The sequence below is a fragment of the Xyrauchen texanus genome, chromosome 9 (assembly GCF_025860055.1).
Source record: "Xyrauchen texanus isolate HMW12.3.18 chromosome 9, RBS_HiC_50CHRs, whole genome shotgun sequence".
NCBI classification, from domain to species: domain Eukaryota; kingdom Metazoa; phylum Chordata; class Actinopteri; order Cypriniformes; family Catostomidae; genus Xyrauchen; species Xyrauchen texanus.
In genome coordinates this window covers 48,008,197-48,069,144 of record NC_068284.1, presented here as the reverse complement: position 1 = coordinate 48,069,144, position 60,948 = coordinate 48,008,197, and the positions used below count along the sequence as shown (strand labels likewise).

The window sequence follows — 60,948 nt, the reverse complement described above, 5'->3', positions numbered from 1 at the left end:
ATGACTGATTTTTATTTTAATTTTTTGGGGGTGAAGTATAGCCTACCTTTAAAGAATGCATTTATCCACGTTGTACCCTTTGTATGTTTTGAACTTGAGGAAAATACGTATGTAACGAACTTGTAATCTAATTGCTGTAGTTGCTGAAACGTTGTTTGTGTAAAGAGTATGTAAAGTCATATGTATACGTCTATTTCTAAGCTTTAAATCCATCTTTGGCGGGATTCAACACCTCCCCGTAGGGTAGATAATCTCCGCTATTCAAACAGAGCACCAGCCTCTGTAATATTCCGTGTTTCTCAATGTGTCGTCTATATCACGATTTACGGTACTCAAAAACAAGAGTTCTAGACCAGAGCCCTTCTACTAGGCAAGACATACAATATCATAAAATAATAGAATTAAACGTGCTGGTCCCATAGATATTCTAGGCAAGGAGACTAGAGGCCTTTGTTTTTGAATGGATGTCAATAGAGGAGATGCTTCAGAATGCTGAATAAACTGCTTTTGTGAGGAAACAGCTCATCACTTCATGAATTGACCACCTTTTCCCTAATCTTTCACGTGTTTTACACTAAGAAATCCTTTTGGAACAAACTATGTGTAGAGTTAACTACGATAAAAGTGCTGTTTTTTTTTTTTTTAGATAATTCGCGGACGATTTTGCGACAGGTAGATGTCGGTTTACGGCACATTCCCTTCATATGTATGGCACCCGCAAACGGTGACTAACTGTCGTAAAACGCTAGTTGAACGTTACGCTCGCTCCTATGGTAGAACCGCCGAGGGTAAACAACAGTAAAAGATCTCTTATCTCATTATTCGACTCTCAACTGGCTCTAATTCCGCACCAGACTGGACGAAGAGGACTCACAACATCACCAAACGACCACCAGATTAACACTTGTGGACTCTCACCACTGACAAGAGGGTAGTTTTATGGTAGTTTAAATATCAGGATGTCCACATCTGTCGATATTCACGCGCAGCTCGCGTCTATCGTCGAGCGGTTCGCCAAATGTGCGCTACTGGAGATGAGTCGAGCTGTGGATCAGGAGATGAACCGCAGACAGATGGAGGTCGAGACTCTGATGGTCAAACTCCAGTTTACTGAGAGCGAACTCCGAACAGCCCGACAGAACCAACCGAACCTTCGATCAGTGGGAACACAAGCCAACGACACTGAACAGAGAGGTAAACGAAAGTGAAAACACATAGATGTAGGCCTAGATAGATAAATGTAGATAACTACAACCTTATTAGGAAACATTGACTCATGAACAGAGATGTTAACCAGTTCCAATGATTCCTTCAAGTTTTATCTGTCACTCTAGGGTTATTTTTAACCACATTGAGCATTCTGGGTGTGTCCTTTGAGTCATATTGGCTGGACGGCCACTTCTAGAGAGAGTACGTATAGTACTAAATCATCTCCATTTATAGACAGTTTGTCTAACTGTGAACAGATGAATATCTAACGGCCACTTCTAGTGAGAGTACCTATAGTACTAAATCATCTCCATTTATAGACAGTTTGTCTAACTGTGGACAGATGAATATCTAACGGCCACTTCTAGTGAGAGTACCTATAGTACTAAATCATCTCCATTTATAGACAGTTTGTCTAACTGTGGACAGATGAATATGTAACGGCCACTTCTAGTGAGAGTACCTATAGTACTGAATCATCTCCATTTATAGACAGTTTGTCTAACTGTGAACAGATGAATATCTACGCTGTTCCAGATAACTTTGTAACACTTTCCAGCTTTATGCAAAGTAACATATCTTTTAGAATCTCCTTTTGGCAAGGCAATGTTTGAGTCCTTTTTATAAGTCAAAGTAGCACTAACCCACACCTACAATCTCGTTTCATTAAGTGGATGCTGGGTTTGCCAAACTCCTGACTCTTATAAGCTTTTGTTGACATTATTAGCCTAGGGGTTCACATACTTTGTCCAACCAACACCGTGAACGTTTGGATTATGTATTCAACACAAGAACAATACAGTTTCTTTAAGAATGCCTTGTCTTGGGGGTCTGGGTATCTCAGCGAGTATTGATGCTGACTATCACACCTAGAGTCACAAGTTCGAATCCAGGGCGTGCTGAGTGACTCCAGCCGGGTCTCCTTAGCAACCAAATTGGCCCGGTTGCTAGCGAGGGTAGAGTCACATGGGGTAACCTCCTCGTGGTCACTATAACGTGGTTCTCGCTCTCGGTGGGGCGTGTGGTGAGTTGTGCGTGGATGCCGCGAAGAATAGCGTGAAGCCTCCTCACGCTACGTCTCCACGGTAACGCGTTCAACAAGTCACATGATAAGATGCTGGATTGACGGTCTCAGACTTGGAGGCAACTGAGATTCGTCCTCCGCCACCTGGATTGAGGCGAGTCACTACGCCACTACGAGGACCTAGAGCGCATTGGGAATTGAGCGCTTCCAAATTGGGGAAAAAAAGCCTTGTCTTTATGAATTTCATGAAGTTTCCACCATTGTTTTCCCGACTAGAGCTAAACCTGGACCATGTGAAGTTGAGTGAAAATCATGATGGATACACAGAGACACACACTGACAATTCTTTGCAGACTTTCACATTCAATGTAAGTACTATTGTATTCATTGGTTATTGTTTATTTACTCTTTTAAAGGAATGTTCCGGGCTCAGTATGATTTAAGCTTAATCAGCAGTTGTAATGTCCAATTGGTATAGGTTAGTAAGTGATTTTATCACAGTATAATCATGTTAACACACATATTGTTTACGTCTTGTGTCTATACTTTTGAAACTGTGAGTATTTCATGTTTACGGATTGACCTCATTGACTTCCATTGGAAGTGTCTCACTGTAACCAAGATTATAAACAAAATGTTAAAGTCAAAATAATTTTTTGTGGTTATCAACATTATGCCACAAATACTGTTGATTGAGCTGAACTTGTATTGAACCCGGAATGTTCCTTTAAATAATGCATCCTTCCAAAGTGTGACATATAGTGACTTGATTGTTTGGCATTCCCAAATGCAGGCAGATGGAATCAAATCCATTCAGATCAAAGAGGAACACATGGAGGAACAACCGTGGGACAGTGGACAGAGTAAAACATATACACAGTCCTATATTAACTTTGGACCTCGTTTGTGAAACACAAGCAGAACGAATGTCGGTGTAAATCATTCGTTAAGCAGTTCTGATGTAAAAATCTCGGATTCATAAAAATTGTCCTATTTTCAAAATGTTTGGTTGGTACAAACTAAATCTACACCTGTGACTGACCACGTGAAAATCACGTATTCAAATCGAAATAAAAAAAATTCACTAAGGAGACAATTTTTTTTATTTTTGGTTGATGCATTTTTTCGAAAGAGCCATAACACAAACAAATCATTTACTATTTTCAAAAACAAAGTTTTTAAATAAAATAAAATGTTTAGACTTCCCATAGACTACTCAAAAACAAACAAATATGCAAATATTAATACGTAACAATAGCAATATGGAATTGAGTACACGCGTTTGTGTGGGTCTCCATAAAATTACGTGATTTTACTTCATGAAAAATGTTACTTCACTTTTGGGCTGGGCGATATGTAAAAAACATTTTAATGATAATTGCATTTAAAATATCAATATCTGATTATACAATCAATCCCCAAGGTCGGTGAATATTTTTGCTTTATTGATTTTGCTTTAAAAATTAAATTGATTTATTGAAACCCGAAAAACTTGGAAAAAAAGACATTTCTAAATTCAAATTGCACTTTAAACTAAACGAAAAATTAATACAAATAACGAAGCGATTAAAGAATCTTATATATATAATCACCTCCCCAAATCCAAACGGCAACATTTGCCATCGCAAGTATCAGTATGCAGCAACGGGTGCAAATTACCAGCATACAACTTAAGAACTAAAGACAAATATTAATGTAACGATAATTATAATAATCATCATAATAAATAAGCCTAAATAATTCTTGTGTTCCCAAAAAATGCTGCCAAATGTGTGTTCTTATCGAATATGTTGAAGGCGAACGTGTCTTGTATTACTTTGATTTAATCACTTTCGTCTTTTATTCTTTAATACAAAGATACCTGTATGTATTACTGAACTTATGGAGTTGCGTTCACAATGTGTAAGAGCTAAACGCTCCGTCACAGCCCCTCACGAGATGATCGGAGATCATGTGCAGCATTCTCATAGACGACATTATTCTTGCAAACAGTTTTCAGTTGAATGAAACCGAGAAACAGGAGTGAAAACTCTTTACATTAAAAATATAATAAAGTGTGTTTCTTCAAACACGTCAGCATTGCTTGTCATGTGTCACTCCGAGACATCTTTTGCAGGTAGATGAGCAAAATTACTCATGCATGAAATACATTTGGAGAGGAGCTCGTGAACTGGATCGAGTCTCGGCGCATTTTGCGTGTGCTATATAACACCCTGGGTGCATATAATCATGTTTCGTCAAACGCACGTCTTTGTGTCTAATTTCTTGTTATATATCTCTCCAACAAGTCTTTCAGGTCGCCTTCCACAGTGGCTGGTACATCAGCAAAATACTCTGCATGAAAAATCCACATTTGGCGGGTGTTCATTCCAAACCTTGTTCACCAGGAGTAGGCTGAAAATTCGGGAAAAGGAAACCAAAACAGTGTCATTGACTTCAAGCTTGAGCCACTTGATTTTTAACAAAGAGCCACTTGTGGGTATCAAGCCATAGGTTCCCGACCCCTGCTCTAAATCCTTAAACTCTAGAGTAAAAAAATTATGCTTAAAATGCTAAAATTTCCGTATATTTACAGTATCTCACAAAAGTGAGTACACCCCTCACATTTTTGTAAATATTTGAATATATCTTTTCATGTGATAACACTGAAGAAATGACACTTTGCTAGAATGTAAAGTAGTGAGTGTACGGATTGTTTAACAGTGTACAGTTGCTGTCCCCTCAAAATAACTCAAACACACAGCCATTAATGACTAAACCGCTGGCAACTAAAGTGAGTACACCCCTGAGTGAAAATGTCCAAATTGGGCCCAATTAGCCATTTTCCCTCCCCGGTGTCATGTGACTCGTTAGTGTTACAAGGTCTCAGGTGTGAATGGGGAGCAGGTGTGTTAAATTTGGTGTCATCGCTCTCACACTCCCTCATACTGGCCACTGGAAGTTCAACATGGCACCTCATGGCAAAGAGCTCTCTGAGGATCTGAAATAAAGAATTGTTGCTCATATCCAGAGGTTGTCTTTGGGGAAATAGATGTGTGAGTGCTGCCAGCATTGCTGCAGAGGTTGGGGGTGAGCCTGTCAGTGCTCAGAACATACGCCGCGCACTGCATCAAATTGGTCTGCATGGCTGTCGTCCCAGAAGGAAGCCTCTTCTAAAGATGATGCACTAGAAAGCCCACAAACAGCTTGCTGAAGACAAGCAGACTAAGGACACCGGGGAGGGAAAATGGCTAATTGGGCCCAATTTGGACATTTTCACTTAGGGGTGTACTCACTTTTGTTGCCAGCGGTTTAGACATTAATGGCTGTGTGTTGAGTTATTTTGAGGGGACAGCAAATTTATACAAGCTGTACACTCACTACGTTACATTGTAGCAAAGTGTCATTTCTTCAGTGTTGTCACATGAAAAGATATAATCAAATATTTACAAAAATGTGAGGGGTGTACTTTTGTGAGATACTGTATAAGTCAGGCAGATGAGGTATCAGTTGAAAGCTTAGAATCTGAACCCATCACTTCTGCATTTATGTTACTTAAAATAAGAAAATAAGGCCTCAAAATAATCGCGTTAGAAATTAGCGCCCCCTAGAGGTCATGGGGTAGATATATTTATATAAAAATAAATGTCACAGCACATAAATAGACAAGTCATGTATCAAATGAATGCTCTCACTCTCAGGATTGTGACTGTATACTTTATTTCATTGTCCTAATGCCACAGTTCAAAAGATTTTCAAAAGAATCACAAAGTGAAATATGATTTCTGTAAGTCATTAAGTCTGATAAACGTTTTAATGCAAAGAGGAACTTGATGATAGATTTGATTATTATGACTGATAAACACCCCCTATTTGTAACCTAATGCCCCCCTCTCTACTAATTGGCTCTTGGCGCCCCCTGACATACTTTGAGCGCCCCCTGGGGGGTGGTACCGCCCTGTTGAGAACACCGGTTGTAGTGATTTCTGCCACCTAGTGGAATAAAATGAGACTTTTCAAAATGAGGTGGAGTGAACAGAACCAGAATTGCATGTTTACCATTTTTATATATATTTTTTAACTTTATTATAAGATTATAAACACATACAATATTATTCATAAATAATTGGAGTCTTATTTTTTTTATTTGGGGAATTCTCTGAACAATGAGACCAATGTTTTTGCGGTTAGTTCATGTATGTGTGAATGGTGAGCTTTTAAATTTGAGTGTGAAAAATTGTGGACGGCAATATAAGGGGTTTAAGCTCAATCGACAGCATTTTGTGGAATAATGTTGATTACCACAAATTATACAATTTATAGTCAGGACATTAATAACGTGAAAAATTACTATTACAATTAGACATTTTTTTTAGAACTTCTTAAACGATTTCAAAGATTTCTCATCAAAAAATCCTCCACGTGCAGCAATGACGGCTTTGCAGATCCTTGTTATTCTAGCGGTCAGTTTGTCCAGATACTCAGGTGACCTTTCACCCCACACGTCCTGTAGCACTTGACCTTTCACCCCACACTTCCTGTAGCACTTAACCTTTCACCCCACACTTCCTGTAGCACTTGCCCTTTCACCCCACACTTCCTGTAGCACTTGCCCTTTCACCCCACACTTCCTGTAGCACTTGACCTTTCACCCCACACTTCCTGTAGCACTTGACCTTTCACCCCACACTTCCTGTAGCACTTGACCTCTCACCCCACACTTCCTGTACATGAAACTGGTGTTGAGCGGGTAGAATTCAATGAAGCTGTCAGCGGAGGACATGTGAGGCATCTATTTCTCAAACTAGAGACTCTGATGTACTTATCCTCTTGTTTAGTTGCACATCTGGTCTTCCACATCTCTTTCTGTCCTTGTTAGAGACAGTTGTGCTTTGCATTGTAAAGCCTTCATTCCTCAAAACAATGACTGACGAGTTTCTAGAGAAAGCTGATATTGATCTTAAGACATGCCAGTCTATTGCATACTGTGGCAACAAACACAAAGACGATGTTCAGCTTCATTTAACGTGCCAAATATCTTTCAACTGTGTTTGATATAATGGCAAGTGATTTTCTATTAATTATTTTGGCACTTTAGTTTAATCCCCTTGGCGCTGAACGTTATTTCTCTTTTTGCTTTTCTGTTCTGAAAACTCTTGTGTGTTATTTCAATACAATAAAACAGAAGTGTCTTCTCATAGGCCATCATCCACTTCAGACACTCTGTGAACTAAAACAGCCATAAATAACAGACTTTTTTTACCAGCATGTCAGTCGCACAGGATTAATATAAAATGGGTTATTTTTACAGCCGCTTGGTAAAAGATGGCATAATCTTTACCGGCACACGAACGTGCAGTCCATAGAAAGTCTTTAAAACAACTGAGGAAAACTCGAGTCTCCAAGTGTCTCATCAGTCCAAGTGTTTCTCTCCACTATGATGCTTGTTGTGAGGACAAATGTGCTACATTTTTTATGCTAATGAAAAGTGTTTCCAAACTAGTTTTTCATGACATTTGACATATCGACATTATATCAAGGATTATGCGCTAATGTTAAATAAAAAAAAAAACATGTTGACACTTGTGAAATTCTAGCGATAATTCATATTTCCATTTTGATGCGCTAAACCTTTTATAGCTGAAAATCCTTGGATGGAAATGTAGTCAGTGAGACACAGTGGAAGTCAATGGGGTTTAATCTGTAAACATTAAAATACTGTATACGTAACAGTGAACTGCAGCAGCTACCTGTTTCTCGTGCTTGTGCACACACTCCATAGTGACACCTGTGGCCGTTAAGTGAACTGCAGCTGCTACCTGTTTCTCGTGCTTGTGCACACACTCCATAGTGACACCTGTGGCCGTTAAGTGAACTGCAGCTGCTACCTGTTGCTACACACTCCATAGTAACACCTGTGGCCGTTAAGTGAACTGCAGCAGCTACCTGTTGCTCGTGCTCGTGCACACACTCCATAGTGACACCTGTGGCCGTTAAGTGAACTGCAGCTGCTACCTGTTTCTCGTGCTTGTGCACACACTCCATAGTGAGACCTGTGGCCGTTAAGTGAACTGCAGCTGCTACCTGTTGCTACACACTCCATAGTGACACCTGTGGCCGTTAAGTGAACTGCAGCAGCTACCTGTTGCTCGAGCTTGTGCACACACTCCATAGTGACACCTGTGGCCGTTAAGTGAACTGCAGCAGCTACCTGTTGCTCGTGCACACACTCCATAGTGACACCTGTGGCCGTTAAGTGAACTGCAGCCAGCCGCCATACGGCCAAAACAATGACATAACGTACAAAGAGGCTGAACGTGATTCACCGGCATCATGCTGACAGATGAGGTAGCATAATTAAAATTACACACTTATGATTGTTTTACTACAAACTTTGAGACTAAACTAAAACTACTTAACAGCTAGCATAGCATACTGATGCACACATACAGCTACATACTACTGATCTATACCAGACACTTTACTGTTGCACTGTTATGTTGCACTATTGTTGTTTGGTATGTCATATGTTGTATTAGGATCAAGAAACCAGCGTATTTACTTACATTTATACTGTATATCTGACTTTTAGTATAAAGAGAAGATCGTTGAAATTATTTTAAAGTTATGAAGCAAGGTAGCGTGCAATTCGTCAGCGTTAGCAGGCAAGATCAAGTTCGCTAAAATGACACAGATCGATCCTTATGACACTATATTTCACATGATTTGCAGTTATGTCAGTTTAACTTTCCAATAAGAAGAACGCCAATTCAGGGTCTGTTTTGATCCCCAAAACCCAACGAAGGTCCCTCCAGGAATCAAATGCCCTGCCGACGTTCTCTCTAGTTTTCTATCGATCACGTTCCCGCTTAGCCAGACGAGATTCAGTAGATAAATGTTTTTTTGGTTTACTCTGAGTTTGTGTAGGAGTCGTGTTGTGCTGGGAGCCGGACGTCTGCTAGATTCATCTCTAAGATAATGTTTCCTAGTGTTGCAGTTTGTTGTCACTGTTGAATAGCGGAAGAGAAGCATCGAGGCTCTCAGGAGCGCGCATAAACGTCCAACATTCCTGGCAAAAGTGACCAGCTCCCTCCGCATGAAAATCAGTCTACGGCTTTAATAGGCAACCTAGGAATTCCGGGAAGGGCTCATTTTTTAAGGTACATTACAAGCTGTTCACACATTGGCAAATTTGACATGAAAATTTGACAATACATATTGCTCATTTAAACGTCGTTTGTTATCATAATTGTGATTGAACTTGCACTTCTTCACAGACACGTTTAACTAATGAATCTGGGAGGTACGCAGCGTGTGTGAATCCAGAGGAAAATATTCGGGAATGCCCATTTTGCGCTCAAATTACTCCCAATTTATGCACAGATTGATGAAAGTTTCATGAATGAGGCCCCTTTGTCTTTAAATGTTGTGATTTTCTAAATATCCACGTCTTTATCCGCACACTGTTTTTATTTGCGGTGTTTCCTGCTCTTTGTCCATCAGGTCCAGAGATGGAGGATCAGGATAGTTTCAGCGCCGGAATAATAGGAACCGCCGGAGAGGGTGAGAGACGTCTTCATACATCACCAGTCCAACTAACTTAAAGTTGAAGTGTGTCACTTCTAAGATGTTAAAATACTTTCTCCTATCCCAGCTTAATATGCAGATATTCGTTTATTTTTGCAATTTCATTCAGAATCACACACTTCAGCTTTAAGTCGTTTAAAAACAATAGTAATTAGCTACACTACAAGCCACTAACATAAAGTCATTTTGGTTTCTGTACGTAATTTAAACCCGCTGTCCTCGATTCAGGACACTCTAGGCCAGCGCTACTCAACACGTGGGCAGCATGCGGCCATGCGGCGGTCTTTTTGTCGCCCACGTGATGTTGTCATCATGTTTAGCAGTTTCAAGTATGCATGAATTGTCAGGTGTCCATTATCAAGAGTATTTACAGTAATACTCTGAATTGCTGTCCAAAAATAAATGTTCTCTCTTGCTGCAGTGCTCAGTGATGTAACAAATGATGCAACGAGAGCAACGGTAGGACTGTGTGCGCATTTAAATAAAGAGTTTGCATGCAACCCGTTTGAATAGCTCATGGGAGATAAATGCTCATCACAATAGTTTAACCCAGACTTTACCTTGAGCAGAATATCGCTAGAGATTGCTAAACTTTTTCGGAAAGGAGAGAGAGTGCATTTGCATGTGTGGTTGCCAGATTGAACAAATTAAGTGTAACATTGGGCTCTGATTGGGGGTTTGCGTCTCTTATCTACAGGGTAGGAGGGTTACTTTTAAAATGTATTCCACAGATTACAAAATGCATGCTGTAAAATGACCTTTGTGACATATTCTGTAAGACTACTCGAGGTCAGATAAAAACTCAAAATACTTCTTCAGCACTGGCAGATTTTTAACTTTAACCCCCTGAGACCTGAGCGTGACTATATCATAAATCATTCTGATTCAAAGTATTGACCAGCATCATCCAATCACTGCCAACCATGCTAAATAATCTGAATCAATAGGATGCTCCCTTGCTCCCTATTTAACCTCCAGTGTGCTGTCTGTCTGCACTGGTCTCAGAACAGTTATAGGAGAGCTATAGGATGCTCCCTTGCTCCCTATTTAGTGCATGACTTAACCTCCAGTGTGCTGTCTGTCTGCACTGGTCTCAGAACAGTTATAGAGAGCTATAGGATGCTCCCTTGCTCCCTATTTAGTGCATGACTTAACCTCCAGTGGGCTGTCTGTCTGCACTGCTCTCAGAACAGTTATAGGAGAGCTATAGGATGCTCCCTTGCTCCCTATTTAGTGCATGACTTAACCTCCAGTGGGCTGTCTGTCTGCACTGGTCTCAGAACAGTTATAGGAGAGCTATAGGATGCTCCCTTGCTCCCTATTTAGTACATGACTTAACCTCCAGTGTGCTGTCTGTCTGCACTGCTCTCAGAACAGTTATAGGAGAGCTATAGGATGCTCCCTATTTAGTGCATGACTTAACCTCCAGTGTGCTGTCTGTCTGCACTGGTCTCAGAACAGTTATAGGAGAGCTATAGGATGCTCCCTTGCTCCCTATTTAGTGCATGACTTAACCTCCAGTGTGCTGTCTGTCTGCACTGGTCTCAGAACAGTTATAGGAGAGCTATAGGATGCTCCCTTGCTCCCTATTTAGTGCACAACTTAACCTCCAGTGTGCTGTCTGTCTGCACTGGTCTCAGAACAGTTTGAAATGCAGCTTATTTTCATCATAACTCCATATAAAGCCTCTGAAAGCTTCAACTTTGGGATGAACCCATTGATTCTCAATGTGATAATGCACAGTAAATACAGGGTATTTTAAGTTAAAATTAGCATACAGTCCACATATGTGGTCATTGTGTTTAGCATCATGGCGTTTCTCGATAAAACGCTAAAAATGGCATATCAGATGAAACCAGAGACGCTAATCTTTTGACTCAGACAGGTTTGAATGTAAAAACTTAATCAGGTTTCTTACCAGATGTAGTTTTGTTGGCATTTCTTCCAAAGACAAACTCCGCTGTGATCAGCGCCATGTTGTTGTTTAACCCTTTACTGACAGCACAGTGTCTCCTGAACTGAGATCAGTCATTTAAATGAATTGCAATTATGCATAGCCTATAGCAAAGACAAAACACAATGTCCACGCAGAAGGATGCAGGGCCACACAAGGTTGAAGACATGTGTTCTGTTACTCCCCTACCCTGCTTATCTGGCAACCCTGAGCATGATAAAAGCTTGTGGATGCGCGTTAGGTCCCAATGCAAGATAATTGAAATATCCAATTTAGAAAATAGCTTTCAGGATGAATGACTCACGGGCAAGATTAAATCGACTGTGAGCCATATAGCACACAAAGTTGGAAATTATTTCTCGGTCAACTCTTAATAAAAGCTTAAATCTGATTGGCTGGTTCGAGTAAGGCGCACACAGTACGTTTCATCAATCCGCCTGGAAGCCGAGTTGTGTTCACAAGGTGCTGCGTGTAATGAGCGCTTTTGAGGATGAAATAATCACAGAATTTGCCCAAGTTTGCCAGGATTAGTGACTTAAAATGTTTTAAAAGATATTCAGTTTCATCAGCTGCATATTCTGCTTTGTTTACGTTATTTCTCTTAACACTTTAAGCTCGGATAATTATCAATATATTAATAACTACAGTCTTAGAAATCTTAGAAGCTCTACTTTATAATGCATGTAGACATTATGACCAAAACTGAACAAGTGCTTTGAAATTTGCAGACAGATCAGAAGTGTTAATTTTGATAATTTATAAAAAAAAAAAATTGCACTGTACATTATTGCAATTGGTAAAAACATAAAATATTCATGTGTCATATGTTGTTGGAAAGCTCTCAAAGAGTAAAATACAACCAGCCTATTTGATTTACTCACAGACAAACATATAGCGAGTAACAGCTAAATATATGTCTTTGACAATTATGTTGGTGTTGTTTATATACCGCATTTTCCCTTATAACTACACAAAATATAAATGGAACATAAAATATCACATATCATTACTTAGAGGAGGTGATTATCTTTCAAACGAGTCCACACACAAGATAATCAGATGTATAGATCATTAGATAATCCACATGAAGCACAATGTTACATATGACCACCAGGAGATGGCGCCAAATACACGACACAGACTCAATGATGACTCAAATGACACAGAATGAAACTCATCCTGTGAAATCTCATGACTAAAATCATGTCTGCATGCTATGCAAACCTTTAGTCATTGTTGTGTTTGCATGTGTAATTAGTTCTTATGTACAATTATTATCTTTTATTTGTTTGGAGATGTTTTTGGACACTATTCATTATTTTTGTAATGTTGTAACTTTTGATTGCTTTCTCGTATCAACACCAATTTTTTCTCAGCTACAGTTGACATGATGGGGAACAAAACAAAAGCTTTTTTCAGAGCCACCTTATTTACACACAGAGATATATAATGTCAAATCAGAAAAATAAGAAATTAGATTTTTCAGCAGTTTCTTAGGCTGAGAGTCTCAAATGAAATTAGTTTTCTTTACAATTATACCAAATGCTTGACCTTCCTTTGGTTTTTTGAGTTATAAGCCTTTCATTTTGGGAATGCCTCTGAAACAGGAAATCTTTCAAATCACTTTCAGAGCTTAAAGGGTTAAGATTTTTTGTACTGTACTTTCTACACATTTTCTGCTATTCTCCTGTGTGTTTTCAGTGCAGAGACTCCCTATTATATACATTATTTTTTAATTATGATGGTCTTTTATTATGGTATGATACATCTCCGATAACCCCTGTCCATAAACACTCCGTAAGGACAGAACCAACTCTTATTGGTTGCTTAACATGTCAGTTAGCTTTTCCTGTCTAAATGTGTGGTTCTTGGCCAAGACCTTGGCTGCAATCATAGGACCTGCTACGCAAGACTAATTCATCTTTGACAGTGACAAAAGAACAGATCATATCCAATGCTGTCCAGTCAACTAGACAAGTACTGTAAACTTCTGCATATTTCATCTTATTCTGGCCGAGAACTGTTCATTCAGATATAAAGGTAACGTCTGACTGGCATGTTAACTCCACGGTAAGAGTTGCCCTTACAGCTCTCCAAAGAGAAACTGCACAGAACTACCATGTTACGCAATGCACTTTTCTTAAAGAGACAGTACCCGTATTAGCTGTGTCATAACGTTTACATGCAAAGAGATTTACGAAACACTAAATTGATCAAAAACATAATGATATGCAACCAAGTTGAGTACTGCAAACAATGTTTTTGGCCATTTTGAGAACTGATCATATCTATTTTCTGTATTGTAAAAAATTTGGTTGAAAGTCGGTCGTGGAAAAGTAAAAAAATACACATAATGTCTCTTTTTAAATCCTTTGCCATTTACTTTTAGTATTTGATTAAAAAGTAAAAAGAAACATTGATGGGACTCACACATTGCATGAATGAGGTCAAGTGTAGTGTTCGTCCAACCGTAAACACTTGCTCTTGGAACTGCTGCTGGTTCTCTTAAAGAGACAGTACCGTTTTATCGATTGTTATACATATCTACAGTGAGGAAAATAAGTATTTGAACACCCTGCTATTTTGTCATCGTAGGTGCATGTCCACTGTGAGAGACATAATCTAAAAAAAAATCCAGAAATTACAATGTATGATTTTTTTTAACTATTTATTTGTATGATACAGTTGCAAATAAGTATTTGAACACCTGTCTATCAGCTAGAATTCTGACCCTCAAAGACCTGTTAGTCTGCCTTTTAAAATGTCCACCTCCACTCCATTTATTATCCTAAATTAGATGCACCTGTTTGAGGTCATTAGCTGCATAAAGACACCTGTCCACCCCATACAATCAGTAAGAATCCAACTACTAACATGACCAAGACCAAAGAGCTGTCCAAAGACACTAGAGACAAAATTGTACACCTCCACAAGGCTGGAAAGGGCTACAGGGAAATTGCCAAGCAGCTTGGTGAAAAAAGGTCCACTGTTGGAGCAATCATTAGAAAATGGAAGAAGCTAAACATGACTGTCAATCTCCCTCAGACTGGGGCTCCATGCAAGATCTCACCTCGTGGGGTCTCAATGATCCTAAGAAAGGTGAGAAATCAGCCCAGAACTACACGGGAGGAGCTGGTCAATGACCTGAAAAGAGCTGGGACCACCGTTTCCAAGGTTACTGTTAGTAATACACTAAGACGTCATGGTTTGAAATCATGCATGGCACGGAAGGTTCCCCTGCTTAAACCAGCACATGTCAAGGCCCGTCTTAAGTTTGCCAATGACCATTTGGATGATCCAGAGGAGTCATGGGAGAACGTCATGTGGTCAGATGAGACCAAAATAGAACTTTTTGGTCATAATTCCACTAACCGTGTTTGGAGGAAGAAGAATGATGAGTACCATCCCAAGAACACCATCCCTACTGTGAAGCATGGGGGTGGTAGCATCATGCTTTGGGGGTGTTTTTCTGCACATGGGACAGGGCGACTGCACTGTATTAAGGAGAGGATGACCGGGGCCATGTATTGCGAGATTTTGGGGAACAACCTCCTTCCCTCAGTTAGAGCATTGAAGATGGGTCGAGGCTGGGTCTTCCAACATGACAATGACCCGAAGCACACAGCCAGGATAACCAAGGAGTGGCTCTGTAAGAAGCATATCAAGGTTCTGGCGTGGCCTAGCCAGTCTCCAGACCTAAACCCAATAGAGAATCTTTGGAGGGAGCTCAAACTCCGTGTTTCTCAGCGACAGCCCAGAAACCTGACTGATCTAGAGAAGATCTGTGTGGAGGAGTGGGCCAAAATCCCTCCTGCAGTGTGTGCAAACCTGGTGAAAAACTACAGGAAACGTTTGACCTCTGTAATTGCAAACAAAGGCTACTGTACCAAATATTAACATTGATTTTCTCAGGTGTTCAAATACTTATTTGCAGCTGTATCATACAAATAAATAGTTAAAAAATCATACATTGTGATTTCTGGATTTTTTTTTTAGATTATGTCTCTCACAGTGGACATGCACCTACGATGACAATTTCAGACCCCTCCATGATTTCTAAGTGGGAGAACTTGCAAAATAGCAGGGTGTTCAAATACTTATTTTCCTCACTGTATGTAAACTCAATGTAAATACTTGTAAATTGTACAAATAATGCATATAAACAAACATGTAACAAATTGTAGTGAGTTTAATAATTGTGTAAATATTTAAAGGGGCAGTCATACGTTATGAAATATTTTTACATCAACAAACACTATTTAAGAATTTAACAAAAACGCAATTTTTTTAAAACAACATTTTTAAAAAGCTAAAATTGTATTAAAATGGTAAAAAGAGCTATATGAAATAAAATACACACTCATACTATAGCGCTTGAATATATAGTATATATATATAATGTATATTTATATAACCACTTGAAGATGCCCCCTTCCTGATTTGCTTAATATCTTTTTCATTTGCTTTACGCTTATATGTTATTAAAAGTCTGGCGAGTAAAAACAAACATTTATTAGCCTTTGGCGATTTATTTTCTCCAACGTGTCCGTAGAGGGTTATTTATTTAAAAAATGACACGTTTAGCATACTCATTAGCCACTTTTCCACTCTTGGGCCAATGCGAGCCAGGGCTATCAACTGGCCAGCCGGGGTCAATAGCCTCGGACCTTGAGCCGCAAGACCAAAATCGATCTGCGTTCCCACCATCGGGCCAATAACTCCGCAGCATTGCCCTAAAACCTGCCTTTAATGCGCCGCATCACAAACCCCGCCCATTTCACAAGCAAGAGGGAAGCTCAAGCTGAGGTATCATGTTACCTATTTATCTAGAATATCGAGTTTATATTGAATGTAAACAGCAAGATAAATTCGTGTTGACACCATATAGTGTCCCGAGTGGCGATCCACTAACAGCGGGATGATGTCCCAGCACACCTGCAATGAAATCATGGCTTCATGGATCCATGGGAAGTAATTTCTTTCGGCACTGCTTTGTCCATTGGGCGTTTTAATGGATTTGTACTCTGGCCGCATTTTCTTTTTTCCCCAACCTGAACCGTTGTGTGCTGGATACATAACCTGGAAAGTTTGGCGAAACTCCACCTTTGACTTTGAACCCCCCTCACTCCACAGTTGTCCTTGTTTGACCCAAGGGTAATTGGCGGGCCAAAGGCCATTGGCCCCGAAAAGCCCAGAGGAGGCACAATGAAACCCCGGATGCGACAGTGGGTACCCAACTGGCCCTGGCACGCACTAGCACGCCCTAATTTGGCCCGATAGTGGAAATGAGCCTATTGTCTATTTGCCTCAACCCTTTAATGTGTGAGTTTCTCCTTTATTGATGGATCGATTAAAACAAATCTGGTAGCACTTTATTTTACAGTACTGTTCAACATTTACGTATTATATAATTACAACAACTATAGTAATTACTAGGTACTATCTCCAACCCTGACCCTAACCATCCATCCATCCATCCATCCATCCATCTTCAACAGCTTATCCAAAGTCAGGTCGCAGGGGCAGCAGCTCCAGCAGGGGGCCCCAAACTTCCCTATCCCGAGCCACATTAACCAGCTCTGACTGGGGGACCCCGAGGCGTTCCCAGGCCAGTGTGGAGATGTAATCTCTCCACCTAATCCTGGGTCTTCCCCGAGGCCTCCTCCCAGCTGGACGTGCCTGAAACACCTCCCTAGGGATGCGCCCTGGGGGTGTCCTTACACGATGCCCAAACCACCTCAACTGACTCCTTTCGACGCAAAGGATCAGCGGCTCTACTCCGAGCTCCTCACGGATGACTGAGCTCCTCACCCTATCTCTAAGGGAGAAGCCCGCCACCCTTCTGAGGAAGCCCATTTCGGCCGCTTGTACTCGTGACCTAGTTCTTTCGGTCATGACCCAACCTTCATGACCATAGGTGAGGGTAGGAACAAAAATTGACTGATAGATCGAGAGCTTTGCCTTCTGGCTCAGCTCTCTTTCGTGACAACGGTGTGATAGAGCGATTGCAATACCGCCCCCGCTGCCCCGATTCTCCGGCCAACCCCCGCTCCATTGTCCCCTCACTCGTGAACAAGACCCCGAGGTACTTGAACTCCTTCACTTGGGGCAATACCTCCTTCACTACCCGGAGATCGCACTCAATCGGTTTCCTGCTGAGAACCATGACCCTAGCCTTAACCCATATTAAGTACATGTTGTTACCTAATATTACTTAGTACTTTCTTGGGTAAGTACACTGTATTCTTACTGAAAGTATACGTACTGTAAAATACAGTGCAACCACAAATCTTACCTTACACTTCACAGCAGATGCACCGGAGGACAAATTATATATTATAAAACATATATTGTGATTTTTAGATGTTTATAATGACTAATTATGATAGATAAGATGCAATCGCTAATGTGATTGCCGGCTATGCGCGCCACCATGTTTGTTTACATTGCAATGCAGCATGGGATTCTTTGTCATAGCATAGAAGTTTCTAAAAACCTAGTCTTTCCACTTTCTCAGCCCGGGAAGTGGTGAGAATGAGGGATGGACAGAATTGGAGAAGGCTTGAGTGGACTGACTAGTTTGTATATTCTTTGTTTGATGTCAGAACACGTCGCTGCATCGCTGTATCAATCGGTAACGGCTTTATACTTTTATTTGGTGATTATTTGAATGTTTATAACATCAAAATATAAAGATATTGTGATGTTGAAAGTGCAGCCCTTGAGGCTATAAGTAGCTATCCTGCTTTATGGCCCTTGAACTTTCTGAAGTTGAGTAGCCCTGCTCTAGGATGTCATTCAAGGTTTAAACTATCAACAAACAGAATCATGTGACCACAACTTGGCGACAATTTCTGTGAAGTGTTTCTACGGGAGCAGACCAAACAAAAGTACACCTGGTAAGAAATCCTCATCAAGTTTTTACATTGAAATGTGCTTGTGTCAAAACACCACACTGTTTCAGCGCACCGTTACGCACAAGGTACTCGTACGAGGACAGTGGGACTTTATCCCTACAAACGTCTGACTAGCGTGTTTAGACATTTTGCATGGCTTTCCACATTTGCAAATCTGTTGTGCATTTTGTTATATTTTAACTGAGCTTTTATTGCATCTCATATGGCGTTCATTTTCATTGGTTAGGTTCACGTCATGGTATGTCAGAAGCTGAAAGTTTGCTGTACTCAATAGTTGAAGACAACTCTGACATAGAGGATATGTCAGACGGTGAGGAAATTGACCCAGGGCAATGGAATGATGATATAATCAACGATTACCCTCCACTGGATCATGAAAGCGAAGATGAAGATGGCGAAGATGATGACAATGACCTACCCATTGGACGCCATGAACAACGTTGGGTGAGCACTGCCTTCACTCCAGACTTGGTGCCGTTCCAGGTTGAAGATAAGACTTTCAGTGATCGACTCGGTTGGCAGCCAGCGGACTATGTTAATCAGTACATCGATTCAGAATTGATGAAGCTCATTAGTGATTGTTCAAATGCAACAGCACTGGCTACCACTGGCACACCACTCAACACTACCGTTACCGAGATGTACCATTTATTTGGAGCGTCTATATTGATGTCATGTGTGCAGTATCCAGAAACGAGAATGTTTTGGTCCAACGCTCTAAAGATCCCTGCAATTAGCAACCGCATTACTCGTCACAGGTTTTTCAAATTGAGAAGCAGCCTGAAAGTGGTCATTGAGAGCGACGTTCCTGATCAGACGAAGATGGCGGATCGATTCTGGAAGGTGAGGCCGTTTCTGGATCGTATTCGCCAAGGCTGCTTGCTTCAGTTTCGACCAGAATGCGTGTCGATCGATGAACAGATGGTCTCATTTACTGGTGCCTGTCCATTTCGGCAGTATTTGCCAAGTAAGCCCAATCCTGTTGGCATTAAAAATTTTGTGTTGGCTTCAGCTAGCGGGATTGTGCTGGACTTTCTTGTATATCAAGGTGCAGAGGCTCTGTGTTCACAAGATTTGGTGGGTAAAGACCTGGGTCTCGGGGGCATGGTTGTAGCACATCTGGCAGAATCACTGCATCCTGGTTCCAAGATCTACTGTGACCGCTTCTTCTCAAACATGAACATTTTGGATCACATGATTGAGAAGCAGGTGTACGTGACTGGTCCCGTCTTGCAGAACCGGGTAGCTGATGCACTAAAGAAACTTCCAGGTGACAAGACCATGGAATTGCACGGAAAAGGTGCCACTGCGTCAGTTGTCAGGAGAGACGGGAAGGTGTGTGTGCTGAAGTGGTACGATGACAAACCAGTCTTGATGCTCTCCACTGTTCATGGTGAGCAGCCGTATGACAGCTATCAGCGTTGGTCAAAGTCAGCCAAGGAATTTGTGATGGTCAAGCAACCAAGTGTTGTCCGTGAGTACAAAGCAAAGATGGCAGGAGTTGACTTTGCAGAACGGATGATATCCTCCTATTGTCTGAGCAGCCGAACCAAGAGGTGGACAATGCGGATGCTCATGCACTTCACTGATTTGGCTTTAGTCAACAGCTGGCTACTGTATCGACAAGACAACTTGGAAAACGGCACAATGGAGTTCCTTGAATTTCGCACAATAGTGGCTCAAGTATACCTAGCTATGACCGACAGCCCTTTTGTACCATCTTTTTATGGGGAGGAAGTTGTTGGTGGTCAACCTGCCAAAAGATGTCGGTTCACTGCTATCCCACACATTTCGGTCCGGACAATTTCTGCTCGACACCTGCCTGAGATGGTTGAATTGAAAAATCCAATGTGCTGCAGAAGAAAGCACTGCGCCGGCAGATCCCGCGTGCGTTGCGTGGCATGTAATGTGTTCCTGTGCTTGAAAGGAGAACGCAACTGTTTTGCTGCTTTCCACAGCAGTGACCTGGAGTAGTGTGTACTTGTTTGCAAGTATCGTGACATTGATTGTGATGGACGTTTTGTTTTCTGACAGTGTCTTTTTTGTTTTGGTTTTGTCCTAGGTCAATTTGTCTATAAAATAGAGACAGTGCTGGGTAGATTACTTATGAATTATGGAGTGGTGGTGGCGTAGTGGACTAAAGCACATAACTGGTAATCAGAAGGTTGCTGGTTCGATCCCCACAGCCACCACCATTTTGTCCTTGAGTAAGACACTTAACTCCAGGTTGCTCCGGGGGATTGTCCCTGTAATAAGTGCACTGTAAGTCACTTTGGATAAAAGCGTCTGCCAAATGCATACATGTAAATGTAAATGAATTGTGATCTGTTGGTGATTAATATGGTTACCCTGGGGTGCATAGCACAACAGTATTGGCAAACCAACTAAAAGCCGAAAGCACAATGTAAATAAACCACAACACACAGGACACAACCAGCAACACTAAAATTAAGCAGTAAACAAATGAAGAAATAACAGAACTGAAAAGCAAAAATTTGAACCGTGGCATGATTGTTGGTGTCAGACGGGCTGGTTTGAGGATTTCTGGGATTTTCACACACAACAGTCTCTAGAATTGACTCAGAATGGTGCCAAAAACAAAAAACATCCAGTGAGTGGCAGTTCTGTGGATGGAAACACTTGTTGATGTGAGGTCAACAGAGAATGGCCAGACTGGTTTGAACTGACAAAGTCTAAGGTAACTCAGATAACCACTCTGTACAATTGTAGTGAGAAGAATATAATCTCTGAACGCTGTTCTGAGGCGTGTGTTGGCACTGTTTTGGTGGCACGAAGGGGACCTACACAATATTAGGCAGGTGGTTTTAATGTTGTTGCTGATTGGTGTACATATGTACAAATACAAATCTGTTATATACAGATGCAAGAGAATGTAATGACAGAAGAGGTAGGATATGTTGGATAAATATAAATAGACTAAGCTGTTTATTGCACATAATTATCCCTCAGTGGGGCAGTTTTAACTGTTCTTGAGATGGATAGTGTAACGTAGTTCAATGGAAAGGAGGAGGCGAGAACCGGCTTGACAATGTAAATAATATAGACACAAACACACACATGACGGACATGTCCGTAAACGATCTCTCTCTCCCGCACAATCCTCCGCAGTCGGCCTTTATCCCTCTCGGAGGCTTGATTAGCCTGATAAGGGACCGGGTGTGTAGGATCATGACCCGCCCTCTGCCCTGTCACAGCCTGAGGGAAAATAAATGTTCTTGTTCCTGATGGTTCTGGTGCTCAGAGCTTTGTTGGGCTGGCCAGAAAAGCCAGAAGTGATTTTTTCCTCACTCTTGAAGTGTACAGTACTTGATTGAAGGGCAGGGAGTAACCAATGATCTGCTCAGCAGTCTGAACGGTCCTTTGTAGTCTTCTGATATCCGATTTCATAGCTGAACCACACCAGACAGTTATTGAAGTGCAGTGACAGACTCAGTGACTGCTGAGTAGAACTGGATCAGCAGCACCTGTGGCAGGTTGAACTTCCTCAACTGGTGAACTGGTGAAGTACAACCACAGTGGAGTCAATGTGGGTCTCCCACTTCAGGTCCTGTGAGATGGTAGAGCCCAGGAACCTGAATAACTCAACTGCTGCCACAGTGCTGTTTAGGATTGGGGGGGTCAGTGTTGGGGTGTTCCTCCTAAAGTCCACAATCATCTCCACTGTTTTGAGCGTGTTCAGCTCCAGGATGTTTTGACTGCACCAGACAGTCTCATGGGATGAGAGTAAATGATGAGAGAATTTTCATTTTTTGGTGAACTGACCCTTTAATTTTGCGTCGTAGCTTCATTTACAATAGTTGTTTTCAGCTTATATTTGCTTTGCTAACTTTGTTGTATTGTGCACCACTGGCCCACCGTCGACTCAAATTGTCGTCAGTAATGTAATATCTTGGATTACATTTTAAAGTAATGTAATCTGACTTATTTTGGAGTACTTTAGGATTACATCTGACCTATTCTTGTTTATATGATGTCACGTGCATTTGAGATGGAGAAACTTGTACTGTTTTGACATAATATTCCCTAAATGTAAAGTACAAAAATAAAACACTTGTTGGACCAAAATATTTTTGAGTGTGTTTTTTTACTTGCTATTTGCCCTGTTTCTGAGTGAAATAAATAGAGATACTAAAAATGTGCCTTTACAATCGTCATTCATGTGTGGTAACAGATAAGACAGTTATATTTGTTAAACAACAACAACAACAACAAAAAACATTCTCACACTTTTCCCAGCGCTACATGAGAAAGAGACATTCAGGTGAGTGTGTACTCTCTTGCCACCATTCAAAATACAATGTGACCAATGTAACGCTTTATGACATCACAATGCTACTGTCTGGAAAATGTAGCTTGTTACTGGAAAAGCGACACTATTGTGAAAATAGCTGAAGTACTGTCACACTTCTGAAAAATGTAGTTAAGTAGCATCGCTACTTTTAGTTAGTTACTCCCCAACACTGTAGACCACCACAAATATGCAAACCTCTCAACTTTCTGTTTCACAACATTTTCTGTCCTTCATTCTGCAGGTGGCGATTTCACCAACAAAATAAAACCCAGTGGTGGTGTGTGGAATTCCCCCGTTTCTGAGGATTTTCTTGTAAACTCAGAAGCTCACAGTCTGGACGATTGTGCGTACGCAAATTCCACAGGTGTGTCTCCGAACCAAAGAGAAGATCCCATCATACAGCATCACATTGAAGATGCAGAGTTCTCCCAGCGTTCTGCGAACCACATCGTTCCACCTGCGGCCGATCACAGAGGCGACAGTGCGGCCGAGAGAAGCTCACGCTGCCCTCAGTGCGGAAAGACGTTCACGACACGCTTCTACCTGAAGATCCACCAAAGAATCCACACGGGAGAGAGACCGTACACCTGCCCTCAGTGCGGCAAAGGCTTCTACTGTAACTCGCACCTGATATCGCACCACCGCTCACACACCGGAGAGAAACCGTACAGTTGTGAAGAATGCGGCAAGTCCTACTCTCATTTAAACTCCCTCAAACTGCACCAGCGAAGCCACACTGAAGAGGAGGCGTACGGGTATTGGTAGCCCACGCCCATATGGCAAACCCAATTGACCTTGAATCACATGTGCAGGATGGGAGTTATAGATATCAGCAGTTATATTTGTGAATATAAGTTAAATGCTCAATTTTTATATCAGTAAATTACATTTGCTCTGGTAAAAATTTGAATTCTTGATTTTAAAATTGGAATATCCATTTCCATTTTACGATGACGTATGGCAAGCCGAATTGACTTTGAATCATTTGCAGGATATGAATCATTGATATCAACAATAAAGATTTTACTAGTTAAAATGCAAACTTTTGATATCAGTAATTACATTGCACTAGTAAAAAAAAAATTTTTTTATGTCATAATCGGCATTTCAACTAGAATAATTTTACGATGATGTATGGCAAGCCGAATTGACATTTAATAATTTGCAGGATATGAACTGCTGACATAATTAATTTTTTACTAGTTAAAATGCAAATTTTTGATATTTCAGGAATTGAATAACGACAAGAGAAAATTCTCATTTTTGATGTTAGTAATTACATTGCACTAGTAAAAATGTTATTGTAATTTCCCCTAGTAGAATTTGACGATGATGTATGGCAAGCCGAATTGACATTTAATCCTTTTCAGGATATGAATCACTGATATCAACAATAAAGATTTTATTAGTGAAAATGCACATTTTTGATATCAGTAATTACATTGCACTAGTAAAAAAAAAATTTTTATGTCAAAATCGGCATTTCAGCTAGAATAATTTGACGATGATGTATGGCAAGTTGAATTGACATTTAATAATTTGCAGGATATGAACTGCTGATGTCAACAATTAAATTTTTACTAGTTAAAAAGCAAATTCTTGATATCAGGAATGGAATTAAGATTAGTGAAAGTGCTCATTTTTATGTAAGTAATTACATTGCACTAGTAACAATTCAAATTTTTGATATCAACATTTTTATTTCCACTAATTTGACGATGATGTATGGCAAGCCGAGTTGACTTGTTGAGTTGTGTATTTCCGATAGTAACATCATTTTTTTTCAGTTTTTTGTAGTGCAAATGTAATAAGTGATATAAAAAATGAGCACTTTCACTAGTAGTAATTCCATTCCTGATATGAATGAGCATTTTAACTAGTAAAAGGAATCGATGACATCTATAATTCAGATCCTGCACGTGATTTAACGTTGAAATGGTTTGCAGTAGCCCTTTTTTTAAACCAGTTGTACAATATTCACTACAGAATTTAGAAAAGTGTTTGATTGTTTGCATACAACACATAAATTGATATTGATACATCATTAGATATAATAAAAAATAAACTTTGTGCTTAAGTAACATGAGTTTAAGTTTTGTCACATTTACTGAGAAAGTGGTCTGAAGTTAGTTTTGAAATTTCACATTTTAACATTATTAGTCACATATGCCTTTTTTTTAATACATTTTCATTTTATAGCTTGTAGAAGTTTTGTTTGTGAGTTATTTATTTTGCTTTGGGCGAGTCATGAAGAATGGGTGCTTTCTTTATCACCTTGAAACTTTTTTATTTTCTGCTACAATCACATTTTGTAGCTGATAATAAAAACTGTGAGTGAATGTAAAATAATTCCTGTTGTATCTTTCTGACCCACCGATGACAGTTACAGAAAAACAGTTTTTTATTATTGTAAACAAAGACAAATAAAATAGCAATCAGTGTAAAAATTGTCAAATATGGAAGACTTATTAAACAGCTGATGAGGGGCTAGAAAATATACTGTATATTAATATATACAATAAGTTTAAAAGCAGAGCAAATTTTAATTGTCCTAAAGCTTTTAATAGAGATTGACAAAGTGTTAAAATTTGTGTTTTTGTTTCTTTTAAGAAAATAGTTTAAGTTAAAAGTTGCTTTATAAATGTATATCAAAAGTGTCTTGGACAGTCTCGGAGCCGGTTTAGCTCATTTTAAGGGCTGATTTAGCAAATGGCTTTTTGGGATTTTATTAATTAAAATTATGTAATAAATGTTAATAAATTATTGAGTAAAATAAAAATAATTATGGGTTTTATAAATGATTATAAAAATTAAGGTGGTATGTTCTGTGATTTTACACCGATAATTTCTATAAAATCAGATCATTTCTATTAATAATGAGAGTTTGGGAATTATGACATTATGATAACCGGAAGTAAAAAATCTGCGCAACTGCGTGGCTTTTGTGTTTCATTGATGGATAGTTGAACAACAGAAAAGCTTTATTTAAACCTTTAATTTTTGGTTTCTATTGCAACACTGACTTTAACTCATTTTAACTGCACATTACAATTCTGATCACTGTCAGAAATAAATAAAGGGGCAATAATTACCTTATAAAGGGAATTATTTTTTCCAACCATTCAAACGATAAACAGTCTCTTCCATTTTTGTCCTATATGTCAATTAATTAACACAAATTCTGGTAAGACTTTAAAATAAGGTTCTCTTCGTTAATATTAGTTAATGCATTAAGTATTATGAGCTAACAATGTAAATGTAATTGTATAGAAATTCTATTAGTTTAAAGTGCATTAACTAATGCCTTTCTTTTTCTCAATAAAAGTTGCATTAGTATATGTAAAGATTAACATTAACCATGAATAATAAATGCTGTAAAAGTATTGTTTAAATTATAGGAATATTCCGGGTGTTCAATACAAGAAAAGCTCAATCGACAGCATTTGTGGCATAACGTGGATTATCACAAAAATTATTTTAGACTCCTTCCTCCTTTTTTTTTTTTTTTAAAAAAGCATAAATGTGTGTTCCAGTGAGACACTTATAATGGACATAAAAGCATAATTTTATAAAAGCACTTGCATTAATTCTTCTGTTTAAACTTGTGTATTAAATGAGCTGTAAATTTGTTTAAATCACCGGTTTTTTACAGTTATTTTAGGCTGTAACATCATAATGCAATGAAGTAGTAAAATTGGCCATAACTTTATACAGAAATGGTTAGTATGCGATTATATCACAGTAAAATCATGTTAACACACATATTGTTTATGAAACTCATTCAGTGAAATTGTGTTTCTAGTTTGTGTTTGCATGTGTAAACCGAACGACAAGACATTTTTCAATACTCGATTGTTTAGAGGCAATTCAGTCGGTGCCTAAAATGTGTCGAACTCGATACGCAGCCCTACACAAGATAATCAGATGTATAGATCATTAGATAATCCACATGAAGCACAATGTTACATATGACCACCAGGAGATGGCGCCAAATACACGACACAGACTCAATGATGACTCAAATGACACAGAATGAAACTCATTCTGTGAAATCTCATGACTAAAATCATGTCTGCATGTTATGCAAACCTTTAGTCATTGTTGTGTTTGCATGTGTAATTAGTTCTTATGTACAATTATTATCTTTTATTTGTTTGGAGATGCTTTTGGACACTATTATAACTTTTGATTGCTTTGTCGTATCAACACAAACATTTTCTCAGATACATTTGGCATGATTGGGAACGAAACAAAAGCAGTTATTCAGAGCCACCTTATTTACATCCAGAGATATATAATAACTAAATAAAAACAATGATGCTTTAATCACAGATGAGTTAAGTTTACTTGTTACTAGTTAACATTACTTAATAAAATTAAGTTCAGTTTACTTAAGCCAAGTAAGTAGGTTGACTTAGAAAAAGCATGCAAACTGATTGCCTTGAAAAATCTAAGCAAGGTCATCTAATTCAATTTTACTGTGCATTTTTGCCCCAAGCCCCCCTAAATTTCTGACCCTGACTATAGTACCACAAAAATCTATGTTTTGGAAATGCACTCTTAGAAGAACCTTGTAGTGATGTGAAAATAGTAACATGAATATGGTAATCATTTCATAACATCTCGGTACAATGGTACAAAATATGATATGATTTCTCCTTGTACTTTATGTCTTAATATTAAACTATTTTTATTCTGTTTAAACATGTAATGTGGCGTGATGTGGATTTGTTACCATCCGGTCAACAGTATGTCCAGGATGATGATGCTCCACAAGGATCAGATTCACATCGACACTATAATGGCATCAGTGATGATTTAAATGGGCTGGAGTTTGAAATAAAAATTGAGACGGTCGAGGAGCCGGTAGATGAGAAACCCAGAAACCATGGGACCTGCGCCCCTGGAATATACACCTCTGTTTTCCAGACAGACAGATAACAGAGACACAAACACTTGTACAGCTTGTTGGAACCAAACAGCTGCGGTCAGTACGCCACTGGAAATTGCACCTAAATTTTTTGTAATTTGGGTTTACAACCCAAAATGTGGGTCTCACAGATTTGTTGCAAATAATGCAAATAATAAAATGCACATTACCATAGTCATGATGCGTTAGGATAGCAAAATAAATAGACTTTAAAAGGGAGGAAAGGCTTCTTATATCTTTTTTTGTTGCCTTCGAAGGTCGTGCATCCAATCAGACTCTTCTTTATTTTGGTGAAAATGCACCAGTCACTTGGCTCGTAAAACATGGACAGTGTGTGAGAGCAACTCACCCTCAAAAACCATCTACAAAATTACACAAGGTCAAAGAACATTTTCATTTACTTTTGTACGGATCTTAGTACTGTGCATGTTCAATGTAAAATGAAGCAAATTAAACTTTAGGTGCAAGGTTTTTATTGGTAAGCCGCTTTCTTCGTGATGTCCTGCCATAGACATTTAATGTTTTCTATATAGTAGACTCATGAACAGAGATGTTAACCAGTTCCAATGATTCCTTCAAGTCTTTATCTGTCACTCTAGGGTTCTTCTTTACCTCATTGATCATTCTGCGGTGTTCCCTTTGAGTCATCTCGGCTGGATGGCCACTTCTAGAGAGAGTACCTATAGTACTAAATCATCTCCATTTATAGACAGTTTGTGTAACTGTGGACAGATGAATATCTAACGGCCACTTCTAGAGAGAGTACCTATAGTACTAAATCATCTCCATTTATAGACAGTTTGTCTAACTGTGCACAGATGAATATCTAACGGCCACTTATAGAGAGAGTACCTATAGTACTAAATCATCTCCATTTATAGACAGTTTGTCTAACTGTGGACAGATGATTATCTAACGGCCACTTCTAGTGAGAGTACCTATAGTACTAAATCATCTCCATTTATAGACAGTTTGTGTAACTGTGGACAGATGAATATCTAATGGCCACTTCTAGAGAGAGTACCTATAGTACTAAATCATCTCCATTTATAGACAGTTTGTCTAACTGTGGACAGATGAATATCTAAGCATTTCCAGTTAACTTTGTAACCCTTTCCAGCATTATGCAAAGCAACAATTCTTGATCGTAGGCAGAGGCGTGTCCAGGATTTCTTGCTAGGGGTGGCAACAGTCGAGTAAGGGATGGCATCCAGTAAGTTCATCTGAAGAGGGGTGTTATAGATCATGCTGTCTCCAGGATGCGAGCAGGGTCCGAGTTGGGGTGGCAAAGCACATATTTAGGGTGGCAGCTGCAACCCCATGCCACCCTTCTGGCCCCGCCCCAGATCGTAGGTCATCTGAGATCTCTTGATCCACGTCAGCAAATGCTTCTTGTGAATAGCAAACTCAAATTGTTTTTTATAAGTCAAAGTAGCTCTAACCCACACCTAAAATATTGTTTCATTCATTGAATGCCAGGTTTGCAACTTGACTCATTTGCTGCTTCTTTTTTTTTTGTCTTTAGCCTAGGGATATACACTCACCTAAAGGATTATTAGGAACACCTGTTCAATTTCTCATTAATGCAATTATCTAATCAACCAATCACATGGCAGTTGCTTCAATGCATTTAGGGGTGTGGTCCTGGTCAAGACAATCTCCTGAACTCCAAACTGAATGTCAGAATGGGAAAGAAAGGTGATTTAAGCAATTTTGAGTGTGGCATGGTTGTTGGTGCCAGACGGGCCGGTCTGAGTATTTCACAATCTGCTCAGTTACTGGGATTTTCACGCACAACCATTTCTAGGGTTTACAAAGAATGGTGTGAAAAGGAAAAACATCCAGTATGCGGCAGTCCTGTGGGCTGAAAATGCCTTGTTGATGCTAGAGGTCAGAGGAGAATGGGCCGACTGATTCAAGCTGATAGAAGAGCAACTTTGCCTGAAATAACCACTCGTTACAACCGAGGTATGCAGCAAAGCATTTGTGAAGCCACAACACGCACAACCTTGAGGCGGATGGGCTACAACAGCAGAAGACCCCACCGGGTACCACTCATCTCCACTACAAATAGGAAAAAGAGGCTACAATTTGCAAGAGCTCACCAAAATTGGACAGTTGAAGACTGGAAAAATGTTGCCTGGTCTGATGAGTCTCGATTTCTGTTGAGACATTCAGATGGTAGAGTCAGAATTTGGTGTAAACAGAATGAGAACATGGATCCATCATGCCTTGTTACCACTGTGCAGGCTGGTGGTGGTGGTGTAATGGTGTGTGAGATGTTTTCTTGGCACACTTTAGGCCCCTTAGTGCCAATTGGGCATCGTTTAAATGCCACGGCCTACCTGAGCATTGTTTCTGACCATGTCCATCCCTTTATGGCCACCATGTACCCATCCTCTGATGGCTACTTCCAGCAGGATAATGCACCATGTCACAAAGCTCGAATCATTTCAAACTGGTTTCTTGAACATGACAATGAGTTCACTGTACTAAAATGGCCCCCACAGTCACCAGATCTCAACCCAATAGAGCATCTTTGGGATGTGGTGGAACAGGAGCTTCATGCCCTGGATGTGCATCCCACAAATCTCCATCAACTGCAAGATGCTATCCTATCAATATGGGCCAACATTTCTAAAGAATGCTTTCAGCACCTTGTTGAATCAATGCCACGTAGAATTAAGGCAGTTCTGAAGGCGAAAGGGGGTCAAACACAGTATTAGTATGTGTTCCTAATAATCCTTTAGGTGAGTGTATATATATATAATTTGTTTGTTTGTTCTCATACTTGTTTTGAATGATTTTATCAGCAAAAGACATGTCTGTTGTTAGAATTTGTCTAAACTGCAAAGTGATGCAGAACTGTAATTATTCAAATCAACAGATTATTTATTTATTCACACCAATGTAATTTCTAACCAATGGAACTTGTTTGGAATATCATTATAGCCCATTAAGATACAAATATGCCAGTCATCTTGTATGTCTGAGGTAAAAGCTGAGAAATAGTGTTTATTTCGCAGATTAAATGCTTTAGAGAGGTGAAAAGACAAACGCTTTAGAAATGTTTATATATGTAGTTAAGTGTGAATTAATTTTCTCAGTGTCTTTATTTCTCTCTCTCACACAATTATGGTGTTGATACTGTTTTTGTATTTTCTTTAAAATGTATATAATTAACAGTTTTACGATGTTGTCTTTTATCATTTGATAACTTTGGAATTCTGTGTGGGAGACTTTTATTTTGGCAGATGTTCCGCCAAATATCCGCCCTGTTCTGAGCATGCGCAGAGAAGCAGCAATGGTCGTTTTTGTTTAGATCGTCTATAATAAAGAGTGTTTGGACGAAACGATGAGCTCGTCAGTGATGTTACAGAGTCAGATCTCCGCGATCATGGACGTGCTGGCGAAAGCGGCGGTGGCGGAGATCAGTCAACTGCTGCAGGAGGATTCTGCTGCTCTTCATCAGGAGATCCAGAGGAGAAACGAGGAGATCCAGGGACTGAAGACTCGACTGCTCCTCACGGAGACTAAACTACAGAGAGTCACTGCGAACAGATGCTCCATCGGCGTTCAGGTGGAGATGATGATGATGGACACGAGTAAGTGTGAACTGATGCACCCTCATGTTGTTCCAGAAGATGTTAGGACAGTCCAGTCACCATTCACTTTCATTGGATAGGAAAATAACGACATTCTGCCTAACATCTCCTTTTGTGTTCGACTGAAGAACGTCTTTGCACTGAAGGTTTGCACTGTAAACCCTAATCAGGTCCTTAGCCTATTGAAAGGGGGTGTTCTTTTTTCAAAAAGTGGACCTTTTTGCAGTTTTTCTCCTTTTGTATTTAATTATGAGGTTCAAATGCTTCATTTTGGTGACCTTTTATGCACTAACTAGATGTCTGTATAGTCCTTTACATAAATATTTATTCAGGGCTGTGAAATTCTTAATAAATAAAAGTTTTTGTTTTTTAAAATAATATCTGTCCTTAAAGTAATCCAATAGTAATCAGTTACATTACTTTCATGTCGTGGTACATGGATTACGTTACTGAATACTTTTTTATGAAGTAATTTGTAACTGTAACGTAATACATTTTTAAAGTAACCCTCCCAAGCTTATGTATAACAACCTTACCCTGTTTGCCAGTATTTTTGAACATATGTTCAATATTCTGTGACAATGACGCTGCTGCCTGCTTTCTCTTCCGTCTCTCCTGCTCTTTTCGCCCCATACTCACTATTTGGTTGTGCAGCTTGATATAAAAACAGTCAAAACACCTTTTTTGAAGCTTTGTCAATGACTAAACACTCATTCATTAGATGTATGTACATTCAACTAGTACATACTCGTGACCTCATACATCCTCACACTATCAGTGAATCGGTGCAAAATAAACTCATAACAGTTAATAAATAAAGGATAACATGACACGCATAAAAAACACGCAGACTAACTCACATTAAGACATAACACTCCCACATACTAGGCATCGTAAATCATTCCAGATAATTTACCTCAAGTGGTCTGCTTTGAAGTTCTCAGAGGAATAAGATGCGCACCGAAGGAGAAGCATTTCCATTGGCTCCAGTCTGCCGGTATTGGCCAATCACAGAAGTCGATATTGCACAGCCGATATCACTGAATATCCAACTAAGTTTTATTATTAATTACGCTACGTTTATATGGCTATTATATTGTAGACTATTGAGTTATAAAATATAGAAATCCTTTTAATAAATAAAAAAAATATATATATAATATATATATATATATATAACCCCCCAATCATTCAGAGGCGATGCTGCTTCACCGTTGCTTTGAAAAGTGTATTGCGAGAACTCTCTCCGAACTGCACGCGCAGCACACACACACACACACACACACACACACACATGTCCAGCTACAATATTAAATCATATTAATTTGAAACCGCAATCCAGAATATTTGTCACAAGCATTGATTAAAACAATGATGACAATAATCACATGAAAAAAAAAAAACGACTTAAATTCTGGAGATTTGACAGTGAGAGGGGGGCGGGGGTTCGTTCGTTGCTAATGTTGTCATTAACGATCAATATGTCTTAAAGCTGCAGTACGTACGATTTTTTTTTATGTATTTATTTATTTAATTTTTTTTTTAAATTAACAAATTGCCATTATTGATTGAGAACATAAACAATCAGTGTTGAAAACAATGCCCTTATCTTACCCCGATTCACTACAGTCAGCCTAAACATGACTTGTGTTGTGAGCTGTCGGGTCGGATTTGACGCGATATCGCGTCATTGAATCGCGCATTACTCCTGTGCTAACCGATCGTGATGCGTCTATATTGTCGGGGGGATTTACTGTGACATGTTTACTAATATTTATGACTTCTTGTAATTGTTATATTGCATATACGTATATTATTTTAATGTTTAATGAAGTATGTTCTATCCCCATCATTATTGAATCCTCGTATTGTTTTTAATTTAAGGTGTTATTGTGTGTATTGCATAAACATATTATTGCAGTATAACGGTTCTCTTGCATTATCAGCTGGACAATATAATATAAAAATAATAAAGTCTTCAATATAACTCGTATCACGAGTTTCACCTCTTAAATCAATAAGTGTTGTATAATACAAACATTAATAGTACATAAAACACTGTTAATCATATCAATTAACATACTGTTAGTGATTGAGTCCCCTGTTCTTTATGTAAAGCTCTCTGAGTGTAGTGTCGGAAAAGTGCTATAAGTGTACATTTATTCATTTAAAATACGTAAATAGCAGTATTTTATATCTTCATCAAAGCAAGTAGTATTTCAGTTGTAATTGTTTAATCATATACCATAATATCAACATCGCCAGTCGTGATCACACAAACACGGGTAAGCTCAAATCATGAGATTCATCCACCAGAAGAGCAGTGCCGAAACACGACTGACGTAAAGTGTTCTTACGCAAACACAAATTGCTTGCAGTTTTAAGTTTCAACCACAGATGTCGCTAGAGAGCACAAAGTTACGCAGTGCTGCTTTAATCAATTAATTGAGTTCTGTTAAATAGACAGTTTAAATTAATATCTCAAACTATCGAGTACAAAATTGAGGCTATGTGTAATTTTCTATACAGATGTTAAAATATGTAAATAAAAGATGTATGCCTATATATGCTGTATTTTTGGAGTGCACTCTAGTACACACATGAATTAGCCTGCAATCAATCAAATGTTTGTCAAACACTGTAGAGTCACCCAATAGGTGAAAACGGATGTACTCGGTCCTCATGTCCCTGACAGAGGACATAGAAGAAATCAATGTATATCTTATATGTATGTCACAACACACAGTGCATCGCAGCTTGCTGTGTTTGGGGCTTCGTAGCCGCCGACTGGTCAGAGTGCCCATGCTGACCCCTGTCCAATGTCAAAAGCACCTACAATGGGCACTTGAGCATCAGAACTGGACCTTGGAAGGTCCAGAAGTGGAAGAAGGTCGCCTGGTCCGATGTGTCCCGTTTTCTTTTACATCACGTGTACGTGTGAGCAGTTTACCTGGGGAAGTGATGGCACCAGGATGCACTGTTGGAAGACCACCTACCTAAACGTGGTTGCAGACCAGGTACAACCCTTCATGGCAACGGTATTCCCTGATGGCAATGCCCTCTTTCAGAAGGATAATGCGCTCTGCCACACTGCACACACCGTTCGGGAATGGTTTGAGGAATGTGATGAAGAGTGCAAGGTGTTACCCTGGCCTCCAAACTCCTCAGATCTCAATCCGGTTGTGCATCTATGGGATGTGCTGGACCAACAAGTCCGATCCAGCTTAGTAAACACATGGTCATAATGATTTGGCTCATCTGTGTATGTACAAGACAAAATGGTAAATCATTTAAATCTTCATAATAAACACAAAATAAAACACTTAATGTGCTGAATTGTGATGTCGGATATCTTTTTGAAAACCAAAGGAAGTTGTTGTGGCCAAATGATTTTGATTTTGGTATTTGATTGACTAAAATGGTTCTAAATAAAAACCGGTTCTCGGTTTCCAACCCGTAAACGGCTCGAGACACCGTTAAAGGGTATCGTGTGAAGTGCCTAAAACTCTCTTATCTGTAATAAAATCACTGTAATGTATAGCCTCGAGCGGCTTATTGTTTTATAGAATGCCAGCACTAATATTCAATAAAAAATTACTTTTATTCATCGTGATTCTCATAGTTGAGTAGCCAAACTGTTGAATCTTTACTATTTATATGGTCTGTAGCAACTGACCACATGTAGAATTCATTGATGTGTGTTTTAGCTTTTTTATTTTATAAGCGAATGTTGAAAATGATTAAGGTGAACGTCTTAAATCACATATGAACCTGTCCTTCTGTGCAGGTGTGATGGCAGATTTGGAAGAATCGCACCAGGAAAAGGCCATCGCAACTAGTCCAGTGAGGGAGATCTCAGAGGAGAAGCCGCTTTTTCCACAAACACAGGAGATAAATGTGCTCCATCTGAAACGAGAGGAGTCAACAGCACCCTTCAAACCCTCCCAAGAGACGTCCCGAGCTCAGCAGAGCACCGCAGAGGATGAAGAGTTCAGTGGCCTGGAGCTTGAGATGAAGATCGAACAGGTGGAAGAACTTGTTGATCAGAAACTGAATCAAGTTCAAGCCGAGCACAGGAGCGAAGTGCAAACCCACTGTGGAGCAGATGATGGAGACTCTCATGTATGGTTGTCAGGAGGCGATCCAGGCAAAGCGTTTGACGATCCCGAGAGTCTAATTGTTCCAGAACAACATTCTCAGTGTTTTACAGACCCGTATGTCTCGCGGGTGTTGATGGAAGAGCCGATGAGCTCTCAGTCGATGTCCGGTTTATTCGGTTCTGGTGTTGTGCTGGAAAACGTGAGCTTTAATGCAGCTCAAAATAAAGACATCGAGTACGGCTTGAATCTTCTAAACGCTCCACGACAGAATTCCCATCAACCTTCGCCCAGCGTATCGGACTCAACGGTGTTCAGCCGACATCTGCCTTTGAGTTCCCCCTCAAGTGTGCCTAAAACATCCACGCAAAGTGTATTTATAGACCATTACGCGACACATTGCGAGGCCAAAACCGTTCCGATGTGAGGAATGTGGCAAACGCTTCACGCAGAAAACGCGACTGATAACACACCGGCGGATACACACGGGCGAAAAACCCTTCCGTTGTCAGCTGTGCGGCAAGATGTTCTCGCGTCAGGACAGCTGTCTCAGACATGTACGTCTGCACAGAGATGGTAAACGTGCACACATAACTCTGTTATCGTGAATCGCAGTAAAAAATCTGAGAATTGTTACTTTTGTTTGAATTTGACATTTTGTTTCGTTAAATATTCATTTTGTATCTCTGCACTAATGCGAAAAGGAACAGTTCACCTGAAAATGAAAACTGTCATCGTTTACTCGCGTTCATGTTGTTGCTAACCCGTATGATCGTCTTTCTTGTGTGGAGCACAAAAGGAGATGTTTTGCAGAATGTTCATGCTGCTCTTTGCCATGCATCGACTGTGAAGGGGGACGGATGATGTCAAGCTCCAAGAAGGACGAGATACCACAAAATAACTACACGAGTGTGAATGTGAGTGAATGATGACAAAATTTAAACTCTCGGGTGAACTGTTTAATGGGTTAAATTTCTCACGGTTCGGTTTATATCACGGTTTTAGGGTCATGGTTTCGGTACGGTTCGGTATTTATGTTCAGGTGTAAAAAATTATAAAGTAAAAATATTCTATTTGGTAACAGACACTTAAAGAGATTTGCCCTTGCGACAAATCATCATGGTTTTACTACAGTAACCATAGTAACAACAAAATCAACATGGTTACTGTCATGGTTACTGTATGGAAACTACATTATTACTGTTGTAAAACAATGGTTAATTGTATCAAAACTATGATTTCTGCCAAGAAAACAATGGTGACTAATATTAATATAGCTACAAGCAGCAATCAACGGGCCCATTTCCTCCTGGTGGCTTTAGTACAACAATGCATCAAAAGTTGGAAGCGATTTGTGTAAATGTAATTGGATTTTTTTTCAAAGACTGTTGTAAGAGCCACACTTCCTTCTGCCAGTTGGTGGCGCTATGACCGTGACCCACAGTAGATACATCAATGTGATCAGCCCTCAATGCCAAACATACGGGTCAATTTTGATGTCAATCACACGATGCACACAGAAGATATGAGACAATTCTTTCTTCCTATTTTTTTTGTTAATTTATCGCGTTGCCATGGAGACAAGGTTTGAGATATCAAAAATCCATTCACAATTCAGCATCTTCAATGTTTTGGCGTGACGTTTGGTGCCAGTCAGATGAATTCCATATGAGGAGTATTTCAAATTCCAGAGCCATTCCGTTTTCAAAAATTCAAAATGGCTGACTTCCTGTTGGCCGGAGCTAATGTCTGTGGTGTGAAAGTGTCCGGCTTGATGAGATCTACATACAATATGTACAAAGTTTGGTGACTGTAGCTTAAAAGGTCCCCAGAACATGGGCATTTTCTATCTACATGCCCATGAATGAACCTTTGCCCAGCCCTAATGGCCGACGATTCTGATGCGTTTGCAAAAGATCATAAAAATTCAAGCATGCCAAGTGCCTCAAAAGCAAATTAATATACCTAAAAAGGATAATAGTGGTTAATGTGTTACCATGGCAACAGTAGTTAGGATATCGAATATCCCTTCATAATTTTAAATCTGTACTGTCTTGACATTATTCTAAAAACAATTTGAAGCAGATTAAATTAAGAGTGCTATTCCAAAGTCTGTAAAAAGTTACACACTTCCTGCTGCCAGGTGGTGGCGCTCTGATCGTGCCCCACAATAGTCATATCTATGTGATAAGCCCCAAATACCAAACATAAATCTTAATTTTGATCTAAATCACACAGTGCACGCCGATGAAATGAACACTTCCTCTTTTTCATTTTTCGTCATTAATTTATCGCGTCGCCATGGCAACACCGTTTGAAATATCAAAAGATCTGTTCGCAATTTAGCATCTTCAATGTCTTGGCATGATGTTGCCCACGTTTGATGCATGTCACATAAATCCCCTAGGAGGAGTATTTCAAATTCCAGAGCATGCGCTTTTCAAACAATGCAACATGGCTGACTTCCTGTTGGGCGGAGCTAATGTCTGTGTTGTGAAAGTGTTCAGCTTGATGAGATCTATATATGTACTAAGTTTGGTGACTGCAGGTGAAAAGGCATGTGCTTCAGAGACTCCCAAAAATAAAATTTTCAAGGGGCCAGCAGAGAGCCCCCCCTTGACCCCCCATGTGAACTTTTGCCAAGTTCTAATGACCGACGATTCTGATGTGTGTGCTCACATTTTGAGGAGTTTTTGAGCATGTTAAGGGACCCAGAAGCCCCTGAAACCTTAGAAGAATGTTAACAGTAATCCTTAGGAAAACAATAGGGCCTCCGCACTTACAGTGCTTGGGCCCTAAATATATAATAGCAATATTAGTATACAAGTATAACATGTGTATTTTATGTTGACATCAGTAGCGGCTCATGACCACAGATATAGGTGGGACGGATATAAAAAATATATATATATTATTTAACTTATTCAACTCATTCAAACACAAACGCTCTGACACAATATGTGGTGTCCTTGCATTATTCCACCACAAGGCGGCACTCTTGGAACATAACTATCTACATGTCATTTATACATTTCCACAGTACTAAAATCTAAATCCTCTATAATTATAATAATGGTTTAAATCACAGTAACATTTTATAAGAATCCAAGCCTTCTTGATGTCATCATAAAAATGCAAGTTGTCTTATCACCTACGCATCTTTTGATTGCCAGACTATTTTTTTATGCCTTGCTTGTCTGGACCACGTTTGATTGTGAATTTGTCTAAAATTTGCTGTAGAAAGGACACGCTGACTCAATGGGTCTTAATGAGGGTTTGCTGCAGTACCGTTTTTGACCACAAATTCGGTACTGCAGGGCCGTACCGTAGAGGGGCGCTGTGGAGTTCAGGAGGGCAGCAGACTCTCTGCACCACATGCACACAAAGGCAGCATAAAAGTAATCCATGTGGTTAAATCATGTCTTCTGAAACCAGAACAAAATGATGTATACATTTGTTATTTTCTTTTTATATGCATATAAATATTTATTTCGCTTTGGGAGTGTCAAGAAGAATGGGTGCCAAATTTGTCACCTTGTAACTTTTTTGTATTATTTTCTGCTACAATCACATTTTGTAACTGATAATAAAAACTGAGTGAATGTCAAATAATTCCTGTTGTATCTTTCTGACCCACCGATGATGTTTTTTAATGGTCAACAAAGACAAATAAAATATCAATCAGTGTAACAAAGTGAAATTGTCACATAAAGACTAAAGCAGATAGCAGATGACTGTCAAGGAAATGGAGATGAAAGGAAGCAAAAGGTATATAATATAGTAATCGTCCTTACGGTGCCTCGGCATATCATATATCTGAGGTAAAAGCTGAGAAATCTTGTTTATTTCCCAAATTAAATGTTTTAGTTTGGTAAAAAGACAACAGCTTTAGAGATGTTTAGAATTTGAGTATGTCATTTTCCAGAATCTTTATTTTAGTTTTCTTGTGCTCTCAATACATATTTGAATTTGTACATTTATAAATGCACTTAATACAGTATATTCATAAAGCCTGAGCTCAGAGAAATCTGATATATGGCAATATATATATATATATATATATATATATATATAACTTTGGATTTCTGTGTGGGAGACTTTTATTTTGGCAGATGTTCCGCCAAATATCCGCCCTGTTCTGAGCATGCGCAGACAAGCAGCAATGGTCGTTTTTGTTTAGATCGTCTATAATAAAGAGTGTTTGGACGAAACGATGAGCTCGTCAGTGATGTTACAGAGTCAGATCTCCGCGATCATGGACGTGCTGGCGAAAGCGGCGGTGGCGGAGATCAGTCAACTGCTGCAGGAGGATTCTGCTGCTCTTCATCAGGAGATCCAGAGGAGAAACAAGGAGATCCAGGGACTGAAGACTCGACTGCTCCTCACGGAGACTAAACTACAGAGAGTCACTGCGAACAGATGCTCCATCGGCGTTCAGGTGGAGATGATGATGATGGACACGAGTAAGTGTGAACTGATGCACCCTCATGTTGTTCCAAAAGATGTTAGGACAGTCTCAGTCACCATTCACTTTCATTGGATAGCAAAAAAGATGATTTAATACTAGCAAACTATAGTTTTGTCAAGTCATTTAGGACATCTACTTTGTGCATGACACATGCCATTTTTCCAACAGTTGTTTAAAGACCGATTGTGTCACTTTTAATGGACTATAATCACAATTCCAGTGGGTCAGAAGTGTACATACACTAAGTTAACTGTAGGGCTGCACAATTAATCGAAATAAAATCGAAACCGCGATATGACCATGTGTGATTATTAAATTGCAAAGGGCTGCGATTTAATTATATAAATGAATATTATGCTCCCTTCAAATAATATTCTCCAAATAACATGTATCATAATAATAACAACGCAGAATACAAGATGGACTATAATTCAAACATCTTTATTAAATGATTGCTGCATTAACAGGAACACCTGTAGAGTCAAGAAACATCTCTTCAGTCTCCCGTCATTTGTTTACCTCTCACGCGAGAGCGTGTCGCACTTATTACACTCCCCGCGGAAACAAGTAAAAGCGGAACTAATATTTCCAACATCCAACACAATGAAAAGGAACGTACATATAATAAATCTATATCAAATATTTTGTTACTATAATATAATGCATTGCTAAATTAAATCTAATAAAATAATGAATAAAAATAATTAAATTAAATGGTGAAAAACTAACCAAAACTTTCACTTTAAGTTTAATTACACCAAAGGGTTATCAGTTCAACTTCAGTTTGACATTAAGCCTCATTCTTTAGGACTATCTTATATATAGTAAAGAATAGTTTGTATAAGCTTACTAGTTTTTAAGGCCTATAATAAAGAGTAACATTTATATTTTAAAATGATATTTTGTGTATACTGAATTATTGACTGAAAACAAAAACTAGGCAACAACTATGGTTTTACCAACAGGGAAATTTAGTTAACAGTGACATTGAGCAGAAAGCTTATATATAACCAGTTTTGACAGAGCTGATAATAAAAGTTAAATGATCCGCATCAATTGATGAAATGAAAAGAAAATTGGAGATCGTATCGGATGTTAAAATCCTGATTGGAGCATCCCTAATATTCAAGTTGTAGACTGTGTTTCAAAAACTAATGATGATGATTAGTGGGCTGAGATCCTGTCACAAAATGGACAAAAACAGGTACATGGTGGACGGTAAAATTTGGATATGAAGAAGACTTTGTTTCACTGTTTATATATTTATTTGTTTGTGGTTGAACTGAAAAAAGGGTCCCAGTTTGGTTCTTTTTAAGAGGGTTCAATTGTGAAAACCCAAGTAGCCTTTTTGCAGTTGAACATGTGGAAAACATTACCATCATAATCGCAGTTCAAATCGCAATCGCAATATTTTTCTAAATAATCGCAATATGACTTTGTCCAAATCGTGCAGCCCTAGTTAACTGTGCCTTTAAGCAGCTTAGAAGATTCCAGAATTCATGTCAAGCCTTTAATTAGCCAGTTAGCTTCTGATAAGAGGTGTACCTGTGGATGTATTTTAAGGCCTACATTCAAACTCAGTTGCTTGACATCATGGGGAAAATCTAAAATAATCAGGAAAGACCTCAGAAAAACATTGTGGACCACCACAAGTCTGGTTCATCCTTGGGATCAATTTCCAAACTCCTGAAGGTGCCACGTTCATCTGTACAAACAATAGTACACAAGTATAAACACCATGTGACCACACAGTCATCATACCGGTCAGGAAGGAGACACATTCTGTCTCCTAGAGATGAATGTAGTTTGGTGCGAAAAGTGCAAATCAATCCCAGAACAACAGCAAAGGAGCTTGTGAAGATGCTGGAGGAAACAGGTGGACGAGTATCTAGATCCACAGCAAAACAAGTCCTTCATTGACAGCCAGACTAGAGTTTGCAAGTGCACATGGGCCTCTGGTCTGATGTAAAAAAATTGTTTTTGCTTTTTGGCCATATTGACCATTGAGTGCACCAGTCCCTCCTGCAGAAAAGAACCCCCACAACAGGATGCTGCCACCCCTATGCTTCACTGCTGGGATGGTGTCCAAACATAACGATGGTCATTATGGCCAAACAGTTCAATAATTGTTTCATCAGACCAGAGGACATTTCTCCAAAAGTAAGATCTTTGTCCCCATGTGCACTTGCAAACTGTATTCTGGCTTTTTTATGGTGGTTTTGGAGCAGTGGCTTCTTCCTTGCTGAGCACCTTTCAGGTGATGTCCATATAGGACTGGTTTTGCTGTGGATCTAGATACTCGTCCTCCTGTTTCCTCCAGCATCTTCACAAGCTCCTTTGCTGTTGTTCTGGGATTGATTTGCACTTTTTGCACCAAACTACGTTCATCTCTAGGAGACAGAATGCGTCTCCTTCCTGAGCGGTGTGATGACTGTGTGGTCACATGGTGTTTATACTTGTGTACTATTGTTTGTACAGATGGACGTGGCACATTCAGGTGTTTGGAAATTGCTCCCAAAGATGAACCAGACTTGTGGAGGTCCACAATGTTTTTTCTGAGGGCTTGGCTGATTTCCCATGATGTCAAAGGGGTTTTTATTGTCGTTCAACCATATACAATTAGTACAGTACACAGCGAAACGAGACAACGTTCCTCCAGGACTATGGTGCTACATAAAACAACATAGGCTACGTGTGCAAAAAGTACGGGACAGTACAATAAATTACTAAAAATGAACAGGACAATGGGCACAGTGAGAGACACAGTAGTGCAAAAAGATGACAGTTTCTAAAAATGCCTTTGTAAACATAACATACTATAGGTAGTGTGTTATGATAGATAGTGTTCTATGCACATAGCAGTTATTGAGGTAGCAGACAGGTATAAAGGGACAATAATTAAAGTGCAACTCAGGACACGTGTGTGTGTGTCAGTCCAGTCTCTGAGTATTGAGGAGTCTGATGGTTTGGGGGAAGAAGCTGTTACACAGTCTGGCCGTGAGGGCCCGAATGCTTCGGTACCTCTTGCCAGACGGGAGGAGGGTAAAGAGTTTGTGTGAGGGGTGTGTGGGGTCGTCCACAATGCTGGTTGCTTTGCGGATGCAGTGTTTTGTGTAAATGTCTTTGATGGAGGGAAGAGAGACCCCGATGATCTTCTCAGCTGTCCTCACTATCCTCTGCAGGGCTTTGCGGTCCGAAACGGTGCAAGTCCCAAACCAGGCAGTGATGCAGCTGCTCAGGATGCTCTCAATAGTCCCTCTATAGAATGTAGTGAGGATGGGGGTTGGGAGATGTGCTTTCCTCAGCCTTTGAAGAAAGTAGAGACGCTGCTGGGCATTTTGTGGTAATAGAGCTGGTGTTGAGGGACCAGGTGAGGTTCTCCACCAGGTGAACACCAAGGAATTTGGTGCTCTTGACGATCTCCACAGAGGAGCCGTCGATGTTCAGCGGAGAGCGGTCACTCTGTGCTCTCCGAAAGTCAACGAACATCTCTTTTGTTTTGTCCACATTCAGGGACAGGTTGTTGGCTCTACACCAGTTCGTCAGCCGCTGCACCTCCTCTCTGTATGCTGACTCGTTGTTCTTGCTGATGAGACCCACCACGGTTGTGTCATCGGCGAACTTGATGATGTGGTTCGAGCTGTGCATTGCTGCACAGTCGTGAGTCAGCAGAGTGAACAGCAGTGGACTGAGCACACAGCCCTGGGGGGCCCCAGTGCTCAGTGTGGTGGTGGTGGAGATGCTGTTCCCGATCCGGACTCTTTGTCAAGCAAAGAGACACTGAGTTTGAAGGTAGGTCTTAAAATACATCCACAGGTACATCTCCTATCAGAAGCTAACTGGCTAATTAAAGGCTTGACATAATTTTCTGAAGTTTTCCAAGCTGCTTAAAGTTACAGTTAACTGAGTGTATGTAAACTTCTGACACACTGGAATTGTTGTAGTCAATTACAAGTGAAACAATCGGTCTGTAAACAATTGCTGGAAAAATTACTTGTCATGCACAAAGTAGATGTCCTAAACGACTCGCCAAAACTATAGTTTGCTCATATTAAATCTGTGGAGTGGTTAAAAAATGTGTTTTAATGACTTCAGCCTGTATTTAAACTTCTGACTTCAACTGTAAATGGTCTGTAGCAACTGACCACATGTAGAATAAAAAACTAAACACACATCAATGAATTCTATAAGCGAATGTTGATAATGATTGAGGTGAACGTCTTAAATCACATATGAACCTGTCCTTCTCTGCAGGTGTGATGGCAGATTTGGAAGAATCGCACCAGGAAAAGGCCATCGCAACTAGTCCAGTGAGGGAGATCTCAGAGGAGAAGCCGCTTTTTCCACAAACACAGGAGATAAATGTGCTCCATCTGAAACGAGAGGAGTCAACAGCACCCTTCAAACCCTCCCAAGAGACGTCCCGAGCTCAGCAGAGCACCGCAGAGGATGAAGAGTTCAGTGGCCTGGAGCTTGAGATGAAGATCGAACAGGTGGAAGAACTTGTTGATCAGAAACTGAATCAAGTTCAAGCCGAGCACAGGAGCGAAGTGCAAACCCACTGTGGAGCAGATGATGGAGACTCTCATGTATGGTTGTCAGGAGGCGATCCAGGCAAAGCGTTTGACGATCCCGAGAGTCTAATTGATCCAGAACAACATTCTCAGTGTTTTACAGACCCGTATGTCTCACGGGTGTTGATGGAAGAGCCAATGAGCTCTCAGTCGACATCCGGTTTATTCGGTTCTGGTGTTGTGCTGGAAAACGTGAGCTTTAATGCAGCTCAAAATAAAGACATCGAGTACGGCTTGAATCTTCTAAACGCTCCACGACAGAATTCCCATCAACCTTCGCCCAGCGTATCGGACTCAACGGCGTTCAGCAGACATCTGCCTTTGAGTTCCCCCTCAAGTGTGCCTAAAACATCCACGGAAAGTGTGTTTATAGACCATTCGCGACACATTGCGAGGCCAAAACCGTTCCGATGTGAGGAATGTGGCAAACGCTTCACGCAGAAAACGCGACTGATAACGCACCGGTGGATACACACGGGCGAAAAACCCTTCCGTTGTCAGCTGTGCGGTAAGATGTTCTCGCGACATGACAGCTGTCTCAGACATGTACGTCTGCACAGAGATGGTAAACATGCACACACAACTCTTTTATCGTGAATTTCGGTTTCAGTTTCAAGAAACTTTTACACCAAAGTTCCTGGCCAGTTTGAGAATAGACACTATGGGTGACCGCAAAATATCTACATGCTCACACAAAGGATGTCTGTTATAAAGTTCACGGACTGAGTAAGTCATGGTACATACTTTTATGCACCTCCGAGTGACCATCCGAGGAATTGGGATGCCTTTTTTATTTATTTTTGTGTTGGTTCCTCCTAACGGCGGGAGCTTGTTTTGTTGAATAACACTCCTTCGGGACAGTTACGGATGAATCTGTAATTTCCTTGTGCTTGTGGCTCCTGTTGGCTGGAGCTTGTTTTGTGGAGTATTTTTACAGGACACTGAAATGATGACGTCATCTGCTGCACTCTTAAACAGCCGGCTCACTGATCATTCATTTGTCTGTCCAAGGAAACAGAACGGCTTTATATCGGCTGGAATTTGTTTTGTGAAGGATCACACCTTCGAGACAGTTCTGTGAATTAATCTACACATCTTTTGTGTTCATTCTGACTATTGGCTGGGGTTTATTTTACAAAGTATTTTCTGTTATGTTATTTTGCCTTACAAATTTGTGATGTTGTGCATGTTTTTTCTGTTTGCTTTGTTTGGGGTGGAAGTTCGGGGTTTGACTGTTTCACTAATGGGGAATGTGGTCTTTATCATTTTGTTTCTGACACACAATTGATTTTTTCTAATATGTCAAAATGTCAAATGTTAATATGAGTGGGTTATCTTTCTCCACGTGGAATGTGAATGGGTTGGGGCACCCCATAAAAAGGATGGTTATTACTTTTCTTAAGCGTTAGAAATATGATATAATGTTTCTTCAAGAAACACCTTTCTCCGCAGGAAGCTGAAAAATTTGGGAAGATATGGGGTGGACATGTATTCTTTAGTGCTGGCTCCAGTAAGAGCAGGGGAGTCATTACATTGATAAGTAAACATTTGCAATTCAAATGTCTCATCAGATTAAAAATAAATTAGGAAGAGTCATTATTATTTTAGCTGATGATTAGGGCTTTTTTATAGATCTTGAAGGGATGTTGCAAGCCACTGGCACCCCTCATGATATAATATTGGAAGGAGACTTTAATCTGTTGATGGACTCAGTCCTTGATCATAGTAAAGGAAAAGTGTGTAAGACCCCTAGAGCAACATTGACACTTCACAGGATGTGTAAATATCTTGGTCTTACAGATATTTGGAGACTTTTGAACCCATCTGGTAGAGACTGTAAAAAAATTTTCATCATTCCATAAGATTTATTCTAGAATAGTTTTTTAAAAATATCCAAATCCCTAATTTTATCTGTTGTTGACAGTTCAATTTGAAACATTTCAGTCTCGGATCACGCCCTGGTGAGTTTCGAGGTGTTGCCACAAACGGAGCATATAGTTGGCGCTTTAATGTATCCCTTTTGCAAAATCCTGATTTTCAACAAATGTTAAAGACTGAAATCAATGTTTATACGGAGACCAACTGGTCCTCAGTATCCTCTGTGGGTGTGGCTTGGGAGGCAGCTAAGGCAGTTCTTAGGGGTCGGATCATACAGTACGCCTCATTCATCAAAAAATCCAAAGGACGAGAACTCGTGGAGTTGGAAGGAAATATTAAAAGAGCAGAGGAAGTGCTGAAGATCTTGATCTTTATAGTTCCACGTCTTCGTCTACTGATGAAGATATTAGGAAATTTGTGGAACCATTAGAACTTCCTATATTGACGACTGAGCAAAAACATTATCTTGATTCTGAAATAAACTTGGAGGAGCTGGGCGAGGTAATTAAGGCCTTGCCTTCAGGCAAGACTCTGGGGCCTGATGGCTTTGCTGCTTAGTTTTTCCAATTTTATGCTGCAGAATTGGCTCCACTTTTGCTAGAAGTTTATACGGAATCATTAAAGAATGGAAAGCTTCTGCCAACCATGACACAAGCCCGGATCAGTCTGATTCTTAAACAGGACAATGATCCAAGTGAGTGTAAGAGTTACCGTCCAATTTCCCTGATCCAGTTAGATGTAAAAATATTGTCAAAAATGTTGGCTAACTGATTATATAGTTATGACATGTCTTATACATATAGATCAGGTGGGGTTTATTTAGGCCTGTAGCTGTTCTGATAACATTAGGCATTTCATCAATATCATGTGGTCAGTGGTGAATGATCGGACTCCAGTCGCTGCCATCTCACTTGATGCCGAAAAGGCATTTGATATGGTAGAATGGGATTAACTTTTTATGATTTTGGGAATGTATGGGTTTGGGAATACTTTTATTGGTTGGATTAAGCAACTTTATAGACACCCTGTAGCAGCGGTACAAACAAATGGATTAATTTCAGATGATTTTACTCTGGATAGGGGCACCCATTAGAGTTGCCCTCTTTCCCCATTATTGTTCTGTCTTGCCCTGGAACCATTAGCAGCCACGATAAGAAGGGAAGATGATTTTCCAAGGGTGATGGCGGGAGGTGTGGCGCATAAACCTTTGCTTTACTTAGATGATATTTTATAATTCGTCTCCGACCTCATTGGATCTATGCCTTGCCTCCACAGAATTATTAATTCCTTTTCCAAGTTCCAAGTGTACTGCCCAGAACTGCTTTTCAGTTGGGTACCTTCCAGTTACCCAAACAGGACATTAAGTATTTGGGAATTTTATTCTCAGCAAATTTGTCTGATTTAGTTTGAGTTCATTCTGACCCTTTAATAAAAGGTTTTTGAGCGATGTGGGCAGGTGGGCTTCATTACATTTATCTATGATTGGAAATGTTAACGTTATTAAAATTAATTGTATTCCAAAATTCAACTACCTGCTACAATCTCTCCCTGTAGATGTCCCCCCTCTCTTATTTCAAGCAATTTGATAGCATAGCGAAGTCTGTCATTTTGACTGGAAAACGTCCCAGGTTACATTTCAATAAGTTACATGGGCCGATTGACAAAGGTGGGTTAGGCCTACCCAAGATTTTGTTTTATTAATCTGCGTTCGGTCTCAGATATTTGGCTCATTGGTGTCTTCCACCTGAGAGAGCTCCTCCCTGGTTTTGCATTGAAAATGAAGTTCTTGCCCCTATTTCGCCATTGCAAAGTATTTACAGCTGTGCCACCTACTCTGCCCTGATTTGGGAGTGGCACTTACCACGCTGGTGTGGCTTTTATGGGAGATTATGGGAGGAAGATCTAAACTTGACATTTGAGGAGGGGGTGTGGGCTAGTATCCTAAAAAACGTCAAGTCTGCATTTAGAGATGCAAGGGTTCGCCTTAAGCAATTTAAGATTTTGCATTGATTTTATTGGACCCCCTTTAGAATGTATATGCTTGGCCTTAAAGACACGCCCACCTGCTGGCGATGTCAATCAGAGGATGGAGACTTATCCCATGTCTTTTGGGGGTTCAGAGTCTTATATTTGATGTATTGGGCACTCGGCATTCACTTTGCCCCAGATTCTATTTTGGGTGATGGGGTGGTCATTGACTTTGAGAATCGACACATAAAGTGTTGGGTCCTAACGAGCATCATGATCGCCAGACAGGTTATTTTAAGGTGTTGGAGGTCGGTTGGAGTGCCCTCATTTCACGAGTGGTGCTCTGTGATGGGGAGGGTGGTGGCCTTTGAGGAAGGGATGTATAGAAGGTTGGGAAATCTGGGGTGATTTTTTTTATAGGAAATGGGGCAGATATTTTGCCTTTTTGGAAGGCTTCGGGGAGGGGTAGTGGAGAGGAATCTTTAGTTTTAAATGAGTGTGTGCAATTTGATTGTTTTTTTTGAAAGTATACTTCTTATTTATTTATCTTTTTTTTTTTGTGTGTGTGTGTGTGTGTGTGTGTGTGTGTGTGTGTGTGTGTGTGTGTGTGTCCAAATATTTATAACCACTGGGGTGAGTGTTTGTGTCAGGTGGGGGTGTTTGGGAGGAAGGGTTTAATTGTATATAATTTGATGCCACATTTTCTGTAACGTTTGTTTAATTTATTGAATGGAATCAATAAAAATGGTTAATAACAAAAAGAGCCAAGCCTTCTTGACCTACAATTTGTAATTTGTCTAAAATTTGTTGTAGAAAGGACATGCTGACTCAATGGGTTTTTATTAGGGCTTGCTGCAGTACCATATTTGACCACAGATTTCCATTGGAAAAACAGAGGGGCGCTGTGGAGTTCAGGAGGGCTTACATTTATGCATGTGGCAGACACTTTTATCCAAAGCGACTTACAGTGCACTTATTACAGGGACAATCCCCCCGGAGCAACCTGGAGTTAAGTGTCTTACTCAAGGACACAATGGTGGTGACTGTGGGGATTGAACCAGCAACCTTCTGAGTACCAATGTATTATACAGTGCACTTATTACAGGGACAATCCCCCCGGAGCAACCTGGAGTTAAGTGTCTTACTCAAGGACACAATGGTGGTGACTGTGGGGGTCGAACCAGCAACCTTCTGATTACCAATTATGTGCTTTAGCCCACTACACCACCACCACTCCGTGTATAAAACACTGTGTGATGGAGCTTTCAGCTACTTTATATCTTAAAAATAGGATAAAAACATATACTAGGCCTGCTTTTAAATACATATGTCAGCATTTTGAACACATTTACGGGTAAACAAATTATATTGTTGGATGTATGTTTGCAATATTTAGGTGGGGCTCTGCCCTACTTGCCCATATAGACGAGCCAATCCTGGTTGATATAAACATTAACCAAAATTAATAACTGCTGTCTAAGTATTGTTCAACTGTTTGTTCATGTAAAACCTGAAGTGTGTAATTGCTGTGCCACAGTTCAGCTGAACACAAAAGAAGATTTTATAAGAATATTTCAGCTCTGTAAGGGAATGGTGACCAAAACAATGAAGCTCCGAAAAGTACAAAGGCAGCATAAAAGTAATCCATGTGGTTAAATCATGTCTTATGAAACCAGAACAAAATGATGTATACATTTGTTATTTTCTTTTTATATGCATATAAATATTTATTTCGCTTTGGGAGAGTCAAGAAGAATGGGTGCCAAATTTGTCACCTTGTAACTTTTTTGTATTATTTTCTGCTACAATCACATTTTGTAACTGATAATAAAAATGTCAAATAATTCCTGTTGTATCTTTCTGACCCGCCGATGATGTTTTTTAATGGTCAACAAAGACAAATAAAATATCAATCAGTGTAACAAAGTGAAATTGTCACATAAAGACTAAAGCAGATAGCAGATGACTGTCAAGGAAATAGAGATGAAAGGAAGCAAAAGGTATATAATAGAGTAATCGTCCTTACGGTGCCTCGGCATATCATATATCTGAGGTAAAAGCTGAGAAATCTTGTTTATTTCCCAAATTAAATGTTTTAGTTTGGTAAAAAGACAACAGCTTTAGAGATGTTTAGAATTTGAGTATGTCATTTTCCAGAATCTTTATTTTAGTTTTCTTGTGCTCTCAATACATATTTGAATATTAAAATAAATCATATAACGTCTAGGTTATGGTTGTAACCTCCGCTCCATGATGGAGGGAATGAGACGTTGTGTCGAGTGAAGCGACACTAGGGACTTTCTTGAAGGCCTCTGTTACCTCTGAACTTGAGAAAAGGCCAATAAGAATTTGGCGGACAGAATTTGCATGTCCCTCCCCCGGACATACGTGTATAAAGGGAGGGAATTGTGCATCTGTTCATTCAGGTTTTGCACTGAGGAGCCGAGAATAAGTTCAGCGTCATGGCCAGGGGGACACAAAGTCTCATTCCCTCCATCAGGGAACGGAGTTTACAACCGTAACCTAGACGTTCCCCATCTGTCGCTCACTTCAATGTTGTGTTGAGCGAAGCAACACTAGTGGTCCCTATTCAATCACGCCATGCCCTGAACGGTGTACGTGCGCTGTTGACGCAGGAGCGGGCAGGCAGTTGCGTGCCAAAGCAGCAGTCTGCGTCAGACTGTACATACCCTTCCCCAACACCCCATAAAATCGTCAGAAACTTTTTAGGTTCCCGGCATTCCGAAAGGGGGGAACAAAGCGACATGCCAAGTAAGGGATCAGGCCCCGCATTTTCTCTCTCTATGTTTCTCGCAATCTTAACGCTATCACACGTATCGGGGAAGGTGTACTTTTCCAACTCCTATTCTTTCAGGGGGAAAAGACCCCGCGGAGACCACCACCTGCCCAGGCTGGGGGGAAGTAAAGAGTCCGCCAAGTCCATGTGGGCCAGTTGTGGGCCTCCAGTGTGACTTGTTCCTCATCCTCCCTGACCTTGCACAGCACCCGTGCAAGTAGGCTCACTATTGGAAATGCATATTTGCGCAGCCCCCGGGGCCAGCTGTGTCTATCCCGAGGGGAGCCTCTGCTAGGGAGTACCAGAGCGGCCAGTGGGAGGTCTCTTGGGAAGCGAACAGGTCTACCTGTGCTTTGCCGAACCGCTCCCAAATCAGCTGGACTGCCTGGGGTTGGAGCCTCCACTCTCCGCTGAGTGCGCCTTGTCATGACAGCGCATCCGCTGCCATGTTGAGATTGCCCGGGGTGTGAGTGGCGCGTAACGATCTGAGTCGATGGCGGGCGGGTTGCGACATGTGACAAGAGCGCACGCTGCCTTGGCGATTTATGTACGCTATCATGGCAGTGCTTTCTGAGCGAATCAAGATGTGCTTGCCCTGAAGTAGCGGAAGAAACCTCCACAGGGCAAGGATTACAGCCAACAACTCTAGGCAGTTGATGTGCCAACCCAGCCAGGGCCCTGTCCAGGAGCCGGCGGCTGCGTGCCCATTGCACACGGCGCCCCAACCCTGTTTGGAGGCATCTGTGGTGACCAGAACGTAGGGGGACTCCTGTCCTCAGAAAACAGAGGTCTGTCCATGGGTTGAAAGTCTGGCGGCAGGCGGGGGTGATGAACACATGGTACACGCCATACCCATCTCGGGACTCGAGTTTGAAGCCAGTGCTGAAGCGGATTCATATGCATTGTGTGTGTGTGTGTGTGTGTGTGTGTGTGTGTATGTGTGTATATATATACATTTAATTCACAAGGTAAACATGGTACAAGGTATAATGTGTAATTGTAGTGCTTTCAATATAGCAAAGGGTGAATATAATTTACAAATAACTCGTTTTTTTATTAGTATTATTCAACTATTTCGGAATTGCGGTTGTAATTTAGGGGTATTTTCTTTAAATGTAAATGTTGTTATATTTTAAATATATTTTATTATTATTATTATCATTATTATTATTTCTTCAGTGTTGTAAACGGGACACAATGGCCACAAGACAATTTGTTATTATCATTATTATTTTATAATGTATATAATTATATAATCTTTTATCATTTGATAACTTTGGATTTCTGTGTGGGAGACTTTTATTTTGGCAGATGTTCCGCCAAATATCCGCCCTGTTCTGAGCATGCGCAGAGAAGCAGCAATGGTCGTTTTTGTTTAGATCGTCTATAATAAAGAGTGTTTGGACGAAACGATGAGCTCGTCAGTGATGTTACAGAGTCAGATCTCCGCGATCATGGACGTGCTGGCGAAAGCGGCGGTGGCGGAGATCAGTCAACTGCTGCAGGAGGATTCTGCTGCTCTTCATCAGGAGATCCAGAGGAGAAACGAGGAGATCCAGGGACTGAAGACTCGACTGCTCCTCACGGAGACTAAACTACAGAGAGTCACTGCGAACAGATGCTCCATCGGCGTTCAGGTGGAGATGATGATGATGGACACGAGTAAGTGTGAACTGATGCACCCTCATGGAAACTCATTTAATGTATTTCAGCAGGGGACCCCCTCATACAATATGTATAGGCTGCTAAATATTTTTGTTTATAATGACCAAAGGAATATGTAAGAAACATTTTCAGTGTGATATTATTAAAATATTGTCTGTAGGGATGCACCGATGTATATATGTAAAACTATCAGTTTTGGTTTTAACCATTGAAATAAACTGCCAATATTAACCATCAGTTTTTCATATCGGTGAGCATGAAAATTGTATGTTTTTTTAAATTGTACTTACAGTTGAAGTCAGAAGTTTAAATACACTTAGGCTGAAGTAATTAAAAAAAATTTTAACCACTCCACAGATTTAATATGAGCAAACTATAGTTTTGGCACTTTGTGCGTGACATGTAATTTTTCCAGCAATTGTTTACAGACCGATTGTTTCACTTGTAATTGACTATAACAATTCCAGTGGGTCAGAAGTTTACATACACTCAGTTAACTGTAACTTTAAGCAGCTTGGAAAATTCCAGCATTTCAGAATATAAAGAAATCAGTCAAGACCTCAGAAAAAGCATTGTGGACCTTCACAAGTCTGGTTCATCTTTGGGAGCAATTTCCAAACACCTAGAAGGTGCCACGTCCATCTGTACAAACAATAGTACACCAGTATAAACACCATGTGACCACACAGTCATCATACCGCTCAGGAAAGAGACGCATTCTGTCTCCTAGAGATGAACGTAGTTTGATGAGGAAAGTGAAAATCAATCCCAGAACAACAGCAAAGGACCTTGTGAAGATGCTGGAGGAAACAGGTAGACGAGTATCTAGATCCACAGTAAAACCAGTCCTATATGGACATCACCTGAAAGGCTGCTCAGCAAGGAAGAAGCCGCTGCTCCAAAACCACCATACATTTTTTTACTGTTTGGCCATATTGACCATTATGTGCACCAGTCCCTCCTGCAGCAAAGCACCCCCAAAACATGATACTGCCACCCCCATGCATCACGGTTGGGATGGTGTTCTTCTGCTGGCAAGCCTCACCCTTTATCCTCCAAACATATCGATGGTCATTATGGCCAAACGGTTCAATAATTGTTTCATCAGACCAGAGGACATTTCTCCAAAAGTAAGATCTTTGTCCCCATGTGCACTTGCAAACTGTAGTCTGGCTTTATTATGGTGGTTTTGGAGCAGCGGCTTCTTCCTTGCTGAGCACCTTTCAGGTGATGTCCATATAGGACTCGTTTTGCTGTGGATCTAGATACTTGTCTTCCTGTTTCCTCCAGCATCTTCACAAGCTCCTTTGCTGTTGTTCTGGGACTGATTTTCACTTTCCTCATCAAACTACGTTCATCTCTAGGAGACAGAATGCGTCTCTTTCCTGAGCGGTGTGATGACTGTGTGGTCACATGGTGTTTATACTTGTGTACTATTGTTTGTACAGATGAACGTGGCACATTCAGGTGTTTAGAAATTGATCCCAAGGATGAACCAGACTTGTGGTGGTCCACAATATTTTTCTGAGGTCTTGCCTGATTTCTTTTGATTTTCCCATGATGTCAAGCAACTGAGTTTGAAGGTAGGCCTTAAAATACATCCACAGGTACACCTCTTATCAGAAGCTAACTGGCTAATTAAAGGCTTGACATGAATTCTGGAATATTCCAAGCTGCTTAAAGGCACAGTTAACTTAGTGTATTTAAACTTCTGACTTCAACTGTAAATGGTCTGTAGCAACTGACCACATGTAGAATTCATCGATGTGTGTTTTAGCTTTTTTATTTTATAAGCGAATGTTGAAAATGATTGAGGTGGATGTCTTAAATCACATGTGAACCTGTCCTTCTCTGCAGGTGTGATGGCAGATTTGGAAGAATCGCACCAGGAAAAGGCCATCGCAACTAGTCCAGTGAGGGAGATCTCAGAGGAGAAGCCGCTTTTTCCACAGACACAGGAGATAAATGTGCTCCATCTGAAACGAGAGGAGTCAACAGCACCCTTCAAACCCTCCCAAGAGACGTCCCGAGCTCAGCAGAGCACCGCAGAGGATGAAGAGTTCAGTGGCCTGGAGCTTGAGATGAAGATCGAACAGGTGGAAGAACTTGTTGATCAGAAACTGAATCAAGTTCAAGCCGAGCACAGGAGCGAAGTGCAAACCCACTGTGGAGCAGATGATGGAGACTCTCATGTATGGTTGTCAGGAGGCGATCCAGGCAAAGCGTTTGACGATCCCGAGAGTCTAATTGATCCAGAACAACATTCTCAGTGTTTTACAGACCCGTATGTCTCGCGGGTGTTGATGGAAGAGCCGATGAGCTCTCAGTCGATGTCCGGTTTATTCGGTTCTGGTGTTGTGCTGGAAAACGTGAGCTTTAATGCAGCTCAAAATAAAGACATTGAGTACGGCTTGAATCTTCTAAACGCTCCACGACAGAATTCCCATCAACCTTCGCCCAGCGTATCGGACTCAACGGTGTTCAGCCGACATCTGCCTTTGAGTTCCCCCTCAAGTGTGCCTAAAACATCCACGCAAAGTGTGTTTATAGACCATACGCGACACAATGCGAGGCCAAAACCGTTCCGATGTGAGGAATGTGGCAAACGCTTCACGCAGAGAACGCGACTGATAACGCACCGGCGGATACACACGGGCGAAAAACCCTTCCGTTGTCAGCTGTGCGGTAAGATGTTCTCGCGACAGGATAACTGTCTCAGACATGTACGTCTGCACAGCGGAAAGAGATGGTAAACGTGCACAGAGACGACAACAAAAAACTCTGAATTGTAACTGTATTGTGTACATTCTATGTTACATTTTGTCCCTTAACTCTTTCCCCGCCAAACACGGAATTTTCCGGGTATTCGTGTTTTAGGTGGTATACGGTAAGGAAGACCCGCACGCATGTTTTGAAAGAGTACGCAACTCTTTGATCAAAGAAACAGACTGCGATCGTCTCAAACGTGAAGTGGAACACCATACTAATACTAAAGCACTTGTTTGATAAAAATGCCTTTTTATCAGCTTTTTGTCCGAAATGTTGTTTTTGACAAAACCTACCTCTGTTCAAGTGGCAATAAAAAAAGAACAAATGAAGATAAAATAAAATCGTTTTTTTTTGCCTAAAAGCAGAGGCCCAGATCTTTATTTTGATATATAGCATCTTCATATATTCATGGAAGAAAATATTCTGCTGGCCATTAAATTTTAGCGAAAATCGTCAAAAACCCTGGCGGTGGCTGGCAACTTTTTTTTAAAACGCTGGCGGGGAAAGAGTTAAGAAGGAATAGTTCACCCATAAATGAATATTCGTCATCATTTACTTACCCTTTCATCAGTCCAAACCTGCAGGATTTTCTGTCTTCTGTGGAACACAAAAAAATGTTTAGCAGAATGGTCATGCTGCTCTTTAACATACAATGACTTTAATGGGGGACGGATGTTGTCAAGCTCCAAAAACACCAAAAAAAAAATGACACTGGTCCGAAGGTAATATGATGACTTTTGGGTGAACGATCCCTTGAAGTGCTTCTATATGTGGTAACACTTTACAATAAGGTTCAATTTGTTGACATTCATCACAGCATTTATTTATCTCGTTTAAGATTAATTCTTAATTTATCAAAATACTATTGTTCACTGTTTGTTCGGATTAGTTCATAACGCATTGACTAATATTAATAATATATTTGGGAAATTGAACATGTTAAAAGTTGACTGTTTAATGCGTTAAAAAATTTATGTAGTATGATTTTATGGCACGTATGCATTTATCAAAGATTTATACTTGAAGAAATGTGTTTAAGTAACTCTTTGCAAAAACATGAACATTTTAGCTTATTAAAATAAAATAAATGAATAACCATTTTTGCATGTTCTTTGAGATAAATGGTAAATTAAATATATTTATGAATATATATATATATATATATATATATATATATATATATATATATATATATATATATATATATATATATATATATATACATTTTGGTTTAATGTACCATGATTAATCACAGAAAACCATGCGATTAATTCGTTTGGCATTTTAATCGAATTACAAACCTAATTAAAGCTGCAAGCAGCGATGAACGGGCCCTCGCACGCTGGTGCACGTTGGGGCTGCTGTGCGAGGGGAATGTCACTCCCAATTTTTTTAGCATTTTTTAGCACTTAAATGTTGTTAAGAGTGTATCACAGTGTAAAACATGTTATTTTGGTTTGCCAATAGGTGGCGCTATGACTATCTGAAATTTCTCAATTTGGCATATTTGGTTCAGGCCGGGCCTATAATCAAACATGTGAAGTTTTGGGCAGATTGGACATTTTATGTTTGAGTTACAACAACTTCCTGTTTAATGGTGAAACATTGAACTTGTCAGGCCGTCACGGACACGCCGCTCAAAGAAAACTCAAAAGTGTCCAATTTAGCATTGCCAAAGCCTGTAGATTAGACCAACCTCAGTCTGACCACTAATCACAATGGCTGACTTCCTGTTGGGTTTAGGATATGGTTTTAAGAGACGTTTCTGTACATGCTGACATGTTACATAAGCCTACTGATTTTCAGACGTGTAGGTGAAACGTGGCATGAGGGCTGCCTCGTTGAACTTTTGTAGGTGGCGATATCGAGCCATTTTGCCACAATTAATTCTAAAACCAGTATCAGATGTAAATTTTCGAGCATGTTTAGGTCTCAAAAATGTGACTCGTTTCATATCGAACTTTGTCCGGCCGCCACGGACACGCCCTTCAACGAAAACTCAAAAGCTTCGCAATTTAGCATCGCCTTTAGAAAGGGCCTTTAGATTAGATTAACCATATATGAAGTACAGCCGTGGCCACAAGTATTGGCAGTGACATAAATGTTGTTTTACAATGTTTGCTGCTTTAGTTTTTGTAGATTATTTATTCACATGTTTCTATGGTACACTGGAAAACAATGATTAGCAATTTAATATGTTTTAAAGGCTTTTATTGGCAAAAACATTCAATATATGCAAAGAGTCAATATTTACAGTGTTCTTCATCACCTCTGCAATTCACTCTGGCATGCTGGATATCAGCTTCTGGACCAAATCCGGACTGATGGTGATCCATTCTTGCCTTATTAGTGCTCTGAGTTGATCACAATTTGTGGGCTTCTGCTTGTTCACTCGCATTTTGAGGATTGAGCACAGGTTCTCTATGAGATTAAGGTCCGGGGAGTTGTCTGGCCACGGATCCAAAACTTCAATGTAATGATCTCCGAGCCACTTCAGTATCACTCTTGCCTTGTGACATGGTGCTCCATCATGCTGGAAAATACACGGATCATCACCAAATCGCTCCTGGATCGTTGGGAGAAGTTGCTCTTGCGGGATGTTTTGATACCATTCTTTATTCATGGCCATGTTTCTGGGCAGGATTGTGAGCGAGCCCACTCCCTGTGATGAAGAGCAACCCTACACATGGATGGTCTCGGGATGCTTCACTGTTAGCACGACACAGGACTCATGGTAGCGTTCACCTTTTCTTCTCCGGACTATCGATTTTCCAGATGTCCCAACAGTCTGAAGGGGGCTTCATCAGAGAAAATAACTTTGCACCAGTCTTCTGCTGTCCAATCCTTGTACTTCCTGCAGAATTTCAGTCTGTCCTTGAGGTTTTTCTTGGAGAGAAGTGGCTTCTTTGCTGCCCTTCTTGACACCAGGCCATTGCCCAAAAGTCTTCGCCTCACTGTGCGTGCAGATGCCCTCACACCAACCTGCTGCCAATATTGAGCTCTGGACTGGTGGTGACACGGTCCCGTATCTGACTCCTCAGGAGGAGACGGTCCTGGCGCCTGCTGGACACTCTGGGACGTCCTGAAGCCTTCTTCACTGCAGTTGTACCTCTCTCCTTGAAGTTCTTGATGATCCGGTAAATGGTTCTTTCAGGTGCAATATTCTCTGCAGCAATTTCCTTGCATGTGAGGCCATTTTGATGCAAAGCGATGATGGCTGCATGTCTTGCTTTAGAGTTAACCGTCGCTAACAAGAACACAATGATTGGAAGCACTTCTTCCCTCATTTTATAGCAAACATCTGCTATAAAAGGATGAGTGATGTCAGCTGACTAGTACTCGTTCACACTTTCCTGGGTGCTGCTGATATGATGAGTGAAATTATGTTAGCTGGTCATTTTGTGCCAGGGCCAAAAAACAGTGACATTTGGGTTTTTGTGATAAAGTTAATTTTTTTGGCCAATGAAGCTTTTTGCAATTATTTAAAATGCATCCGATCACTTTTCACAATAATCCAGAAACAATGTGAATCAACACCACAACAACTGAAGCACAAAACTTTGCGAAACACAAAATGAATGTCACTGCCAATACTTTTGGCCACGGCTGTAAATCTGATGAAACCTCTAGGGGGAGCTCCTTAAAGTACGAGGCCTGGAAATAGCAAAAATTGAAGAGAAAAATCTAAATGGCTGACTTCCTGTTCAGTTTAGGGCATGGGTCCAAGAGACTTTTTTGTAGGTATTGGGATGTTACACATGTTTACCAATTTTCGTACATGTAGGTGAAACGTAGTGTAAAACGCACATCCTTGAATGTTTGTAGGTGGCGCAATCGAGCCATTTTTCCACACCTAATTTTGAAACCCAAATCAGATGTAAATATTCGCCGCTTCTGATGCATCCGCAAAGTTTCATGAGTTTGAGGATGTTTAGGCCCTCAAAAATGTGATTCATTTGGGAAAAAAATAAATAAATAAAAATAATAAACCCTTAGAAGAACATTAGGGTCCTTGCACCATCAGTGCTCGGGCCCTAATTGATATATAATAACAATAAGAGTATACAAGTATACACAAATATTTTCATATTTGTAATAAACATTAACCAAGACTAATGAATGCTGTACAAGTATTTTTCACAACAAAGTACTTTTAGTCCATGTTAAAGCTGAAGTGTGTAATTTCTGCGCCACCGAACGGAATTTCAGAAGTTATTTTTCAAAACAGGTTTCTAACAAACAGATAGTCCCGCCCCCAACTCACGCCATTGGTCGAGTTGTTTCGGGTCTAGACAGGTCTCTCAAAACATACAGAGGAATTTGTATAGCACCACAGAGACACAGTGTTTAAAGTTTTCAAGAACATTAACTATGAATGGCATACTTATACAGTAGTTATTAACTACTATTAATATTAATATTGGATTGGAGTAATTATTTTAATACCGAAAAGTTACACACTTCAGCTTTAACTAATATAGTTAAGTAATGCTAACTGATACAACCGTATTGTAGTGTTACCATATACCTATAATTATGTAAAGAATAAGAATAGTAGTTTATGCAGTTAATTTGATTTGTCGCGATTTACTTTTAGTGCAGTTGAGCTGTACTGTTTAAATGTTGTTGATGTGAATTCATTCAATAAATGCACCTTATTCCCAAACATTACAGTAAGTATTTTTTATTTATAGTAAACATATTATCTTCCGATCTTCTGACGGAGGGGACCCATTAAAAGTTCGAGATATTAAATTACCTCCATTTACTGTCTTAAGATGTTCGTCTACGTAATCAAAATGTATTTTTTACACCTATGAAGTGACTTTCCTGTTCAAGCCCTCTTATTGTTCAACCACCTATCATAACGAGAGCACTCGTTAATGATGCAATCAAATTAGCATCCTGTTTCACTTATAAACGCATCACGGATTACGTTACGGATGTAAAATGGGTTGTGAATGCTGTTTCATGTTGACTTTAAAGATGATTAAAACCAGTATTGGGTAAGTTACACAAAAAGTATTCTATTAACAAATGAACAATTACTACTCTTAAATCAGATTACTTTACTGATTACTTTTAAGTTACGTTCTACAACACTTTTTCTGCTCAACAAATTCAAAGTAATGTCAATTTTTTTCCTTGTTCATTGTCGAAAACCCTGTCACAGAAACGTCCATATGAACATATTCCTATTTTAATCGGAGGTAGA

At 40.0% G+C, this 60,948-nt stretch overlaps 2 protein-coding genes across 7 annotated transcripts; both read left to right on the top strand.

Annotated features, from left to right (window-relative positions):
- Window positions 1-772: 772 nt before the first annotated feature.
- On the top strand, window positions 773-25,395 carry si:dkeyp-68b7.5 (zinc finger protein 572). Its single transcript, XM_052134089.1, has 5 exons — window positions 773-1,194; window positions 2,510-2,601; window positions 3,027-3,096; window positions 9,716-9,775; window positions 23,224-25,395. Exons 1-5 carry the CDS (start codon window positions 960-962, stop codon window positions 23,745-23,747), a joined length of 981 nt encoding a protein of 326 aa, XP_051990049.1. The 5' UTR covers window positions 773-959; the 3' UTR covers window positions 23,748-25,395.
- A 5,672-nt stretch (window positions 25,396-31,067) lies between these two features.
- On the top strand, window positions 31,068-56,780 carry si:dkeyp-68b7.7 (zinc finger protein with KRAB and SCAN domains 5). 6 transcript variants are annotated; one of them, XM_052134079.1, is made up of 3 exons: window positions 36,044-36,190; window positions 39,852-40,077; window positions 44,337-50,303. In XM_052134079.1, the coding sequence occupies exons 1-3, from the start codon at window positions 36,170-36,172 to the stop codon at window positions 45,251-45,253; spliced, it is 1,164 nt and encodes a 387-aa protein (XP_051990039.1). In that variant the 5' UTR covers window positions 36,044-36,169; the 3' UTR covers window positions 45,254-50,303. The 6 variants fall into 6 exon arrangements, with proteins under 6 accessions (XP_051990041.1, XP_051990043.1, XP_051990039.1 ...); XM_052134081.1 differs by lacking the exons at window positions 36,044-36,190; window positions 39,852-40,077; window positions 44,337-50,303 and adding exons at window positions 31,068-31,517; window positions 54,822-56,773; XM_052134083.1 differs by lacking the exons at window positions 39,852-40,077; window positions 44,337-50,303 and adding an exon at window positions 31,068-31,517 and having other exon boundaries at window positions 35,305-39,206.
- The last annotated feature ends 4,168 nt before the right edge of the window (window positions 56,781-60,948 follow it).

What these genes read in the sequence shown, in the direction of transcription:
- si:dkeyp-68b7.5 (XM_052134089.1), top strand. Translation starts at nt 960, where the DNA reads ATGTCCACATCTGTCGATATTCACGCGCAGCTCGCGTCTATCGTCGAG. An exon ending in CAACGACACTGAACAGAGAG is followed by an intron (nt 1,195 to 2,509) that starts GTAAACGAAAGT and finishes TTTCCCGACTAG; the next exon opens with AGCTAAACCTGGACCATGTG. An exon ending in TGCAGACTTTCACATTCAAT is followed by an intron (nt 2,602 to 3,026) that starts GTAAGTACTATT and finishes TCCCAAATGCAG; the next exon opens with GCAGATGGAATCAAATCCAT.
- si:dkeyp-68b7.7 (XM_052134078.1), top strand. Translation starts at nt 39,828, where the DNA reads ATGAGCTCGTCAGTGATGTTACAGAGTCAGATCTCCGCGATCATGGAC. An exon ending in GATGATGATGATGGACACGA is followed by an intron (nt 40,078 to 44,336) that starts GTAAGTGTGAAC and finishes CCTTCTCTGCAG; the next exon opens with GTGTGATGGCAGATTTGGAA.